At 38.0% G+C, this 72,089-nt stretch overlaps 1 long non-coding RNA gene and 1 pseudogene across 1 annotated transcript; one reads left to right on the top strand and one right to left on the bottom strand.

Annotated features, from left to right (window-relative positions):
- The first annotated feature begins 37,033 nt into the window (after positions 1-37,033).
- Positions 37,034-38,221, top strand: LOC147496261 (uncharacterized). Its single transcript, XR_015194236.1, has 3 exons — positions 37,034-37,451; positions 37,532-37,951; positions 38,041-38,221. It is a non-coding gene; the product is annotated as an uncharacterized LOC147496261 (long non-coding RNA).
- A 17,648-nt stretch (positions 38,222-55,869) lies between these two features.
- On the bottom strand, positions 55,870-56,547 carry LOC147496260 (uncharacterized; annotated as a pseudogene).
- Positions 56,548-72,089: the final 15,542 nt, after the last annotated feature.

Below are 72,089 nucleotides of genomic sequence, written 5' to 3'. Positions count from 1 at the left end.
TTTCAAAGATTTGTTCCAAAGCACTACTTATGGTGCTTGGTTTCATGAGGTGATCACACACGTAGGCTAGGAACCGCTTATGGGTCTTGCTAGCAATTGTTCTTGGACTTGCCATGCCCGCTGAAATACAAGACCCATGATGCTATTGGGTAGATAATATGCATGTCCGGGAGTGGAGGTAATTTTTAGTTTCATAGTGTGCGCTTATGTCCCAAGCAATTTAATTCGTTAACCCCATAATGGGTGGAACTCTTATAGAGTTGCGTCAATTTTTATTTCCTATATTAGTGCGTTCTAACCTTGTTTTACTGGATGTTCCGAATTTCACGCTTCAATGGTATTTTTCCTACCCTCTCTATTTAAATGCTTTGAGGACAAAGCATGCTTCTTGTTTGGGGGCATAGAATCACGTGTAATTAAGACATCTGTTAGGATATAGATATATATAATATGCATTTGTTTTCTAGTTAAAATTTCAAAAATTTAAAAATATAAATAAATAAGTTTATGCTATACACTTAGGAATATTGGTATTGTTTTCTTTCTCCATGCTCTTAACAATCTAGAAGTCTCACATAGTTGTTGCATCAGAATAATTGTTAGAAACTTAGGTTAATACGTAGGTAATAATCTTTGCATCTATCTATAAATATATTACATGAGTATCTATGATTGTTAGCAGTAAGTTTCTGAAATCTAGGCTAGAGTACTTATTCTACAAATCCTGTGAGAATATAGCCTAAAGCCTTATATGAGCGAAACATTTGAGAAATGACACAAGGGAGAAGTAAAATCCGGATAGAGAAATCACACGTCCACTTGCTTGATCACTAAACCATATCCTAAGTGAGAATTTAGGCCGCTCTTTGGATCGATATAGCCAGAGAAATTCAAACCTATGAATTATTTTCCGCTAGTCGCCACTCTGAGCCTCTTCTTTAGCCTTCCATACACCACAATTCCTTTACCCTGTTACAAAAAAAAAAAACAAAAAAAAAAAAAAAGAGAATAAATCAACCTACCCAATTTAGAATAAGTCTGAGAATAGAATGAGTGAAGAAAGAAGAAGAGAAAAACCTGTGTAAACAAAAATTGTTAGTTGCTTCAGAAAATAAAGAAAAGAAGTTTCCATCCAAAGAAAAGAAAAATAGAAATAAAATAAAAACTCCAAAAAATAGAATAAAAGGGAGTCAAAAGCCAAGAAAAAGAAAAAGAAAAATATGGCTAAGGATGGAAACAAAGTGTAGAAGCAAAAGAAAATAACAAGGTTTTTCTAAGTTACATAATCTGAAGACTCTATTATCTCGGACTTGTCCTTTTGAATATCCATTTCCTTCCTTCTTAAACCATCTCCTAATCCCCGTAACACCTAATAAAGACCTCTAGCTCAATTAGGAATAGGTTAGTGTGATAGTAAGTGGCAGATGTGTTTGATCGACCCGCTTCCTTGTTGTCATTGAGATTGTAAGGTAAAGTGTGCCCACTTGTGTACATTAATGGAGTATTTAAACTTGAGTGGAAAAATCAGAGTGTTGTTTCTTGACTATTATTGTGAGAACCTACTTAAGGACGCTATTCCGAGTTCTCAGAAACAAACCTGCTAAACATTTGATAGTACTACTCATTGTGTATATGTTTATTGTAGATGATAGATTATTATGCATATATTAACTTAGGGTTTTGACTGGTTATTCTTATGTAATTGCTAGAGAGATGTATAGATAGTTGAGCATGAATAAGGAAACAATAGTTTTATTTTCTTAGTCGTTGTAGTATAGATGAAGTTGTGAGTACCTTCACTGGAAAACTCTCACGAGGCTATAACTCGTCCACTAGGGAATTCCTAGTGGTTTAAGGCCTTGTTGCATATGGTCAATGCAATCGCACTCAGCGAAACGAGATTAGGTAGAACTCCATTTTGGTCACTTATTCTAATTTCTCATCTTTGCTTGAGGACAAGCAAAATGTTTGTTTGGGGTGGTTTGATAAGAGCCCAAAACTGTAGTTTTAACCCTTTAATAATCATACTTGTTAGACCAATTATGTGAATAATAAGTAAGAGTTAACACCGATTCACGCGTTTTTATGCATTTCGGGCTTCAAAGTCCATTATGTGCGAGAAATGTGCCACTTTAGCGAGATAAAGGAGCAAAAAAAGTCCAGAACTTCGAATGCCATATCTTTGGACTCGGACCTCGGATTGAGGCCTACCTTATGTCAAAACGACCGGCTCGGAAAGAGCTTTGCAATGGTCCAAGCCTTGACCCAATCAGAGGAGCAGAAGTGGACGAAAAGTCTGTGGAAGTCAACTGCAGCTGAAGAGGCCTTTTTGGACTGAAAGAATTGGGTTTTGGGCCTGATTCTCTGGCCCAAAACATGGCTCCAAGCCCATGCACGATTTTTGGATCTGAATGTATAAGAACAAAAGCTTAGTTCATTGTTAATGGTAGATAGTTAGGTTAGAAAATAAATTAGATTAGTTAGCCTCCATTAAACCTTAATTCTAGATCTAGTTTTCATTAGATTAATTAAGTTTAATTTCATTTCAATTCTTGTTTTAGATTAAACTCTCAAATTATTGTTCTTGATTGATTAGATAATAAAAATAGTTATTTTGTCAATTTCGATTTATAGATCTAAATTCCATTATTGTTTGCTATCATTTCATAGTTATTAATTAGATTTCGATTATTGTTTAGTGAAATCGCATAAAGTTAGAATCTTTTCATTATGTTTAGTTTAGATTCAATGGGAAATGTTAGTTTAATGAATCAAGGCTAAAACCTCCATTAGAGGGGTTGATGAAGCCTTGATGAAAACTTAGTTGTTAGTGTAGAATTGTTTGTAGATTCTATTCCACTCTAGAAAGTCGTGTTTAAGCCATGAGAATGGGTGGGCGACTTCACATGCTAGTTAGTACTTTCGGTAGAAATGCCATGAACACTAGGGATTAGACTCGAAACTCTTGCCGTAAGACATAAGAATCGAGATACAAGAATCTATACTAGGTTATTAAGTTGGATTCGAGGTGGATTCAATTCCCTCTAATCCTTTATCTAGATTCAAAACAAGCATATTTCCATAGTATTCGTAGTTAAATTCAACGTAGACTCATTTTAGTTTCATCGTAGTATAACACCCTTCGTAAAGCTCTCATTGACTTAAGAGCGACTAGTTAGACTTAGAAAACAATCCATGCTAGGGAACTAGGAGTGGAACGAACTTCATACTCCACTTAGTGCAATTCGCATTGAGAGTAGAAGCTTTGATAATAGACACGTAAAAACGAAAAGTTTAGTTTACTTACGTTTTGGATTCATCATTCATTTCGTAGGTAAACTACTCATATTTCATTTTATCACTATGGAAATATGATTTATTTTGAATCTAGATAAAAGATTAGAGGGGAATTGAATCCACCTCGAATCCAACTTAATAACCTAGCATAGATTCTTGTATCTCGATTCTTACGTTCTTACGGCAAGAAATTCGAGTTCTAATCCCTAGTGTTCATGACATTTCTACCGAATACTAACTAGCATGTGAGGTCGTCTACCCATTCTCATGGCGAATCACGACCTTCTAGAGTGGAATAGATTCTACAATGCTTCTACACTATACCACTAAGTTTTCATCAAGGCTTCATCAACCCCTCTAATGGGGGTTTTAGCCTTGAGTCATCAAACCATCATTTCCCATTGAATTATAACTACACATCATATTAAAATTCTAACTTAACTAAATTAACTAACAATGTTTCAATCTGCTTAAACTACGAAATGATAATCAACAAGAATTAAAACTAGATCTATAAATTGAGATGACAAAAATCGAAATTGACAAAATAACTATTTTATTTATCGAATCAATCAAGAACAATGATTCCAAGGCTTAATCTAAAACAAGAATTGAAACTGGAACTAAAACTTAATTAATCTACTGAAAACTAGATCTAGAATTATCTATATGGTTTTAGGTCTAACTAGCTACCATTAACAAAGAGCTAAGCTTTGGTTTTTATACTTTCATATCCAAAAATCGTGCATGGGCTTGGAGCCATGTTTTGGGCCAGAGAATCAGGCCCAAAACCCAATACTTTCAGTCCAAAAAGGCCTCTTCAGCTGCAGTTGGCTTCAACAGACTTTTCGTCCACTTTTGCTCCTCTGATTGGGTTAAGTCTTGGACCATTGGAAAGCTCTTTCCGAGCCGGTCGTTTTGACCTAAGGTAGGCCCCATTCCGAGGTCTGAGTCCAAAGATACGGCCTTCGAAGTTCTCGACTTGACTTGTCTTTGTTTTTTACGCCGCGTCGACTTTTCAGCTTTTGACCGGGCTTTAGAAAGGCTTTGTCTTCTTGAATCTTGGCCTGTAATCACGGAACTCCTTAGTAATCGACCTTTGCTCCTTTATCTCGCTAAAGTGGCACATTTCTGCACATAATGGACTTTGAAACCTGAAATGCATAAAAACACGTAATCAGTGTTAACTCTTAATTATTACTCACATAATTGGTCTAAAAGTATGATGTTTCTGGGGTTAAAACTACAGTTTTGGGCTCTTATCAAACCACCCCCAAACAGCATTTTGCTTGTCCTCAAGGAAAGATGAGAAATTAGAATAAGTGACCAAAAATGGAGTTCTAACTACTCGCTTTATTGAAATGCATTGCATTGACCATATGCAACAAGGCCTTAAACCACTAGGAATTCCCTAGTGGACGAAGTTATAGCCTCGTGAGAGTTTTCCAAAGTGAAGGTACTCACAAACTTCAACTATACTACAACGACTAAGAAATAAAACTATTGTTTCCTCATTCATGTCCCAACTATCTACACATCTCACTAGCAAATGAATAAGAATAACCAAGTCAAAACCTAAGCTAATATATGCATAATAATCAATCATCTATGATACTCTAATATAAGTACTATGACTAATACTATGAAATGCCTAGCAGGTTCGTTTTTCGAAAACTTCGAATAGCGGCCCTTAAGTAGGTCCTCACATAAATGTCAAGACTAAAACCACTCGATTTTTCCTCAAGTTTTTTTACTCCAAAGTGTGCGGTGGGCACACTTTACCTTACAATCTCAATGACAACAAGGAAGCCGGAGTCGATCAAACACATCTGCCACTTACTATCACACTAACCTATTCCTAATTGAGCTAGAGGTCTTTATTAGGTGTTGCGAGGATTAGGAGATGGTTTAAGAAGGAAGGAAATGGATATTCAAAAGGACAAGTCTGAGATAGTAGAGTCTTCATATTATGTAACTTAGAGAAAACCATGTTATTTTCTTTTGCTTCCATACTTGGTTTCCATCCTTAGCCATATTTTTCTTTTTCTTTTCTTTGGCTTTTGACTCCCTTTTATTCTATTTTTGGATTTTTTATTTTTTTTTATTTTTTTTTCTTTTCCTTGGATGGAAACTTCTTTTTTTTTTCAAGCAACTAACTAATTTTTTTTTTACACGGTGTTTTCTCTTCTTCTTTCTTCACTCATTCTATTCTCAGACTTATTCTAGATTGGGTAAGTTGAATTTTTATTTTGTTTTGTTTTTGTAACGGGGTAAAGGAATTGTGGTTTATGGAAGGCTAAAGAAAGGCTCAGAGGGGCTTAATTAGCGGAAAATAATTCATAGGTTTGAATTTCGGCTATATCGATCCAAAAGGGGCCTAAATTCTCGCTTTAGGATATGGCATAGTGATCAAGCAAGTGGACGTGTGATTTCTCTATCCGGATTTTACTTCTCCCTTGTGTCATTTCTCAAATGTTTTCATTTCATATAAGGCTTTAGGCTATATTCTCACAGGATTTGTAGAATAAGTACTCTAGCCTAGATTTCAGAAACTTTATCGCTAGCAATCATAGATACTCATGTAATATATTTATAGATAGATGCAAAGATTATTACCTACATATTAACCTAAGTTTCTAACAATTATTACGATGCAAAAAGCTACGGAGACTTCTAGATTGTTAAGAGCATAGAGAAAGAAAACAATACCAATATTCCTAAGTGTATAGCATAAACTTATTTATTTATATTTTTTAAAATTTTTAACTTGAAAACAAATGCATGTTATACATATCTATATCTAGCAGATGTTTTAATTACACGTGTTTCTATGCCCCCAAACAAGAAGCATGCTTTGTCCTCAAAGCATTTAAATAATGAGGGTAGAAAAATACCATAGAAACGCGTGAAATTCGCACATCCGCAAAACAAGGTTAGAACATACTAATATAGGAAATAAAAAACCGACGCGAACTCTATAAGAGTTCCACCCATTATGGGGTTAATGTAATTAAATTGCTTGGGACATAAGCGGACACTAACAAAACTAAAAACTTACCTTATCTCCCGCTTTAAACGCCCTCCTCCTCGGTAAAGAGATGAGGTTCCTTCAAGATCCCGCCGGTCCCATTATAACTTGCCAAGCTTGCCGCCATTTATCATCTACTAATGCTAACCTGTTAAGTGTTATTATGTCCGATGGGATGTGGGCTTACCAATTGAGGTCGTGACCGCCATCCCGGCCAAGTCATTATTCGCGAATGAGCTTAACCACCCATTGGTGGGTCTCATGACTTCAACCTTTTTCCAATCTGTAAATTGTGCACGTAATTGGTAAACAACTACGCGATGATGCGGCTACCAAAAACAGGCATAAGAAGATACTTATGCCTCATGCTTTGGGCTCTCTTAAGACTAGCGACTAAAACCCGGGAATGTCATATCGGCGACGCCCCTCGCCTAAAGCGAGGAAAATGTCACCCAGCAATACTATTTGCAGAAATGAGCGCCATTCCCCAAAATATTCATCGGGATGAATAACATGGTGGTGCCTACGTTTAGGGAAAGGCTACCAAGGGCAATGCTATATAAGCCCGGTCCATTACTCAAATACGCCTCCCCCATAATACTCATGGAAATATGTATAATCATAAAGGTATGCATTATCGGTCATATATGCCCATGTGTGAACATGATCAGGTATTGGTAATCCTGAAACTAAAGCGACCACATTTTTATTGAATTTATGTGTCGTATCATTGACTACGACGGAGAATAATTGTTCTCCATCCTGATTACTTACGACGGAGAATAATTGTTCTCCATCCTGATTACAATAGAATTTAACGTGGTCGTAGAAATAAGCAGTAAGCTGTGGTGAATATGAATCGTCATCACTTACCAGTAGATGACGCCATCCTAATCGGGGATCCCGTGGTCGGAACCAATGTCCATAGGTCCGGTGCCCAACACATCTTCGAAAGACTGTTCAGGTATGACTATAGGAGATGTCATCTCAACTACTCTTTGAACAGTTCCAAAAAAAAAATCCTGGAATGATCCTTTGAAAATTTGAATTTTCTGCCGTCTTGAAGAAGCGGAACGCGGTCGGCTTTGTGGTTTTTTTTAAAATTACAGAGTTTGCGCTGGTCAAGGCGCCGCTCGACTAAACTTTCTTGGAATTGTACGCATGGTAGCGCGCTCGGCGACGCCTTGGCGCTAAAGTCTTTGTAAGTGAAAAACAGGAGTTAAGAGGAAAAAGAAGGAAAAGCTTGGAGTGAAAGGTGTGGGATGATGGTGGGGTGTAGTGTGGTTTGTTAGTGTAGAATGAAAGGAGTTTAAATAGGTTCTGAGCTTCCAAAACGAATCGGCAAGTTCCCAAATTGTTTTAAGGCAATTTCCGGAAATAGGAAAATTCCAAACCCGAAAACGGAAACAAACTATCTTCTTGATTTTCTAAAAATCCTGGTATCTTTTATACTGGATTTAGAATAGTAACTTCTAAACTCTCCTATATTTCATGCTACCACCACACAAATCATAGATATGCCGATATCGGCCAAATTCTCAACCTTTCCTCCAAGACAACTTTACCGCAGATGATCATATAACGAATTATGCTCGGTATTAATATTACCACCCCCAAACAAGTCGGGAAGGTGGGATTAATGATAAAACAAGCAGAACTCGAAAATAACCAATTATCTTAAAACTAAAATTTAAAACCAAACAACATAAAACAAACACCTTAATATTTAAATTTAACAACTGAATTAAAATCCAACTAATAAAACAAAATCATGAAATAACAGCGAACACAACTGATGGTGAACACCTAGTTTTGTGATAAAGATGGACCCTGAGATGGAGATTGGCCCTGGGATGGAGAATGGCTTGAACCATCTGTCCTTCGGCGACGACGCTCATGCCTGTCGGACTCGGGTGAAACAGAGTCCTCCACGGGTGGCATCGCGTCGTAACATCTCTATTCGAACAATGGCTGTGCTTCCATCTCAACCGAGTAATCGCATAATCGGGCTTGTTGATCTTTGGTGGATAGTCTCCATGTTAGACAAGATATCGTCCCGAACCCGCCCGAGCATTTAAAGTCTCGCGAAGATTCGTTTGCTTCTTCGAACTACAACTGTCTATCTCGGATATCTTCACAAATACCATAAACGCAACGCGAAGGCGGTTTGCAATACTTGCTTGCGTTCTAAATTAGAACTACATTTATCTAATGCATCGTCATCCGGACATGTCATATCCTCCCTTTCATCCTCCGACTCAACCATTTTTTTTCTTGGATAACGGCCAAGTCTCTTGGATGCAATCCATATAGATACTTGCATTAGAATGCAATTTGATCTTAATAGGAGCAGATCTTGCGGACAACTCTAAAAAGAGCATGATCTTAGTGATCAATATGGGAAGAGGGCCAAGCTCTTTCCCACTCCTCGAATCACATTAAACAGATAAATCGAGGATGCAGAAATTATACTTATTTGTTTGCAAAATCCAGAGAACGTCAGAGATATTGCGGGCCGATATCACCGACTTTGTCTTTCCCCGAAGCGTTCCTACCAATCCAATCGCTTCTGACCCGGTTGATTGGTTCTCGTGGTCGGCGGGCGGACGAATGAGATATATTGGATTGTATTCACCCTCCACGATAGTATCCTTCATCAAAGCGGGAACTCCAAAGTATATGGGATTCCTGAATTGTCGTTACTGTGTTGCTTTCCAAGCGTAATTCCTATGATTCGACCCAACAACCGCCACCGTTACTTCCCTCCTCGTTCTCGCTATCTTTATGAAAATCCTCTCCCTTCCAATTCTCGCTTCTTATAAAACTGTTCTACCAAATCATAGTGATAGCATTCCTCAGTCGAGTACCACAGTCCGTTCAATGCCTCCTAATCATCTCGTCGTAAAATGGCGAAGAAGTTCGGCAAAGAAAGACAAAAGTGCTCGGCAAAATTCTTCGTCGTAAGCGCCATTGAAGTTTCCGGGAAAAATAATGGTTTTGTAGACTGTGGGGGAGGCGAGTTTGAAGAAAAACTACTAAAAACAACGGTGGTGGCGGTGGTTACTTGAATTTGTGGCTGTTTTTTCGGAGTTGGGTTGGTGGTGGTAATAGTTTAGAGAAAATTTTAATTGGATTTGATTATCTTGGTGTGGGTGTAGTTAGGTTTTCTTCTCTCTCTATTTTTTTTTTTTATTTTGGTGTTCAAGGTTTGATTTAAACTTGGTAACCAGCGGGATTGAAAGGGAAAGAACTGTGCATTTTTTTTTTTTTGGGAAGGAAGGAGACGCACAGTCGTGCGTGCGGTTTGGGCCCAAGCCCAATTTGAATTCCGAAATTTTCCGATTTACAAGCAATTTCAAATTCAATTTGCGGCCGTTCTATGGCCCGATTTTGGCGAATGAGTTATGGAAATGATCAGTAGAGAATTTCCAATCCAATGATCCATAAAACACTCAATTCCAACCATGGGTGACGTATAAGAGGGTGGAAAAACGCCTCAAAGTGCGTGTGTGACGTAAGCTATGCGAACGAAGGAAATCTAAGTTTAGATTACGTCAACCCAATTGAACTACAAGTAATGGGCCTAAGCAACACAAATGGAAAGTTCGAACAATCCAAATTGAAAGACCGATTGCCCACTTCCAAACAAATTTTTAAACACAAAATTTGTTCTAACGCGGGTCGTTTAAAGTCAGATTCCCGAGACTTGTTGGATTGCCATTTCCTATGATTAAGAAAATTTTTTATATTATTTTTTAATTTTATTAGTTTATTATAAGAAAAACGAAAAACAATAAATACATAATTCACCCCATAAAGGAATATGACTCAAAAACCGAGAAAACATGCAAAAGTGGAAAACGTGAATTATGTTAACCGTGGACTTAGGATCAAAGATTTACACCACACCACACACTCCATAGGGAGGGCCCGGTTACCCTGAATGGTGCACTTACCACTATATGGAAGTGAAAGGAAGTACACCAATGACAAAGGTCAATCCTCATAGATGTGGTCTGTAAAAGGACTTCCCTCTACATTAGGGGATAGAAGTTCGTGAAAATGTTTTAACCGTTGACCATTAACTTGAAAGGTACTTGTTGTCATTGGGATTCACCAAGGTGATTGCCCCGTAAGGGGTGACGTCGAGAACTGTAAAAGGGCCGGGACAACGGGTTTTAGTTTTCCGGGAAAATATGTAGGCGGAGTTGTAAAGCAAGACCTTTTGACCGACCACAAACTCTTTGCGCCAAGATTTGCTTATCATGAACACGCGTTCGTGTTAGCTTTATAATCCTTCGCAAGATCGTAAGAATCGCCACGGATTTCTTCAAGCTCATTCAATTTCAACTGCGTTTGACACCGCCCTCATCAATATTGAAGTTAAGGCTTTTTATAGCCCACGAGCACGGTGCTCTAATTCAACGGGCAAATGACATGGTTTCCCAAATACAAGTTTAAAGGGAGACATACCTATAGGAGTTTTGAAAGCAGTTCTATCGCCCATAAGGCATCCGATAGGACGCCCGACCAATCTTTCATATCGGGGTTTACAGTTGTTTCTAAAATCTTTTTGATTTCCCTATTAGAAACTTCTACTTGTCCGCTAGTTTGTGGATGATAAGGAGTTGCTACTTTGTGTGTAACTCCATACTTTTTCACTAGGGATGCAACAACTCTGTTGCAAAAATGTGTTCCACCATCACTAATGATGGCTTTTGGAATGCCAAACCGACAGAAAATATATTCTTTAATAAAAAATACAACGGTCTTATGGTCATTGCTACGGCAAGCTAGGGCCTGTATCCATTTAGACACGTAGTCCACGACAACTAGAATACAAATGAAACCGTGGGAAACCGGAAAAGGACCCATGAAATCAATGCCCCAAACGTCAAAAATTTCTACTATCAAGATTGAATTTAATGGCATCATATTACGCTTCGTGATTCGCCCAAGTTGTTGGCAACGAATACACGTCTTGCAATGCGCTTGGGCATCCTTAAAAAGGGTAGGCCAATAAAATCCACATTGAAGAACTTTAGCGGCTGTTTTCATCCCACTAAAATGGCCACCACACTCTTTGTCATGGCAGAACGATAGAACTTCATTATATTCCCCTTTGGGGAATACAACGACGAATAATCGATCCGACAAAGATTTAAAAAGGTAGGGCTCATCCCAAGAGTATAACTTAACTCTGGCCAAAAACTTCTTACTTTCATTTCTTGACCAATTATAAGGCATAACATCAGCCGCTAAATAATTTACAATGTCAGCATACCATGGTGCTGAAAAAATGGCATACAGATGCTCATCAAGAAAAGAGTCCAGTATGGACTCAGAATCAGTCTGATCGTCATTTGTGAGTCTAGATAAGTGATCGGCAACTACGTTTTCGACCCCTCTTTTGTCCTTTATTTCTAATGTGAACTATTGCAGGAGAAGGATCCATCGGATTAATCTCTGCTTAGCATCCTTCTTTGCAAGAAGGTACTTAAGGGCTGCATGGTCCGTGTAAACTAAAGTTTTAGAACCAACCAAATAAGGATCTAAAACTTATCTAAAGCATAAATGACGGCTAAGAATTCTTTTCGGTAGTTGAATAATTCCGTTGAGCATCGTTTAATGTTTTACTAGCATAATAAATAACAAGTGGACTTATTATCTAGTTTTTGTCCCAAGACTGCACCAACAAGCATAGTCACTAGCATCACACATGATTTGAAGGTTTAGACCAATCGGGAGGTCAGTATAATTGGTGCGATGGTTAGGGCAGCTTTTAAAGTTTCAAAAGCACGCTTATAGTTAAAATTAAAATCAAAGATTGCATCTTTCAAAAGCAGATTAGTTAAAGGCCTAGCTATTTTCGAGAAGTCTTTAATAAACCGCCTATAAAAACCTGCATGGCTTAGAAAGGCTCTAATATCACGAACAGTCCGTGGTTTAGGTAGAGCTGCTATCTTATCTAGTTTGGCCTTATCTACCTCGATGCCATCACTAGATACAATGTGACCTAGTACTATGCCTTTTTTCACCATGAAATGACACTTTTCCCAGTTTAAAACGAGGCTCTTTTCTTCACACCGTGTCAAAACCTTAGACAGGTTAGACAAACAGTCTGTGAAGGAGTCTCCATAGATAGAAAAATCATCCATGAAAACTTCCATAAAAGCTCTACCATGTCACTAAATATATGAAGCATACACATTTGGAAGGTTCGGGGAGCATTACAAAGGCCAAAAGGCATTCGTTTATAGGCATACGTTCCAAAGGGACATGTGAAGGTAGTCTTTTCTTGGTCATCAATATCAATAATAATCTGAAAATAGCCTGAGTAGCCATCCAGAAAACAATAAAAAGCATGACCAGCTAGGCGTTCAAGCATTTGATCTATAAAAGGTAAAGAAAAGTGATCCTTTCGTGTCATAGCATTTAAACGTCTGTAATCAATACAGATCCTCCATTTCATAGGACCTTGTGTGACAACATAGCCACCCTTTCCGTTACGTACCATGGTAACTCCCGATTTCTTAGGAACTACATGAATGGGGCTTACCCATTTGCTATCAGAGATTGGGTATATGATACCCGCATCGAGTAATCGTAAAACTTCTTTCCTAACCACCTCTTTCATGGCGGGGTTCAAACGACGCTGAGGTTCGCGAGAAGTCTTCGCGTTATCCTCCAAATGGATACGATGAGTGCAAACATTAGGGTCAATTCCCTTAATGTCGGCTAGGGACCAACCAATCGCCGACCGATGTTCCCTAATCACCCGGATTAAACGTGTCTCTTCATTCTTAGATAACAGATAAGATATAATTACCGGATGACTACCATCCGGATCAAGTTGAATATATTTTAACTCCGGGGGAAGAGGTTTAAGCACTGGGGTGGATGGAAAATCAATAGATGTTTCATCAGGGTCCTCATTTTGCATAATGAATACTTGCTTAGGTAGCAAGTCTTCATACTCAGTATATGGAGCAATCGAAGGGTCTACAATTGGTGTGGACTCAAGGATGGTGTTGACTTCCTCTAAATAGGAGTCATTTACAAAATCTGAAGTTCCAAAAGAAAAGAATTTGTACATATTGTTTTCAGGAAACGTGTTGTTAAAATAATCTTGAGCTAAGCTCTCGATCATGCTAACCTCCCCATCTATAGGCGAATCTGTAACTGTTTCATCATTTTAAAACATTTACCTCAACCGTAAGATGGCCAAAAGATAAGGACATCTTACCATTGCGGCAATTTATAAGTCGTTGGCAGTTGCCAAGAAGGAACCCTAAGATGATCGGATGAGTCGTTAGCAATTTTGTATCGAGGATAACAAAATCAGCGGGATAGTAAAATCCTGAACCTTAACAAGCACGTTTTCCATTACACCCTTAGGATACTTAATTGATTTTGTCCGCTAATTGCAACGCGTTATTTTTGTAGGTTGCATTTCTGTAGACCTATTTGTTTATACAAATAATACGGGGAGTAAGTTAACACTCTTCCCCGTGTCTAATAAAGCGGTCGTCGTGTGGGAATCTCCTAAGGTGCATTTCTGATAGGGATCTGACCGAGGGGTCCTTGTACTTAACAATTCCATTATTTTTGGATAAAGTTGGAAACCGCTGATTCGGTTAAAAGGCGTCTTTAGGTATGTTGGTCTTACGCCTAGTAGTGCACAACTCTTTAAGAAACTTAGCGTGATTAGGTAGCTTTTAATAGCTTCGAGAAAAGGAAGGTTTATCGTTAGATTCTTGAAAACGTTCCTAATCTCCTCAAAGTTTGTATTCTGGTTAGCTTTGGCTAACTCCTCGAGGGAATGGTGGTTTAAGCTCTATATTTAGCATATGGCTCGACTTGATGTGTTACCTTTGCTTTCGTTTCTTAGTTTGTTGTTTTAACCGGTACCTCTACGATGGTGGTAGGCTCTTGGTTTCTACCCGGTATCTAGTTCGATATCCGGTGTAGGGAGTACTGATGGGGTAACTATAGGCATAGTTACTTTCTTATCAACCACTCTTCCAGAACGGAGAGTGGTGATGGCATTTAGGTCACCTACTATTGTTGTTTCCGTACTAGTATTACCGTTTACCTCAAAGGCTGTGTTTGTTGTTTTAGGGTTTGGTATCGCTTGTCCTGGAAACACGCCTTTTGGTTGGACTTTCTCTTGGGCTAACTGTTGTATGCCTTGATTTATGGATTGTAAGATCTATTGGTTTGACTGAGTCATTGATTGGAAAAGTTGTTGGGTAACCTGTATAAAGGCGTCTATACGATCCGGATGTGATGGTGTAGTAGTCACAGGTGGTGCGACTGGAACTATCTCACGTTGATTATTTATGGGTGGGTTGTGATAGTTACTATTGTTAACTGGAACGATACCCCTATTGGTATTATAACTATTATAATTACCCTGACCTTGTGCTAAACCTTGTCGTGGTTGCGCTTGGTTGTTATAATTATTATAATTTCCCTGACCTTGTCCCTGTCCTTGCCGAGGTGGAGCTTGATTATAGTTGTTCGCTTGCCTAACATTTTGGTTATTAAACCCTGGAGGTGAAACTTGTTGATTGTTTCGCCAACTAAAGTTGGGATGTTGTCTCCATGGGGCATTAGGAATAGGATAGTTATTAATGTAGTAAACATTATCTTGCTCTAATTGTTGTTGTTCATAGGCGAGAGGACAATAGGATTCAGGGTCTTTCGGGACTCAAACGGACATTACATGGGTTGGAGTTAACATTCATGACGGGATAGGCTTTTGTTGCACAGAAATAGCCTCAACCTTTTTAGTTAGAGATTCGATTAAATTTTTAAGTTCTAGATCGGGTTTCATCTCAAACATACCGGTGGCCTTAACTGTTGAAGAAGAACTAACAGCGCGGGGGATATCATCATTACCCCCCTAATTGTTATTACGTTTAGTTTGATCTTCTAAAGATTTGTAAGCCTCCGAGGCTCCTTTACTTAGGAAACTACCCCCATTCATTATGTCAAGGACTTCTTTATGGTGATGTTGAAGTCCTTTGAAAAAGGCACGAAATAACGTGTCTTTTGCTAGGTTATGGTGTGGACACTCAATAAGCAGATCGGTGAACGATTCCAAGCCTCGAGAAAATGATTCATGAGGATTTTGTCGGAAAAATGAATCTTGGAAAGCATCTCATCCGTCTTTAGGGGTGGGTAAAAATGTTCCATAAACAGTGAACAAGTTTAGCCCACGAGTCCCACGAGTTAAGCGCTTTGGGCGGTTAACCAAGACATTTGCCTTATCGGCTAAGGTGAAGGGAAATACCCCGGTTTAATGCATGTTCGTACCAACCGTAGGATGATGGAATGTTGTAAGGACTTGTTCAATCCTACGCATGTGTTGATAAGGTTTTTCATGGTCTAAACCATGGAAAACGGGTAACAAATTAAATATGTTTGGGGGTATTCGAAAATCCCCCACTGGGTCTGCTAGAACAATGCAAGATTTAGGGCTATCGCTCAAGGCTTTGTAAAAGTCGGAGAGAGGAGTCTCTCTTTCTTCAGCCATTATGTCAGGTGTGGTTGGTAGGATAGTAGTTAGAGGTGTAGTGATTGGGATACTCGATAGATTTGTTTGTTGACGTTAACGGTTAATTACGTTCGGTGTTTTTCTCCGACCAGACCTTAATCTCATGCAAGTCTAAGTCTAAACACGAAAATAATCCAAACAATCTTGATATATTAGTATGAACCTCTAACTGGAGATGCGAGGTATGGAAGAAAGGAATACCTGATAGCGTCCTTGTTTCGCTTTATGAATAGCGTCTTGTTTTTGCGTGTTGATAAAATAACAAGTTAGAACACCGAAAAACTTAAAAATCGAAGTTGAAACAAAACTGTAGAAATTAGGAAAATTTAGCTTATGGGTGATCTTCGCAAGATAGAAGCGTGATCGCACTCCGTGTAACTTGAAATTCCAGTGTTTTTAGGTATGGTCGCTCAAGATGGGGGCGGGTCGCGCTCAAGGTTCCAGGCTATAGGGCGCAGGTGCGCTCCTTATAGGTGCGATCACGCTCAGTGTAATATTGTCGCAGAATTTTTCAACGCTGAAATGGATAACCACAGTATGAATCAAACAAGGGTGGGTGGGTTTAATGGGACTTAAAAATGACTAATTCTACTATGAAAACAATGCTAAAGTGCAACTAAGATGGCAGCGGCGCCATTTGATAAACCATAAAATGAATAGTTTCACTACGAAATGAATGATGAACTCAACTCGTAAGTAAAACTAAAACTATTTATGATGCTATATTTATCAAAGTTTCTACTCTCAATTCTATCGAAATAGAGTGGAGTAACAAATTCGTTCCACTCCTAGTGCTCTAGCATGGAGTGTTTTCTAATCTAATTAATCAGTCTTAAGTCTAATGAGAGCTTTATGAAGGGTGTTATACTACGATACCTATATGAAATTGATTATGTTGAATTTAACTACGAATGCTATGGAAATATGATTTATTTTGAATCTAGATAAAAGATTAGAGGGGAATTGAATCACCTCGAATCCAACTTAATAACCTAGCATAGATTCTTGTATCTCGATTCTTACGTTCTTACGGCAAGAAATTCGAGTTCTAATCCCTAGTGTTCATGGCATTTCTACCGAATACTAACTAGCATGTGAGGTCGTCCACCCATTCTCATGGCGAATCACGACCTTCTAGAGTGGAATAGATTTTACAATGCTTCTACACTATACCACTAAGTTTTCATCAACCCCTCTAATGGGGGTTTTAGCCTTGAGTCATCAAACCATCATTTCCCATTGAATTATAACTACACATCATATTAAAATTCTAACTTAACTAAATTAACTAACAATGTTTCAATCTACTTAAACTCTTAAAGTAGGAGTTGCCATTGTAACTACTAATGCCTCAATGGATGAATGGATGTAGATATAAATTTTTATACATATGTTCTGTAAAAAGGAGTTTTGAAGGCCACATAATTTAATATCCTCATCTTGCACTATATAGTAATTGGTCTGTAATATATTTTAATTTGATGGTGCTTATGATAGAGGTACGAATGGCGGAGCAGTTGCAATCTTATGTAAAACACATGATGGACGACTTTTAGGTGCAGTTTATAGCAGGTTCAAGGTACCAACCAATAGCTCACGAAGGCTTTTGCAGTAAGGGGTAATAGTCTGACGTGGAGATTAGAAGAGCAATGTACTATGATTTTAAAAAGCTTTTGAAGAGTGGTTTTTCAAGTGACTTTACAACCAGTTAAAATTTTTTTTTGAATTCCACGTAAATATAATTATAACACTCATAATATAGCTAAATGGGATAATAGGTGTATGTGCCACCATATCTGCACCCTTATAAACAACCATCGTTGGGTACCATTATAGTGTCACTCACTACTAGGCACGATGCCCAAGATTATGGCATGCCAGTGCCGCCTAAAATTATGGCGTGCCTGCCCTGCCCAAAATTATGGCGTGCCTTCCCTGCCCAAAATCATGGCGTGCCTGTCCTGCCCAAAATTATGGCGTGCCGGCCCTGCCCAAAATTATAGCGTGACTGCGCTGCCCAAAATAATGGCGTGCCTACCCTGCCCAAAATTATGGCGCCATAAGCTAGATATAGCAGGTTTAGATTTAGAAAACATATTTGTCAAGATATGCTTCCATATTAAGGCTTTACATAATTACATAAGATTTTCTAGCAATTAAGGAAATGATATTTCTCATTATTATCCTATAAATAACCCATTCCTTTGAAACAAAGAACTACGTTCATTTGAGAGACTTGATTCCAGAGAACGATTTGGATACGTAGGCAGCCATTGAAGGTACAGTCTCAACAATTCATTACAACAACCTCCCTTACGAAACCATTGGTGTGTTTGGGCGAGTTCTTACCCAAACATAATTGGCACCGTCTGTTGTTCTTACCAATGAACCTTTGTCCACGTTCTTTCTTCCAAGATTCGGTAATGGCAAAAACAACAAGATCTCAAGTGAGCAAGAACGCAAGATTACAACAAGAAAAAGAAAACAACTTACCCAATCCCGAAGTTCCGACTAGTCAGACCTTGATGAATCAACCAGTCACTCCAGATCTACAAGCTCAGCCTTCAAACCTCCAGGTGCCATGACAACGCAGATCTAGACGTACACGACTTTAGGCTCTAATAACTCATTCTCAAGATCTAGAGGCAAACAAAGCGGATTCAGAGAATATGGAGATAGGAGATGAAGATGTGCCTTTAGAAATGTTGCGTCAAAGATTCAGAAGAGAGAAAGAACATAACAACTACTTACAGAAGCAACTGGATAAAGGGAAGCAAGTACAAAGGGATGACGCCGATGCTGCATCTTCCACACCGGCAAGAGCCCCCAGATCTGGTGAAAATCAGAATGTATTCAACCGACTACAATTTAATTACAGTACATCCCATCCATTGGAGCCTGTCCCTGAGCATCATCAGAATCACTCAAGGTAAAGCAGACATACATCCCATTCAAGAAGGCGATCCAGATCTCGAAATACCAACAACACTAGGCGTAGCAGTGGTCATAACATGACAAGATCATTGAAGGTTGATCATAGCGCATCAGAAAGGTGGACAACATCCACCATAAGGCGCAATGTTGGACGCCAAGATCGGGGACCTCGAGAGGCTTAATTGCAACATGACCTTAGACATGGCTTGAATGCAGCAAACCGATACAGACAGGTTAACAAAGGTCAGCCTAGAGTACGACGACACCAAAGAAGCGCCTCCCCAGTTCGACAACTTAGCCTTTTTTATCGGCATAGGTCTCGCAGCCCAAGGAACCAACCAAATATTAAAGCAAGCAATAGTTGGGGGCGACAACACCGTGAGATGCAAAGTGGTGAAATTACTCCTCAAATCGGAAATCTAGAAGTCACAGGCGCACCATTCACGGAACAACAAATCAAAGACATTATCAAGAAATCAATAACCAACGTGGGTGTCGCTGATGCACGATGGAAATACCTTGCAGTGAACGAAGATGTCATCGGGAGATTTTCCCTAAAGATACAAAATGCAGAGCATCAAGAAGGATTCAAACAACCAGAACTTCCTACGTTCAAAGAAGCAGGAGGCGACCCGAACAATCATATTATGGAGTTTAAAAGTAGGCTAATTCTCTGGCGCAGAGATGAACCCCTATTATGCAAACTTTTTCCGTCTTCGTTAAAAGGAGAAGCTCTACGTTGGCTTTCCAGCTTGCCAGCTCAATCTATCGCGTCATTCCAGGAATTAGCAAACCAGTTCACAAATCGGTTTAAGCATAATTGGACACGTCCTAAGGATGTCAACATCTTGCTTAACACCAAGCAGCAAAAGGATGAAGCACTGGCAAAGTTCGTAATTCGTTTCCGCCAAGTACAAGCAGAGGTCACCGATGTCCCTGACGTAATGATCATTCATGCATTCAAGGAAGGAGTTCATTTTGATAAAAATGGAATCTACAACTCCCTTGTACGGGACCCCCCACAATCAAAGTCCGATTTGTTTGTACGAACACAATAGTTCATTAATGTGGAGGAAGATGTTAGATCAAAAGCTTCCAGAGGTAAAGACTTTCGGAGTAAAGACTCAAACGAAGGTAAATGAAAACATAAGCAAAACATATCGGAAGGGCAACAACAGAAATCTGAAAATGTTAACACAGTTCGTGAGGAAATGAAGCTCACTCCATTAAATGCCAAATATGATGCGATATATGAGAAGATCAAGGGACGCAACTTACTTTTTCCTCCGATGCCCTTACCTGAACACACTAAGTCTAAATGTGACAAAAATCTTTGGTGTCACTTCCACAATGATTTCGGCCATGAAACACAAGAGTGCAGATCCCTTAAGGGAAAAATATAGAGACTAGTCGACAATGGACAATTAGACGAGTTTTTGCTTTCAAAAACTGTGAAGCAAAATTTAGCAATGACTAGCCATAATGTCATACTAGCTGGCCATGCCAAAATCAATGACATTTCGCGAGCAAGGCAAAAGTGTGAACAACGAGCTAAGTTCGGTTTCTTGCGTGAATTTAATCACGTCAATAACATTGATTTTGTTGAAGGAATTCGTTCAGAAACTACAGAGCCTGGTACCCTATGTTTTAGTGATAAAGATCTAATTGGCGTCCATCATCCTCATTATGATGCTATCGTCATCTCAGCTTTCATTAGATTATGGCGAGTTAAGCGTATCATGATAGATACTGGAAGTTCTGTCAGCATCGTTTTTGCAGGTTGCTACAAGAACATGCAGCTGTCAGAAAATTTAATTATTGCAGAAAATAATCCAATCCAATCATTGGGTTTGACGAAATAGTAACAACCCCAGTAGGAAGAGTCTCTTTACCAGTCACGCTAATGGACAAGTCAATTGACATTGAATTCCTTCTGATGAATTGCAAATCCCCTTACAATGCAATCCTAGGAAGGGACTGGCTCCATAGCATGGGCGCAGTAGTCTCTACATTTCATCAGGCAATAAAGTTCCCATCTCTTGACAAAATTTGTAAGGTGCACGGCGACCAGATGGCTTCCCATAGCTGTCACGAAAAGGTCTTGGAGGAATATCATAAGTCGGATATGCGGGGAAATAAAATTCTCAGTAATTCACAACAAGTATCTAAATCAGAATCAGTCCCACACAATATTTACACTGCTAGTTCAAGAAATGAAGGACCGCCGACCATAGACCGCCTCTTAGAAGTTCAGATTGGGAATTTAGGCGGAGAAACAACTTTCATATCGGCAGAACTGATAGAAAATGAACAAAAGGAAATGGTAGTACTCCTCAGAAAGAACAAAAAGATTTTTGCTTGGTCAGTCGAGCAGATGCCAGGAATTAGCTCAAAAGTTACATGCCACACACTTGACATTGATCCTACCATCAAGCCAGTTCGGTAGAAGCCTAGGCGCATGGCCCCAGAAAGAAAACTCAAAGTCAGAGAAGAAATTGATCATTTACTCTCAACTAAGTTTATACGACCAATTTCATATCCACAGTGGTTGTCTAATGTGGTTGCAGTACCCAAGAAAGAGGGTAAAATGAGAGTGTGCATTGATTTAACGAACCTTAACAAAGCTTGCCCGATTCATCCCTACCCTCTCCCACGAATATTGGAATTGGTGGATGCTACGTCTAGCTACCCACGATTATTATTTATGGATGCGTATTTAGGTTACCACCAGATCCCACTAGCTGTGAAGGACCAAGAAGCAACTGCATTCATAACTGACCAAGGGATTTTTTGTTACCAAGTTATGCATTTTGGTTTAAAAAACGTATGGGCTACGTACCAGAGGATGATCGACACCATATTCAGAGATATGTTGGGCAAGACAATGGAGGCTTATATTGATGACATGGTTGTAAAATCTAAACACAGTGGAGATCACATCTCTGACTTACAATCAGTTTTTGACAGAATTGATGAATTCAACATGCGGCTAAATCCTTTGAAATGTACTTTCGGACTGATATCAGGGAAATTTCTAGGGTATTTGATGACTCATCGAGGCATCAAAGCTAACCCAGAACAGATCCGATCCATTCAAGCCATGCCCTCTCCAAAAACAAAAAAAGAGATTCAACAACTCACAGGGCGCTTAACAACACTAAATCGTTTCATCTCTAAGTACCCGAACTGGTGTCGTCCTTTCTTTCAGACGTTAAAAGACTCAACAAGGTGGAATGATGGTTGTAAAAATGCCTTTCAATCAATCAAGAACTACCTGGTCTCGCCACCAATCTTGGCTAGCCCAGCTACAGGGTAACCTGTTAGAGCTTACTTGGCCGCTACAGATACTGCAGTAAGTACAGTCCTGTTCATCGATGGAGAAGACGGTCGCCCAATCTTCTTCATTAGTAAAACACTAACGGGGGTGGAAAGCAGATATTCGAGAATTGAAAAAATTGCTCTAGCGTTGGTTCATGCTGCTAGACGCCTTAAGCCGTATTTCCAAGGGAGACTGGTCAAAGTATACACTAAATATCCTCTACGCAAAGTTTTCCGAAGTGCCCAGGAATCAAGTGGACTCGCGAAATGGGACATCTACTTAAGTGCTTATAACATCAATTTTGAACCTCGCGTTTCAGAAAAGGGTCATGCACTTGCATCCCAAATGGCAAATTTCCCTATCGACGATTTCATCCCTGAAGTCAACCAAGACGAAGGCATCTCTAGTGAAGCGCCAGCAGTTGGGGGTGAGGAAGGCCCAACAAATCTTACGACCCCATCACCCGATTCATGGATGGTTTACATGGATGGCTCACACAACAAATCCAGCTCTGGATTAGGATGCGTTTTTATCAAGCAAGACAATTAGTAGTTTGGGTCGACAGTTCCTTAGAACTGGTCCTTGAAGTAATCTTCTTTTATTTTTCAGATTATCAATCATCAATAAAATGCATTATTCCATAGTTCTTTATTTTCATTCAGTTAGTTAGTCAAAAATAATATATATCAATTACTCAGTTACCATGCTTAAAGACAAACAGTTGATATGAAGGCTCAACTATACAAAACATATACAAATTCAAAAGTCATGGAGTTTGCGTTTGCAACACCTCTCTCCATACACCAAAGTCATGGAGTTTATGTTTTCAATACCTCTCTCCATGCACCAAAAAGTCATGGAGTTTGCGTTTTCAATACCTCTCTCCATGCACCAAAAAGTCATGGAGTTTGCGTTTTCAACACCTCTCTGCATGCACCAAAAAGTCGTGGAGTTTGCGTTTTCAACACCTCTCTCCATGTACCAAAAAGTCATGGAGTTTGCATTTGCAACACCTTACTCCATGCATCACCAAGCCATGGAGTTTGCATTTTCAACATCTTTCTTCATGCACCAAAAAGTCCGTGCATCACCAAGTCATGGAGTTTGCGTTTACAACACCTCTCTCAATGTACAAAAAAGTCATGGAGTTTGTGTTTGCAACACCTTTCTCCATGCGCCACAAAGTCGTGGAGTTTGCATTTGTAATCCATGCACCACAAAAGCTCAAATTTTACAACAAAGCTTAAGTTTCACCAATATTTTATACAAAACTTAAAACTAGGGGTAAGCATTGGTTGACATTGAATAGTTGGAATATCTATCCAACTGTCAAAGAATACAGTTGTTTCTCCAGTGAAATGCCAACAATTAGGGGCGACTTCGATATGTTTAATGCCAAAAAAATTTCTCCATCTCATTAGTATTGAGTGTTTTCATACCACTGGTGTTGCCTGAACTAAGCAGTGAACAAAAACAACGATCAATTTCATGGTCGTACAAACAACCTTAGGCATTCATGCCAAACAAACAACCTTTGGTTGCTTTCTTTTCACAATCTTCACCTTTGTTTATAACTTCCACTTTCACATCCTTTTTGAGCCAATTTTTGTTATTATTTTTCACCACAAAGAACTAGTGCCATCCGGCAAAGAGGGGGCGGTGTATGTTCCACCATATATGCACCCTTATAAACAACCATCGTTGGGTACCATTATAGTGCCACTCACTACTAGGCACGATGCCCAAGATTATGGCATACCAGCGCTGTCCAAAATTATGGCGTGCCTGCGCTGCCCAAAATTATGGCGTGCCTGTCTTGCCCAAAATTATGGCGGCGTGCCCTTTAAAAATTATGGCGGTGCGCCCGCCGCCCAAAATTATGGTGTGCCTGTCCTGCCCAAAATTATGGCGTGCCGGCCCTGCCCAAAATTATGGCATGCCTACCTTGCCCAAAATTATGGCGTGCCTGTGCTGCCCAAAATTATGGCATGCCTGCCCTGCCCAAAATTATGGCGCCATAAGCTAGATATAGCAGGTTTAGATTTAGAAAACATATTTGTCAAGATATGCTTTCATATTAAGACTTTACATAATTACATAAGATTTTCTAGCAATTAAGGAAATGATATTTCTCATTATTATCCTATAAATACCCCATTCCTTTGAAACAAAGAACTACGTTCATTTGAGAGACTTGATTCCAGAGAACGATGTGGATACATAGGCAGCCATTGAAGGTACAGTCTCAACAATTCATTACAACAACCTCCCTTACGAAACCATTGGTGTGTTTGGGCGAGTTCTTACCCAAACAATAGGTATGTTGGAATTTGCCCGCCCCCGAGCTGGGTATATAACTTTGTACAACCTATGTTTAATTTAAGTTTTAAATTATCAATGTAAGGTTCATAATTTCACATCTGAACTGTTAAACTGAGTTGTTTTGTTGTTCGTTTTGTATTATGTATTTAGAGCATTCTTTTTGTTGTTTTCCTTATTTCATTTAGTGTTCTTTGATGAATTGCATTCAAATAACCGCTTTCTTGAAATTGAAAGATTGAAGGTCGAGAATGCAAAACTAGAGGAGATTAACATGCTTCAAGAAGTTACTAATTAAGCAAATTGAAGAGCACACCATCTGAACATGAGACGATGCTGTTGCTTGGCTGGTATAGTGTCTTATCAGACATTTTATACCTCAGCTTGAGAAGAGGATAAAAGAGTGAGCAGACAAAGAACTATTAGATGTTGTTGCTAGAGTATTGCACCAAGGGATATACCTATCTGATGGCTATTGTAGGATAAAGTTTTAGAGCAGCTCTATGTTAGGAGAAAGAGTTGTTGGCCTTCTATGCATTAAATATTTCTTTCAAAACTTGAATGATAATCAATGTACTAATGAATTGTATAGGAACTGAGCAGTTCGGCATTGGATTGTTTTTTATTTATTATTATTATTATTATTATTATTTTGGACAGTTTCTATTCTTGTTGCATACGTTACTTGCCAATTATAACTTCGTAAAAAAATATGTGTGTAGCACGTGCATGATGCTAGTCTATTCTACGTTATAATGCGGCGTAAGGGTTTGAGCCGGTTAGCCGTGGCAAACACCATTCGCACAAACCAACAAAACTTTTTTTTAAAGATTTTTATCTATTGTGGGCTCCGCACATCTTTATGTTTTGTTAAAGTCAAACACCTTTCACACCACACTTCTTTTCAAGTTTTTTTGGTTTTGTTTCAAGAACAACGTGCCTTGGCACGTGCCAGAGTACTAGTACCAATAATGTTTGTCAACCAAGACAACCAAATGAAATGGGGTCTGTTCCTCTATAACCATGTACTGAGATCTTTTTTTTTTTTAGGCTAAGTGAGCTTGAAATTTTATTAATAAGAACGAGAAAAGTTACATGATAGGTGAAGGAGAAAGTAGGATGAGAAAAACAACATAAAAGGGGAAAACCTATATAGAGGGGACTGCATCATTGTAATGGATATGATGTGACTTCCCTACTAGGTAGATCCTCCATACCATTACCAATCATGTGCACTACAATACCTCTAGTTCACAAACTGAAAATATGCTAAGTGAGGAGATTCCCACTTGAACATTCAAGCTGGCCTTCCTTCAAACAGATAGGTCTGGGTAGAAGGCATTGTAGTCGCTTTGTTTGCTGCAAGATCAGCTGAGAAATTGGCTTCTCTCCATGTGGTGGTGAAGATACAATTAACTACCTTTCCCTTAATGTTCTCCCACCTTTATGTTAGCCACCAATTAGGCAACTTACCAGTCCCAAAAGCCTTAATCCCAGCCAAGAAATCAAACTCTATTAAGATATTTACCCATTCGCGCTCCAAGGCTACTTCCAAAGCTTCCAAAATTGCAAGCGCTTCAGCCAAATAATTGGTATTCACACCAACTTTTTCCCACATGACTAATCGGAAGTCTCCTCTGTCATCTTTAAAGGTTGCACCTATCCCCGGTAGGACCAGGATTGCCTTTTGCCGCTCCATCATAATTTGCTTTCATATAACCAGGTAGGGGGAGGCACCATTTGCATTCTTTGGTCAACGGAGCATTATTGGGCTTACAAGGAACATTCCAGTTTTAAGTCACTACAAGGTCTCGAATAGAGTTCTTCATCGTACCTTTCGATAAAAAACTGGATTGTTGCGTTGAATTTATGATTTGCTTCTGACACCACCTGAAGTTGTTCTTCTTGTCCTAAAAATCAATTAGGTTCCTAAGCTTCCATAGAGTAACCATGCCTCTAACTACTACGGACAACCGAAGGTGCTTAACATAAGAACTACATCGCTTTCCCAGATCCACTGCCTCTTGCATATTCCAAAAGTTGCAACTGAAGGAGAAATGCCCAGCTACCCATTTCCATAAGTTTTTTGCAAAAATACAATGCCAGAGAAGATGTTCCAGATCCTCACCATGCGAGCGATAGACAAACACCTAGAAACAAGCTTAACCCCCTTTTTTTGAGTTATGTCATCAGTAGCAGCACATTTCTAAACTAGCTTCCAACCAACAACCTTGGTCCTAGGGTGAATGAAGTTGTTCCAAATAGCTTTGTACCAACCAACCTTGGGCATTTTCTATCTTATCTCATCAAAAGTAGACGAAACTGAGAAGTCTCCCTTGAGGTCGGGTTTCCAAATTCTATAATCTACTCTTTGCAAGTTTAGAGTTGGTAGTTGGATCTCATGCATCCCCGCTTGCATAAAAATATTATGAACTGATTATGGAATAAACCATTTGCCATTTACGATGAGATCACCAACCTTTACTTTGAAACCTTTCAAAGCCCCAGGAGGTAGGTGTAACTGCTGTTGCAATGAGTGGGTGCCTAACCATTTGTCTCGCCACAAACTGACCAATCTCCCATCACCAAGGATCCATTCGGTTCTCTCCAACACCTGACCCAAAGCCCATTTAATTCCACCTCAATAGTAGTGTTGACATGATACCTTATAAAATCACCAGCACGACTGAAATACTTTTGCCACATGAAATAAGCAAACTCATCTTTACTTGTGAGGACTTTCTAAGCAAGCTTCATTAAGAGTGACAAATTCACCTCTCTCATCCTTCTAATTCCTAGCCTTCCTTATAAAGTTTGCAGACTTTTCCCCAAGCAACTGTGATTTTCTTACTCTCCATAGGATTTCCCGACCAGAGAAAGTTTCTCATTAAAGTTTCACATTCTTTTATTATTCCCATGGGCCATTTGAAAACACTCTTATTGTAGACCGGAATACTGCCAATAACCCTTTAATAGTGACAAGAGGCTTAGAAATGCCTAGAGTTCTCAACGAGTTTAACCCTCTGCTCAAAGTATCCTCAGCTAAAGCAAAAAGAAGGGGAGAGATTGGGTCTCCCTGTCTTAAACCCCTTCTAACATTCAAGAAGCCACAAGGACCGCCATTTATTAAAATGGATATCTTTGCACTTTTAATAATCGCAAAGATTCTACTGCACCACCAATCACAAAACCCAAACTTGAGCATAACTTGAGGAAGAAAGTCCCAACTAATAGTATCGTATGCCTAAGTGATATCGATTTTGAGGCCCACTGATCCACCATATCTTTTCTTGTGCATTTCATTCACCATTTCGGACGCTAACCCAATGCTTGGCTGTATACACTTGCCTCTTATGAACCCATACTGTTCTTTTGAGATAAGTTTCCCAATAATAACTTCTAACCTCAATTGTAAGACTTTGGAAATGATATTTACAAAGAAATTAGACATGCATATAGGCCTAAACTGTGAGGCTTTGGTAGCATTCTTATCTTTCGGCACAAGAGCTACGAAATTGGTATTCACTCCATTGGGCATGTGCCCCTCCAAGAAGAAAGACTTAACTGCCCAATACACTTCATTCTTGATTATCGGCCTACATTTGTGTTAAAAGTGACCTTGAAAACCAACCGGCCTAGGTGAGCTATCAACTTTCATTATAAAAACCACATCTTATACTTCAGAAAAGGAGGGTATAGCCTTAAGCATCAGATTATCTTCAACTGTTACAAGAGGGGGAATGAGATTCAGAAGAGAATAATCAATCTCCACTTCTTCATATGCAAACTTATTCTGGAAATAGTCTGCCATATGATTCTGGATGTTTGTTTGTGTGATGAGATTGATGCCATCTTCTGTAGTAAGCTTTGCAATAAGAGATCTCGCAGTTCTCATTTTACATGTAGCATTGAAAAAGGCCGAGTTTATTGCCCCCTAACTTACCCATTGAACAATGTTTTTTTGGCGCAAGAAAGATTCTTTATTTAGGTAAGCTTGCTCTAGATGGAGTTGCTTTCCTTGGACTTCAAGACTCAAACTCATGTTCTCAGGATCCTTGTCAAAGATAACTTGAGCTTCAGTGAAATCCACCTAGGCCTTCGCTATGTTACTATTCAAGTTTCCAAAGACGTCCCAGTTCCATTCTTTAAGAGCAATCTTTAACCTTTTGAGCTTCTTGACAAGTGTCAGAATTGGGGTTGCCACTAACTGTTGCTCCCAATTACTCTTAACAAACCCGAGGAACGCTTCATGGTGGGTCCATGCTTTCACAAATTTGAAAGGTATATTACTTGGTTTAGGTACCACCACATTACTACCAAGCAATGGAGAATGATCTGATCCCAACCTACAAAGGAGTTTATACCACCATCCAAGGAATTTATCCAGCCAACCTTCATTACATAGGGCTCTATCCAGCTTGCCCTGTTGGTTATTACACCAAGTGAATTTAACTCCACTATAGCCACATCCGGATAGATGACAGGAATTTACTATTGAAATAAATTCATTCATGGCAGTGCTACTAGGTGGTCGTCTACCTCTTTTCTCATAAGACTTCAATATAGCATTAAAATCTCCAATCAAAATCCACGGGTTAGCAGTGTACAAGGCCTGAAGGTCAATCCACAAGTCCTTTCTCAACACTAAATTACTTCTAGCATGAGCAAAAGAGAGGAAGCAACCTTCATACCATACAGAAATATGTTGAGAGGATTTAGCAACAAGAGTCACATTCACACCTCTCCTCCAAAGGAGCCAGAGATTTCCTTTATTCCCATTATCCTCGTTATGAAGAAACTAACAATCGTAATCAGTTAAACCCAAGAAGAATAATGATATACTGCTAACTTTAACCATAGGCTCAACATGACACACAAAATCAGCATTGAAGTGAATTAAGATGTCTTTCAATCTATCTACGACATTATTTTTAATAGTACCTCTAATATTCCAATAAACAATCTTCATTAAAGACTAGTTGGAAGAAGAGTAACTTGTTGCCTTGACCTAGTTGTTGGTGGTGGAGCAATGACTTTGTTCTTAACACCTTTCTTAGGCTTTTTATGTGAAACTGGGATGAAGCCATCATCTTGACCTTCAGCCATGTCAGCCCACCTTGTGAAGACCTACCCTGTTTTAGAGACAACTTGACCTTGAGGTGATGTAGCTTCCATAAAAACAAAAGTAGTAAGAGTTTAAACAAATGACACCACTTCTTGGGTTTCAAAGGTATCCGACACTACCACACTGAGTAGTTCTTCCGAAGTGGCTGACTCCTCACCATTTCCATTCACCCCCAAGACATGCTCAGATTGAAGAACCGGGGCATCTGTGTTAGCACCATGGCACTTGTCCAGAGATCAAATCTCTATAACTGTTTAGATATTCATGGCACCTTTCCACTTAAAATGCAACAAACTGTGCCGTCAAGTTTCACTGTTACATTTCTTTTTCCTTATTTTCTTTTTTCTTTTTTCCTTTTATTTACTTTCTCAACTTTATGTTGGGGAAAACGATACCAATCGATCCCCACTAAGATAGTTTGCACTTGGGCACTCTACTACTCTAATGAAAATCTAAGCTTTCACTATAACTAACAACTAACAACCGACCAAACTTTCTAAGCAATATAGTTAACAACTATCACAAACAAGTATTAATAATAAAGCAAAAAAAGTAAAGCATACTACAACACAAGATGTAACGTGATTCGGCTAATGATGTCTACTTCCACAAGAGCAAATCCTTTTATAAGTGTGGGAAGAAAGATTACAATCACTCCTCTCAAGTCTCTCGAACTTACTAGATCTCTCTTCTCTCCTTACAAATTTTTTCTCTTTGTAAGAGTTTCCTCTCAATTTTGGTTGCTCTCAAAATTGGGTTTCTATCTAAGATTTCTCTTACTAAAATCCTAACTTTGGTTTTATAGTAATCTGAAATTTCAGCGTGTCTCCAAAATTTCGGTTCCAAACGACATGCCAATGCCAACGTCAAAATATCAAGTCCCGAATGACATGGTGAGGTCGAGCTGAAGTTGCTCCAAACGGTCTGTGCAGACTGTGGAGACTCAATTCCAGTAGAATCAAGTTCAAATGACGTGTTGGGGCTTCTTACCACACGATGTATGCACGAGACCATTCAAACTTCGATTCGGAATCAATCGCAAGCGCAAGCGAAACCGCCGGGTTATTTCACTTGATCTTCTTCACAAACGATGCAACGGGGTTGTCCATCATTCATGTGAAAAGATGTCATCATGTTGTCCAGCTCAATGGTGAGGGACCCCAACACTTTACTATTTTATCCCTATTAAAACTCTAAAGTCCAACTGTTATCACTTACTCTACAATTTCTAGTCTATTACATTTTAGGCAGAGAGTGGCAATAGATGTTGAGGAAACATGGATTGGAATGTAAATGGAACTTGTTATCCAAAATGTTTGTCTGAACCAAACCGTATCCGAGGCCGAAGATAGAATGTAGTCTTGTTTTCGGTCATCTCTTCCTACACATTACTGACATTATCAGCCATTTATATACCTTGGAGTGAAGAAATGAAGGGAACCATTCTTTCAATGGATTAAACCAACCAAACCTTGACTGTTTCCCTTATAGCTGTGTATAATACTAGTACTTCATGAAAGAACCGTTCCTCACTATTGTTAGTAACAAGTGTTGGTTCAGAAATTCCCATAAAATTGGAGGTTGCTTCAAAAGACCATCGTAATCACCGTAATAGAAACCAGCTTGAAGAAGATACATATGTTTCAGTGTTACTGGAAACTTGTTCCAGTTTCTTTTGCCACTAGGGAAGAAACGTAGAGAATTCATTTGGGAAAGAGACTCATTGAGAGAACTTGTTTTGACAAACCATCTCTGCATGCTACCTACCTTTTTGGAATTTATGTTTCTCTAAATTTGACTCATTGTGCACAGTACATGAAAACAAAAGAGAGAAGTAATGTTGCTTGAGAAAATAAGTGAAGTAATATACAAAAAGAAAATAAGGAAAAATAAATGTAACACTGAAACTTGACGGCACAGTTTGCTACATTTTAAGTGGACAGGTGTCATGAATATCTAAACAGTTATAGAGATTTGATCTCTATACCCGGTTATAGAGGAACCAGACTCAAATGAAATATACGTACCCATGTTTTACTCAAGTATTTAGTTGTCATAATGATCTTACCATTGCTAACCAACAAGTGTAGGTAAGTAGGTAATAAGTCGACCAAATGAAATGGCACACACCTACACTCCAATATATGAAGAGTCCTGTATTGGGCGCCACTACAATTAGATTGGGCAGTGATAAGAGCCCAAAACTGTAGTTTTAATGCCTTAACAATAATACTTTTAGACCAATTATGCTAGTAATAAATAAGAGTTAATGTTGATTACGTGCTTTTATGTATTTCCGACATTGGAGTCAATTATGTGTAGAAATGTATCACTTTGGCGAGATAAAGGAGCAAGGGTTGGTTGCTAAAAAGTTCTGTGATTAAAGGCCAAGATTCAAAGAGAAAAAGCCTTTTTAAAGCCCGGTCAAAGCTGAAAAGTCAAAGTCAACACGGGCAGAAACATCACACAAAAGTCAGCAGAACTTCTAAAGACTGTATCTTTAGACTCAGACTTTGGAATTGGGCCTACCTTATGTCAAAACGACCGGCTTGGAAAGAGTTTTCCAATGGTCCAAACCTTGACCCAATCAGAGGAGCATAAGTGGACAAAAAGTCTGTTGAAACAAAATCCAGCTGAAAAGGCCTCTATGGACTGAAGAAATTGGGTTTTGGGCTCGATTTTCCGGTCCAAAACATGGCTCCTCAGCCCATGAACGAAAATGTGGATTTTGTCTCCTCCATTTCAACAAACAAGACTTAACTCTTAAGCAAGGAGAAAATTAGGTAGCCATTAGTGAATAATTCTAGATCTAGTTTTTTGAGACTCCATTAATTAGTTTTCATATCTTGTTTTAGATCTAGTTTTACCTTTCAATTAATTAGTATTAGAACAAGTAGATTATTATTTTAGAATAAATTATTAGTTTCATAATAAAGTATTCATTTTCATCTCAATTTAGTTTATTAATTAAATTCTTATTTAGTTTTAGTATTGTTAAATTCATATCTTAGTTGTTAATCGTTTCTTAGTGTTAATTTAGTTTTGAATTCTTGATTAGTTCAAATTAGTAAAGTTAGAATCTTTATATTATGTCTTGTTTGAATTCGATTGGAAATGATAGTTTGATGAATCAAAGCTAAACCTCCATTAGAGGGGTTTGATGAAGCATTGAAGAAAACTTGATTGTGTAGTATAAAACTAGTTGTAAGAGTCTATTCCCCTCTAGAAGGTAGTTGATTTGCCATAAGAATGGGTTGAACTTTCTCACATGCTAGTCATTATTTGGTAGAGATTGTCATGATTGATTAGGGATTAGAACGACTAATTCTTATTGTAAAAACGTAAGAATTGGATTACAACAATCTATACTAGTTTATTAAGTTGGATTCAAGGTGGATTCAATCCCCCCCTAATTCTTTATCTAGATTCACACCTTAGTATTTTCGTCATTTTGTTATTCGTATCTTGTTTAGTATTTGAATTGACATCGTAGTATAATTCCCACATTACTCTCATTAACTTTGGATAGACCGATAACCTTAGAAAACATTGAATACTAAAGAACTAGGAGTGAAACGAATCTTTCACTCCAATTCTATTACAATAGCATCGAGAGTAGAAAACTTTGATAAACATCACATGTAAAGTCTAGTTTTAGTTTTACATGTGTTTAAGTTTCATCATTTATGCGTAAGTAAAACTATCATTTTACTTTTATCAGATTGGGCATCCTCTAGCCCAAGCCCAAACAACAAAGCCCAAACAAAAGCCTAGTACCCCCCACCACCACCAAATCACAAAACCGGGAAAACCTACCCTAACATGTCATCTCTCTCGCGCAAACCCTTCGAAATCCTAACGAAAAAACCCCAAATTCGAGTTTCAATTTGAGTTTTAATAAACCTACCAAAGATTATTTTAATTCGAGTTTCTCTTCGAGTGCAAACCCTTCGAGTGCCTGATTGAATTACCACAAATCAAAAATCTAATTAAAACCATTCAAGTTTGTCCAACAATTCGAGTTTCTCACCATTTTAATTCCTGTTTGGACAAACCAATCTAACCACATTGTTGTTAAATCACCATATTCGAGCTTTAGCAAAATTACAAGTTGGGAGAGCGGTGAAAGCTTGAAATTTGCGAGTTCTTCAATTGAAATTCAGGTTGGTTCTTCTTAATTTGCGAGTTTCTCTTATTATGTAATCATATATATGTGATATGATCATGGTTTGTTGCTTTGAAATGTTATATATGGATTATTAATATGACTCTGTCCAAGAAGAGGCAACAGTGTGGGTAAGTTGAGTTTCCATATATCAGTGCTACAATATGGCAGAATTATAGTAGATGATTGAAAATAGGGAATGGACAGTTGAACTTAACCTAGATAGCAATAACAATGTCAATGGATGAAACGATTCTGCATAACCTGTCCATGCTTTCCCTTGACACTCCTTATTTAATAATCATAAATCTATAACATTTGAGTACGTGCTTGATTGAAATATTAAAAGTTCTAGATTATAAAAGTTAACGAAATGAGAGGAAGGTGGAATGGTGCGAAGAGTTTTTGAGTCAGTTTGTGGGACGCATTAAATGAGTTTTACATGTTTTGCACTTTTTGGTTGTACCGATATTGGAATGCTTTTGTTATAATGTTAGGAGCACTTTTTGGTTGTTATTTTTTCCTTTTTTTTTATTGGCAAGCCTTTAAAGGAGATTGTACTTTTTAATGTTAATATTTAGGTCTAGCATGGTCTTTTTAATCACTATCTCATAATGAAATACTTTTTATGAAATAGGTTCAGAGGTTAGATGTTAACAAAGACATTCCTTGATATGAGTGGTTTCTTACTTTTTACTTGTATTTATGATCTTGATGGGTCAAATCTTAGAAAGGACATGATAGGAAAGGGAATGTAAGATTGGACGAGATTTGAGCACTTTTGTTGTTGCTTCTTGATGTGGTCATTTCTTTGAGAAGGAGGAACATGAATATGATAGTGTTGGCAGGGTTATTCGTTAAGGTTTTAGATTGTTTCATCTCTCGTATATTATTGACGAGTGATGCGTAACTACAAGTGGGAATAAATAGAATTAGAGTAAACTGAGATGGTTGTGGAGGCAACCATTGATAGGGGAAGTTTGTCTTTCAATATTTGGTCTGAACTATAAGTATGATCAGGTAGAAAGATTTGAAAGAGAAATAAGGAGGGTGTAAGATCACTGTGAGGTCTATTGGAGCCCAACTTGAAAGATAGTTGATCAAGGTCCTGCCACTCTAATAGTCAGACGGGGTATAAGATAGGGAGGGGTTTTTGTAAAGCCACAAGTGCTTGATTAGACTGATAGTAGTATTGGTACCTTCTTTAAAATTTGCGGTGAAAGCTTAAAATTTGCGAGTTCTTCAATTGAAATTCTGGTTGGTTCTTCTTAATTTGCGAGTTTCTCTTATTATATAATCATATATATAGAGTTCTTCAATTGAAATTCAGGTTGGTTCTTCTTAATTTGCGAGTTTCTCTTATTATATAATCATATATATGTGATATGATCATGGTTTGTTGCTTTACAAGGTCTTTGAGAGAAAAGGGGACAAAAAAACAATGTAGAGATGATGAACAGTTCATTTATTATGGTTGTTTGATTTGGCATGTTTACATATATGTCTTTGAATTTTTTTAATGAAGATACACTTGATCAGTTGTTGTCGTTACCTGAGGTTGATATCATATCCACCAGAAAGTTGTATGAAGCTATTTGATTTATGTGCCAAGTGATGAATTGTTGTCTGAAGAGCTATTTGATTTTGACCAACTGGTCATGAATGTATTTATCACTTGTCTATCTTCCTCGTTCGATTATGGTTTGAACCTTCGGATATTAATTTGTCTATTATTATTATTATGGTTTTTCTTTGTACATTGTTTCTTTAAATATGGTTTGAATGTTGGCTTCGAAATGTTGATGTTTTTTAATGTTGGCTTGTTTTGTTTGTTTGTTTGTTGGCTTGAAAACACAAAATTAGAATTCGTTTGATAAAATGCCTGATAGAAAATTACTTGTTTGTTTGCGATTGTAGAACTGTAATAGAAACTCTGTTTGTGATTGCAATAACTTCTATTACACTGGTATTTTACTGGAAGTGGTTGTTGGCATTCCAAAGTGTTGCTATTCTATAGGTGTAGATTTGATTAAACTTATTATAGTTACTAATACTTGTTTTATTTTTCTTTGTAGCGATGGGTCCTCGATCAAAGAATATGAAGAAAGAATGTAGCGAAAACTACATTCAAGGGCGTGAAGAAATTGTTTGGTGGTGGTTCCTCTAGTGGTGACGTAGTTGGAAGAAAGAGACAAAGGGCAGAGGGCTTAACAGCATCAGCACGTAGAGGGGACCATTTGGAAAAAGAGGTTCTTGAGGTTCCTAAAGTTGATTCATCGAGTGAAGATAGTGATAACAATGTAGGTTTAGATATAAATATGGACAAAGGGAAGAGGAGAGTGGAAGTGGAGAGTGAGGAGAGTGAGGAGGATGATGAGGAGGGTGATGAGGAGGGTGAGGAGGGTGATGAGGAAGGTGAGGAGGGGGGTGAGGAGCGGGATGAGCAGGATGATGTTGTAGAAGAATATGTGGTAGACGACGTACCACTAGTGGAAGAAGCACCTCTGGTATTAGATTTTGTAATAAAATCCAATGATGATTTGGAGTTTAAAAGAGGTGAGTATGGGGGTGGCCTGTATTAGTCAGAGTTGTTGTATGACTATGCGGTGCATGTCGCTCGCGATATTTTGTTTTTCTGTAGTACTTTGATTTTCTTTTACAAAATCTTTTGTTTCTGCTCATATATATCTAATGCGTGCTCGGTTGTTTTAGGAGGATAGCGGAGCGTTAAAGTTTGTTTCGCACTTAGCAAAGTTATCCCAATGGGATTTCAAGAATGAATTTCAAAGGTCTCCGAGATTTGCCCAACAACTGAGAAGGACTGGGTTGTTTGATCTCGTGGAAGGTTATCACGAGCATATGGATCCACCATTAATCTTTGCGTTTGTGGAGAGATGGCATCCGGAGACCAACACCTTCCATATGCCAGTTAGGGAAATGACTGTGACTTTGGACGATGTTGTCCAAATCTGTGGAGTCACAGTTAGAGGAAGAGCGATGCAAGTGGACAGTGAGCTGGACTTACAAGAATCGATAAATCTCCTACATCGTGCTCTAGGTCTGGACATTGATTTGATTAAGGCGGAGATGGAAGCTAGCAAGTTCACTTCAAAAGTAAGTCTAGAATTCATCCGGAAGCATTTGGAGAACAAGGTTCATGATAGCCCCATATGTGATGCTGGTGGGAAGGTGGTGGAGAAGGCCTCGAGTTTCCAGGAAGTCCAACGGGTTGTCAGAGCTTTTATCTTATTTTTCTTTGGATGTGCCATTTTTATTGACAAGTCTGGGACTGGAGTGCCTATATGTTATCTGAGGCCATTGTTGAAATTCAGTGAGATAGAAGAGTATGCATGTGGTGCAACAATTTTGGCATTTTTGTATAGAGGTCTTGGGGCTGCCACATGTGCGAAGGTGAAAGTGGTTACAGGCTATATGACTCTTCTACAAGTAAAACTTGAGTATTTTAGAGTTTATTTTTTTTTTAATGTTAATTTTATTACTCTATCAATATGTTAACTATTTGTGTATATCTAGGCGTGGATCTATGAGTATTTTTCGGTACTCAGAGCAGTCCCAAACTTCGACTATAGCTTGTCTCAGCCGCGTGCTCATAGACACACAGTAGTCGCTCCACACTATTACGATACAACGCATGCATTGCAGTATTATTGAGCGATACTTGATGATTTGAATTATTTCAATGTAAGTATTTAAGTTTATTTATATTTTTTTTTAGTAATTGATCATTAGAGTTGTTAATGACACATTTGATTTTGTTTCAGGTTGATTGGCATCCCTACAAAAATGTCAGAGATACAAACCCGATCGATGACAGTGCATTTTTTGAGGGATTGATATGTTTTTTCAACATTGTCGAGCTTCAAGCTGTCGCAAAGGTGGTGCGTCAGTTGGGTCACGTGCAACTTGTACCTATAGATCCTCCAACACCAAATTAGAGAATAAGAACTGTGGCAGGTCGTGGGTATGAGGTGAACTAGACCAATATTGGGCCACTTTACAGGGAGTCATGGCAGAATCACGTGATCCAACCCTGCAATCGAGAACCTATCTCGTCTTATCCATGGGAGTGTCATCAAAACTACATGACTTGGTATGTGAGGAATTCTCATGTAGTTTTGGTGAACCCTGAGTGTCTTCCTATTCATCCTTCTCTGGAGACACTGCCTAACTGTTCACCGATTGTAAGTATTGTGATTTTTAATTGAGTTTCTCTAACTGTGATTTTTTGCATTTGATTGGTAACTTATCTTGATTTCCCTTTTTTCGACAGAACGACGTCATCGATGAAACTAGTTGTTTGCTAGAGAGAAGTCTGCAATTGGTTAGGAATAATATTCCAGAGGAAGCAAGGTCCTCCTTCGAACGGGCGTACAACTTGACTAGGTGCAAGTACAGTGGTGGGTGTTATAGTTCATGATTTGTTTCAGTTTAGGGTTTGTAACTTTGGAACGAATGGATGGATTATTTGATTTTGAATGAATGATGGATGTTTGGAATTTGTTGTTATTTGATTTTAAATGAATGATGGATGTTTGTGTTTGTTGTTAAGTGGAATTTGATGTTAGTTTGTATGAATATGAAAGTGTTGTAAAAACAAAATGAACTTTTAAATTTTTTTTGTCCAAACGACCCAGCCACATCGTTTGGCATAAAGGCCAAACGACCTCGTCATATCGTTTGTCCTTTATACCAAACGACTGCGGCAGATTGTTTGGCTTAATGCTCAAACGACCTAGCCACATCGTTTGGTATAAAAGCCAAACGACCTCGTCAGATCGTTTGACATAAAGCTTAAACGACCCAGCCACATCGTTTGGTATAAAGGTCAAATGACTTGATCATGTCGTTTCGGTCATTATTGACAACATACGAACATTATTTCCAAATCACCCGATTGCCATCCGAATCAACTTAGTCGATTACTTGATTTCCAAATCAAATCAAATAAAGCCCTAACATTAAAATAAAATCAAATTACACTTGTTCTAAATTACATCAAAATATCATATGAACATCATACAAACAACTTAGTTGATCACTCGATTTCCAAATCAAATCAAATAAAAGCCCTAACATTAAAATCAAATCAAATTACACTTGTTCCAAATTACGTCAAAATATTATATCGACAACATACAAATAACTTAGTCGATAACATGTACTATTGGATCTTCAACGGGCTCATTTTCCTATATTAGATTGGGAATATTCAATGCCATAAATTGCAATTGCCTTGCTGTCAAGGCCAAATTCTAACTTTTAACAATATCATATCGAGCTCTAAGCTATAGGTGCATCACTGGAGGAACCGGACAATCTTCAACAAGTTTAACATTGATAAAATGATTTCCACCAACATGTGCACTACCCAACACTTTTTTCACTCTCTCAGGATTTGCTTGGGTTCTCAGCAGCATGATAAGGAAGCACTGACGAGCTCCTAAATGCAGGAGGACAACATTAAATCTTGAAGCAAATAGGTATCCAGCAAAGGGCATGCTCATCCACTTATTTAAGGGTGTGTAACCTTCTTCATGTAGGATTTCCTTCATTGCATAAAAATCCTCACTTTGATTGTACAAAGTACAATAAAAGGGGAGGTTGTCAGTAAGCTCTTCGTACAAGTCCCTTCTCATCTGTGGCCATTCTTCTTGACTTCTTCCTAATGTAATGCAGAAAGCTCTATAACCGCAGTTGTCATCGCCAACAGGGTCATGGACTCTAACAATGTATTTATGCATTTCTTCAATAATATCCAACCCGTAATCCTTAGGATCCCTTGTCTTTCCAAAGTCTAACCCATCTCTCACATTTTGTGGTGTGGCTGTTTTTGGAGAAGGCTTATTTCTTGGTGTGGTTGTTTTTGGTGTTTTTGGAAAATGATTATTTGTTGGTGTGGTATGGGTGTTTTGGGTTGGTATTTTTGGAGAAAGCTTCTTTCTTGGTGTGGTGTGGGTGTTTTGGGTGGGCGTAGTATTTGGTTGTGACGAGACCCACTCCTCATGGTCACATTGAGAATGTCCAAAATGAGATGGATCTCACTTTGAAGAGTTCTCATCTCCAGTTGGAAGCTTTCTGCTGCAGCTACCTTTCGGCCGACCTTCGGTTTTTGCTTCCTCACTAGGCGGTACTAGCCATGTACTTTATGGTACAACAATCTCCATAAGCTTCCTAATCATAACCTTTGCTCTTCTTCAGAAACCATTGCAAACCTATTCATGAACAAGTCCATCGAAGGTGTAACATCGGGACTAACACCCACAAACACATTGGGAGAAGCAGACAATGTTTTCCAAAAGAGGTTGATAGTAGTCAAAAGGATGGACCGCTCTTGCTCTTCAAACTCAATTAATTCATAAGCACATGGTTGTCCATGGATCATGCGCAAATAGCACCAACACCTGATCTTTCCATCGTTAACACGCTTTACGCGGGTATCTATTTCTTCAAATAGTAAGTCCAAACACTTGCATGAGACAAGGCCTCTGAGTTCACGAAACAAAGGAATCCGGTGGTGGTGCTGAGTTACAATCATACTTCTATCAAAAGTAGCTCTAATCTCGGACATCTAGATCTCTAGAATCGGGTGGATTAAGCTAAACATACTCAAAAAATCATGACAGTTTGCATTTCCTAGTACACGCTTCACCTGAACATGAGACCCTTCAACTCTATTGGTCATTGTAGTCCCAAAGTGAATGTGTTGGTCAGTCCAACAACATACGAATTGATCCCTGTGAGAAAACCAAGTCTCTCGCAAATAACTAACAAAATTGGAGTACTCAACCCTGTAATATTTTTCCAAAGCATCCCATCTACGCTGGAAAATAATCTCTGTCTTCGATTTGATTATAGTGTTCCACGAGAACTGGGCCTTCTCTACAAGTTCTGTAGTTGAAAAAATATCGTAACATTTTGAAAGGACGCACGTAGCAATATGCCATCTACATATATGCTTGTGTGAGTTAGGGAAAACTTTGTCAGCGGCACTTATCAGGGCCAAGTCCCTGTTAGACACGATCACGGATGGGCTTATGTCACCAAGCAAGCCACTAAAATGATGTATGGCCCACTCATAGTCGATTGTTGTTTCTGAATGAAGCACCACCTGACACATGGTGAAAGACTTCCACGTTGAACTCACCTGAACAAACTATACGAAAGACCACCGATACCTGTTAGTTTTGTAGGTAGCGTTTAACATGAAAATTGTTGGAAAAGTCCGAGCCAACTTAACACCTTCTGGATGTGCCCATAACAACCCCGTTATCTCCTCAGTATTCTCATCCTGTCTCAACTCCTCAAAATAATATTTTTTTGTTAACAACTCACGCAATCTCTACAATTGTGTGAGACCGTTCATATCCAATTTCCTCACCTTCTGTCTTGCAGTGTAGACTTGGGATATACTAGATATGTTTTCATGATACCTATTTTTGATGGAATCCAAAATTTGTTTAGGCTTTATTCCACACTTACTCATCTCTGATAAGTATTCGAACTCTGGAACGGTCAGACGAGTAGCAAATGCATGTCCTTCAAGGGTCTTCGCCAATACATGGTTGTGAATACCATTTCTAACTTCTATTTTCCAACTATCAATAGTGCCGCGTTGGAAAACACCTTTTAACTTAAATGGACATCCCGATTTCTTGGTTCCCGACCTTCTCTTATTAGCCCTCCCTTCGCCTTCCTTCTTGTGTGACCGACACACACCCGATCACTCGCAAGCCAAATTCAATCTTGCTACTCAGTTTCCCTTGGCACACTCCAACTTTTCAATAACCACAACAACATTAACTTGTTTTCCTCTAGCGGTTGCCCAACCGATTTCCTCATTACGTGTATGAAAGACCTAAATACATAAAAAAACAACAACTATTATTAATACACTAATAAAATTACATTTAGAAAATTAAAAATAAAATAAAATCAATGCCCACTCAATCATACCTCTTCCATAGTAAAAATTTATGTTGTATCACTTAAAATCGGTTGACAATCCACATCATTCGAGTTTGCAGAGGATCGGTTCCCGGATAGCGGCAAAGAATCCTACATATAGAAGAATAAAACAAGAGTCTCAAACAATTTGCATTTAGTTTCAAAGTCACAAAAAAAAAATGAACTTCTAACTGAATTTAGTCCAAACGACCCAACCATGTAGTTTCATAGATGGTCCAAACGACCCAGCCATGTAGTTTTATAGCGTCCCCAAACGACCCAGCCATGTACTTCTATAGTGTCCTCAAACGACCCAGCCATGTCTTTCTATAGTGTTCCCAAACGACCTAGCCATACCCATGTCGTTCCATAGTATCCCCAAACGACCCAGCCATGTCGTTTGGGCTCGGGTTTTGCATTCATTCATTCATTCAATGAATCAAGTATTTTGTATTCATTCTAATCAAGTGTTACCTTATTATTTAGGTTTACACTTTGTCATCGACGATTTCTCAGCATCTCATTTGCTCGACTAGTCGCATCTTCAAATTCTTCACCTTCACCTTCAACATTTTGTTCAACTTCTTCACTTTCAACATATCTTCTATTTTCTCCTTCTCTAATTTGTTGTTGCACCTCAAACATTACCTCAAATGCTTCTTCTTCATCTTCATGTTCCATTTAGAGAAACCTGAGTATTCTAATATGTAGAGAAACTTGAGTATGTAGATAAACTTGAGTATTCCATGTAAGGAGTAAGGATTTTGATGAAAAAAATGAGCAAGGAGGAGTAAGGAGTATTCTATATATATATTTGAAATTTTGATATATTTCGAATAATTGAGTGAAATATGTTTGTAAACCCTAAACCCTAAACCCTAAATCTCAAACTAGTTTATTATTCATAATTGAATAAAAAAAATGGAAAATAACAAGTTTAGATATAAAACAAATTATTATTTTAGATTTGGATAATTGAGTGAAATATGTTTGAAATTAAAATTTTTTTATTTCTGTACGAAATTTGTAAACCCTGAACCCTAAACCCCCAAACTAGTTTATGATTCAAAATTTGAAAAAGAAAATAAAAAATAATAAGTTTAGATATAAAACAAATTATTATTTTGAATAATTAAATAAAATATGTTGGTACAAAATTTGTAAACCCTGAACCCTAAAACCTAAACCCCAAACCCCCAAACTAGTTTATGATTCACAATTTTAAAAATAAAATAAAAAATAACAAGTTTAGATATAAAACAAATTATTATTTCGAATAATTAAGTGAAATATGTTGGTACGAAATTTCTAAACCTTGAACCCTGAACCCTGAACCCTGAACCCCAAACTAGTTTATGATTCACAATTGAAAAAAATAATAATAATAACAAGTTTAAATATAAAACAAATTATTATTTTAGATTTTAGCATGTTTGATTACATATTTTTACTTAGTTATATAGATACTATGTCATAATAGATAAAGAGTGCAGAGTGCATGTAATTGTGTTAGTGTAACTAATTGTGTTGTTCCTAACCCAATTTTTTAAATCGGATTTCAATTTTCCTAATTCAATTGGGATGTGTTGATAATTGATCATTACTAATTCAATTTTGCACATAATTGTTTAAATAAATTATTATACACTTATGATCGAATAATTATTTTGTATTATAAGAAAAGTATTGGTGTTTATGTATAAGAAAAGTGTAATTGGTGTTTATGTCCAAACGACTTCACCATATCGCCCCATAGAAGTCCTAAACGACCCAGCCATACCGCTTGCATGTAATACCAAATGATTAGCCAAATCTAAAATGCACACACAAACGATGTGGTCAAGTCATTTACACTCAAACGACGTGGGAATATCGTTTGAGTGTATACTCAAACGACGTGGCCATATCGTTTGAGTGTTACTCAAACTAACACTCAAATGACGTGACCATATCGTTTGAGTGTATACTTAAAAGATATGGACAAGTCGTTTGAGTGCATACAAAAACGACGTATCAATATCGTTTTAGTATATACTCAAACGACTTGGCCATATCGTTTGAGTGTATATCAAAACGACGTGGCCATATCGTTTGAAGTGTATACGCAAACGACTTGGCTATATCGTTTGAGTGTTACTCAAACTAACACTCAAACGACGTGACTATATCGTTTGAGTACACTCAAACGACTTGGCCATATTGTTTGAGTGTATACCAAAACGACGTGGCCATATCGTTTGAGTGTATACGAAAATGATATGGCAAAATCGTTTGAGTGTATACAAAAACGGCCCGGAGGGTTCGTTTTGGCGAGACCGGTTAAATTGGTTGCTAGGCCTAGGCTTTGATGGCCAACTTGTAAAATTTCTTTTTTTTAGGAGTTGCCCAATCCAATTTGATGAGTGCCCATGGAATCACCTATCACCTATATCACTATATGAACGGGCGGGGCGTTGCATAAGTTAATTATTTTTTTAAGTTGGACCAAAAATTATCTTTTGCAACAAACTGACAATTTTTTATTTAAGGGACCCTTTTTAAGAGATAAAGCCCCAAAAGTACAATGAACTTATTTGTCTGGAGTGCGCAGAAGTAAAACAAACTATAAAAAGTCATGCAAAAATACAAGCTACTAGCTTTTCAATTGCGCCTAAAAATGCAGCAAACTTTCGATTTCATTTCAAATGAGACTCGCCGTAAAATTAAGCAACGACAAGCTTATGTGTACGTGTATTGTTAGTGACGTCGTGGCATATGCCTAAACCATGAGGTGGAGTCTTAACCATGAGGTACGTGGAGTCAAAAGATATCCGAGCCCATACTGGTCAATCCTGCTCGGTTTCCCTGTTTGGCCTTTGGGTTTATCTCTACCATGGATCAAAATATTGCTGATATATTTGATATATAGCCAATATATATCAGTATTTTGATACACCAACATCGATATTTCCGATATATATCTACCGACTAGATAACTTTTTTTTCCACCGACATCAATATTTCCGATCTAAAATTTTATATCGCCGAGATAATCGATATATCCAATATTTACGATATATATCATTTGACTTTTTGACCATTTTTTAATATAAATCCGATGTTTTCAATATATTTCTGATATATTTTTGATATTTTTGATATATCCGATATTTTTGATATTTTAAATAGTTTGGACTAGTCACAACAAAAATGGATATATCCGATATATATTAGTTTTTGGGTACACCGATATCGATATTCCTTGATCTCTATTACTTTATAAACAGCGTGGACAATGCTTTAGTTGGAGAGACCGTTGGAGTACTTGTGCATGTATGATTTATGCGGCAACAAAGAGGACAAGGGAAAAAGACAAAAAGTAGTTCGGTCCCAACTCTCAAACTATCATCCACCTCTAACATATAGCATATGAGAAATTTAATAGTGATTGGGTATAAAATAGTAAAAGTTTTGTATGAATTGTTCGTTCTGCTGCAATCTTTGGTTTGAGCTGATTAGGAAAGATTTGTTAGCCCGCAATTTATTACTTTAAACATGGGCCTAGGTTTCAAGTTAAAATCCTAGGGTGACCTTACTGTCTGGCCCCACTGTTGGTGTGTTCCTAGATTTGGACTCCGCCCCAACATCTTTTCAGACTCTGTCCGGTCCAATACTTTTCCGAATTCAACCCAACACCTTTTTGGACTCCAGCCCAATACCTTTCTAGACTCCAACCCAACACTCTAGATCTGGCCCAACATTCCAGATTCAACCCAACACCTTTCTAGATCCGGCCCAACATGATTCTAGATCCAACCCAACATAATTCTAAACTTGGTCCATATCCATATGTTTACAGGTGCATCTAACACAGATTTAATTAAACATACATGTTCTGGTCAACAAATGACAGATAAAGAGGAAAAAATATCTCTGTCAGGAGATAAACATTAACCAAATCTTTTGAGGTTTGGGGTTAAAGTGGAATCCGGATATTTCCCATAAGAGCTGTCTGCTCTCACTTTCAAAACTACGCAAGTAATACTGCTGAGATTTGATCCCTGTTTTCTAGACTTGGGTACGTAGGCAGCCATCAAAGGTTCAGTCTCACCTTCTCCATCAATCCATTCACTACTCACAATCCTAATCGTGTTTGGGAATTTCTAGTCCAAACATTTGGCACCGTCTGTGTTTTTCAAATCCACACCAATGGCCAGAGCACACACCAATGGCCAAAATGGCCAACAACATCTTGTAGTCCCCCAACAATCTACTCAGCGCAGAATGAGTCCTGTCAATGCAACACATGCTAATAATATCCCACAAAATATTGTCCAGGACGTTCCGGAATCTTCATAACATCCACGACAAGTTCAACACAATCAGGATGAACTCCAAGCAAACATACTGAGGCTTATTGAAGAGAATGAAAGACTCTAGAATACTAGGGGGAGAAGGCCTAGGATTCCCTCTCTAGATGGTTCTGAACAACATTTATCAGCACCAAGAAAGACTCCCAATGCTACTGATGATGAGCGAGAACCAGTTCCTTCAGCATGATCCAATGTATGGGATAGACTAGGCTCGGAATCTCATCATTCAACCAGAAAGACAGGTTTCGTACATGAAGTCCGGACTCCTGAAAACTCCCTATCCCGTGATTCCAGATGGATAAATTTTGATCCACGTGGTCATCAACATTGAGTTTTGACTCCACCCCCATATGTTCACCGATATGATCGGTGTGACCATTCACTCCAACATAACTTCCAGGAAGAATATAATGCTAGCCTCAATCGAAGGACTATAGGAGATATTGTAGCAAGAGCAATCAGAGGAAAAAGTACTCGCAATGACCAAATCAGAGACTTAGCAGTAATGAGTTTCTAGCACTATCCATTTTTAGATTACATTCATAACTATCGACGCTCTAGGAACTTCAAGAAGCTAGACTTCGAAATGTATGATGAAGAGAATGGAGATCCATACACTCATCTATTTTACTATAGGTCCCAAATGGCTATAGAAAATGATGATGCATTGCTCTGTAAGTTGTTTCCAGCCACTCTCAAAAGTGATGCTTTAGTATGGTTTAACTCTCTTACTTCCATATCAATTAGAAACTTCCCAGAATCAGCTAAAAAGTTTGTTGATCACTAATAATATAATTGCGAGGTTAAACAGGATTCCGCTGCCTTATTTAATCTCACAAAAAATTCTGGAGAACTATCAGATATTTTCAGAAAAATGTTTGAAATTTTACTCAATGTTACTGATCCTCCATCTACCAAGTTTATTATCCAAGCTTTCAAAGATGCCATAGGATATGATCGTAGCAATCTTTACAATTCGCTCACTAGACAGCCGCCTTTCTCTAAGTCCGAATTGTTTGATCGCGATGAAGAGTTTGCACGAGTTGAGGATGATATCAAAGCTAGGCAGCTTCGAGAAGAAAATATCCAGAAGAACAAAAAAGAGTCCGGACAAAATGACGACAATAATAAAAATCAGGATAGAAACACAAAGAACAACTTCCATTCCGGACAGAACTCCAAACCTAACCAGGAAAAATAAGAAAAGATTTTCACACCTTTATCCATGAAATTTTTTGAAGTTTATGAAAGAATAAAAGGGTGAAATCTTCTTTATAAGCCAAGTCCCTTATATGAGGATACAACCAACATCAGAGATAAATCAAAAAGATGCAAATTTTATGATGATTTTGGTCACATTACAGGCGATTACAGAATACTTCGAAGTGCGATTCAGCGCTTAGTTGATGATAAGAAGTTGGATGAATTCATATAGAAAGTAGCACAAGTGAAGTTTTCCAAATATATTGATTAGCTCCCAAATGTATGTTTTATTACCCTTACATTACTGCATTACAACCCTTTGTATGCATAATGAAAAGACAAGTCATAGCTTTTATTGCCTTTTTTAGGTTACAGAGCAATTCAGACCACTTATCTACTTAAAAGTTGTGTCTTAGCACCAAAATGATCCTTATTTACACTTATTATGAAGACTCGGAGGTGCTATGTAAAAGTGCTGAAAAAGTCAAAGTCAAAGGTCAAAAGTCAAGGACTTAGAACTAAAGAGCTGGAAGTCAAGTCCTTAATTCAAAATACCAGAGATAGATGTCATTGATACAAAAGAAGGCTTTCTCTAAGCCTAGCTTGATCAAGAAGAAAAGAAAAAGCAAAAGCAAAAGCAAAAGTATAAAGCAACATGAGAGGTGTCTTGATTATAGAGGAGGAGGGCAAATCAGTCTTTTGTAAAAGTAGGGGTATAAGAACCAAAAGTTAGGGAGAGAGAATGCACCTAGATTTATTCTAGTGTTATGTAGGATTTATTTTCTAGTCATTTTTCATTCAAGTCATTTACTTTTTGTTCTTCATTTTCAATCAAGTTGTTTACTTTTTGTTCATCATTCAATCAATCATTTCTTTCTTTGTTGTTCTTTCTTTCAACTAATCATTTAATTTATTTCAAGTTTGTGTTTATTCTAGTGTCATGTAGGATTTATTTTCTAGTCATTTTTCATTCAAGTCATTTACTTTTTGTTCTTCATTTTCAATCAAGTTGTTTACATTTTGTTCATCATTCAATCAATCATTTCTTTCTTTGTTGTTCTTTCTTTCAATTAATCATTTCATTAATTTCAAGTTTGTGTTTTGATAAGCACCCAAAACTGTAATATTAAACCCCGAGAGACATAGCATTTTGGTCGATTATGTGTTTAATAATCATGTAATAATTATATTTTCGTACTTTTGCAGGTTTCCGCAATTAAAATAAATATAGTGATAAAACATGCATCAAAGTACGGGAATACGGGAATATTTGAAGTTTCCCACTCAACCCCCGTGAAGCCCAACAAAGCCCCGACTAGAGCCGAAGTTTCAAAAGAACAAAACCGGTCGTAGCGGGTCCACATATAAAGAAGCAAAGACAAACTTCCAAGCTCAAATCGGATAAATCTAGATGCCGACGTTGGCTAGTGAAGTCATCATAGCGACCCGGCGGCGAACTTTAACTCGCAAGAAGGACAAAAAGTCGTAAAAACTCCAAAATCGGCCGCCACTAGACACTAAGTGGACCCACTCTGCGGCCCGTAAGACATGACGAAGTCAAGATAGGCAGGTGGCAAAGAATGGTTTCAATTTGGTACCACCGGCAAGAGAGACCATCGCACCAATTCAAACCAGGTGGTTTGAATTGAAATGAGCTACAAGACGAAACTTAAAAAAAGCAAAAAGACAAAAATTAAAACAGTTAAAACAAAACTTTGTTTCGAACCATTCAATTAGCATAAAGCCAAATCTAAATTAAAACATTCACGGATAGCCTTCCTGTATCAACCTATATATATGAGGGGGTGGCCTTCGTATATCGGCCTTCAGCATTTTCATGCTTTAGCTTCCGCCTAGTTAGTTTATTTCTTCAGTACTTTCATTCTGTCATTTCAATTCCAAGAGCTTTAAATATCGTAAGTTATTTTTACCCTTAATAATGATCATTTCTTTTCTAGTTTAATTCTGCCCCCGCATTTATTTACTTAATGTATACAAAGAAGTTTATTTATTCCTTCTATGACCATGAGCTAATACCCCCCCTCAGGGGGAGGGTTATGCTGCTCGTGTAAAAATCCGGATTGACTCTTTAATATTCTAGAGTCACTACTCAGGAATTAGGCTTCGATTTGACATCCGGTCCCAAAATGACTGAGAATGTACAAAGTTGGACTGCTGATGCTCCAGAACAGTCTCGCGACTTTCGACCAAAAAATGTCGCCTAACTCTGCAGTGTCGATGACTCTCCAATTCGTCTAGCTGATGTGAAATCGAGCCAGGAGCTGAAATAATATACCAGAGATGAGATATTATTGAAACTCCTTATGCTAGTGAAATGCGACCTAGAGATGTGGGCATGCACTAGGGATCAATACTCGACGTCGTCTCCGAAAACGAGTCGAATTAGAGATGTAGTGACGTGGTAATATAAACTGTTGAAAAATGATTCTCGCATGAGTATGACTAACTCTCTCCCTGTTTCTCCATCTTTGTTTACCTACATATAATCGGCGTAGTAATTTATATTATTTGCATTACCGTTAAATTAATTAAAACCAACTAAAAAGAAACCTAAAAATCCTACTCACCAAAAGTTGTAATTCCGGTTGTGAACCTATCCGAGCCCTAAGGTTTGGACGATCCCTTACTCGACCTATCCTACCAAACCCACGTGAGTAAGGTAACTTGACTAAAACGGACGACTATACGGACGTTGGACTTTAGACTTTGGACTTGGGTCTTTGGACTGCGGACCTCGGACTTAAGAAATAAGAAACTGAAATCAATAAACGTGTGTAAAGAGCGTTTTATCATGTTTCCAACCATTTAAACAACTTAGTCTTTTCAAGCTTATTCCATACAATAGAGTTAACCAATACAAGTTCTAAAACTAAAAGAATCTACCTTCCTTCCTTCTAAAACTCCCAACCATTCAAGCTCCAAACATTTTATGGTGAACCTCAATCAATACTTTTTGAAATGCTTACCCATACACAATTCACATATGGTCATCAGGGCTGGACATGCCTGTATTGACTCTATTTCAAATAATCAGTGGAAGTTTGAGAAAAAACAAAAATTCAATTTTCTAATGGATTGGAACAAAGTCAACGGAATTGATTTTCTTAAAGGTGACAATGCAGAAACATATGGACCTGATCCCTTATCATTCAGTGATTGTGACTTATATGGAGTATTTCAACCATATTGTGATGTTGTTATGATATCAACATTCATTGGAATGTGGAGGGTTTAAAAAATTATGCTAGATACTGGAAGCTCTGTAAGTGTTTTATTTTCTAGAGCTTATGTAGAAATGAAGTTGCCACAGGAGCTTATCATTCCGAAAGAAAGCCCTATTGTTGGGTTCAATGGAACAACAACTATTCTGATAGGAGTTGTACGTCTACCAGTAACAGTTGGAAATAAGTGGGTTGAAATCAATTTTTTGCTCATGAATTGTCACTCTCCATATAATATAATTCTGGGCAGAGATTGGATCCATTAGATGCAGGTAGTTATATCTACTGTCCAACAGGCACTAAAGTTTCCATGCAGTGCAAGGAATCTATAAAATATGAAGTGATCAGATGGAATCTCACAGATGTCATGACAAAGCACTAGATGACTACAAACCTTTCATAGTTCATGCCAATAGTGTCATTAAGAACATTCTACAGAAATAACAATTATAGTATGGATCCACATCCATTTCAGATGAGAAACAAAATGACCTTCCTACTATTGATAAACTTGAGGAAGTTCAGATTGGAATGAGTCTGGAACACACCACTTTCATATTAACTAAGCTTTCAGAAGTTGAGAGTGTAAGTAATACATTAACATGCTATCCGAGTTATAAAACATACCTTTTGTCCAGCGAAAGAATCCTAAAGTCAAAGAATGATAACCTTTGAGAGTTGTTACTAGCCTTGTCTCTAGAGAAGGATTGTTACTAGAATCAATCCCCTTTGTATCCACACTTTAAGCCCCACTTCTTTGTGAATTGAGAAAAAAAGAGAAAGTATTTCTTTTTCTTCTACCTCTTGTGTTTTTAATACCTACGTAAGGTATATAAAACCAACCAAGCAAACAGCTAACCCTACTCTTACGTAACAAGAGATTCTGGATAGATTATATTCTATCTAATAGGACTACAATCCTAAGATCCAGGGAGTAGCTTATACTGGGGATGGATCCTTGATCAATGTGGGCGGACCTAAGTGGTCCAACCAACTTACATCTCCCACTCACCCACATAGGGCAAATCTCAATCTCTTTTATTCATCTTTGCATACAGGGAATAAGGTGTGCGACCTCACGAGAAAAACAAAGAGCAACAGGAGTGATATTATTAAGTTTTCACCCAACTAATAAAAATGCATCACCCAGAAGCATCTCCTATATGCCTTAGACATTGTTAATTACACTGGAATTAGCACTCTTAATCCCTCGTATAAAGCAGTGCTACATCCCATCCTTGTTTTGTACTCATGACATATTAAAATATAGTTATGGGCCCGCTATGAGTCACAAAATAGATGTAATATCAAAAAGTCTTCCCTAAACATTCATGCCATTTCAACTATATTCAGTCGCTTTCCTAGAAATGCCCCGTAATACGGTAAATCTCGTCGTACTTAGGAAGCACACTAAAGTAGCGTCACCAAATATTCTCTTCATGACATAACCTTAGGTTAAGAAAGGCATGCAATGGGAAAATGTTTTAATTATCCCAGTGGCTCACATAACAATGAAGAAGGGATTCATTCATTGTTCTCACTATTGGTCGACAAAGCACATACAATATGTTATGTATGCTATGGTGTTATCCCATTAAAATGGGTATGTCACTTGCTAAACTGTAACACCATACAAATTTTAGTCTAGTCACTAAACAAGCGCCTAACTTGAGTTTTATCCCAGTTACTCTCTAGCTCCTGTAAAGAAAAACACTCATATTCGGCTTAACTACAGGCTACATAACATTGTGGACAAATTTTATGTTCGACCTTTGTTTTATAAGGTCTCATCTTAGTTCAACTAAGGCGACATTCAAGAATTTAAAAAAATATATATATTCTTTTCGCTCTTCTAGCGCTAAGAATATAGATGTCTCATCTTGCTCGCTCTCCAAGCGCCAAGGTGAATCACCCATGTGAGTAGGTCGATTCAAGCCCGGTGACAAAAACAAATCAAGAATGTGTAATTAAAAGAATATTCCAAAAAAATCTAAATTAATGAAATATATCAAAAACAATGTCAATTACATAAAAGATGTCCAAACATATCAAATCCTACGAAGTCCCATACTCCTAACATGATATTTAAACGCATCTCGTGCAATAGGTTTAGTCATGGGATCAGCCAACATGTTAAGTGTGGAGATATGATTCAAGACCACTTCCCCTGTTGCAACCTTATCTCGAATGTAGTGAAAATGAGTCTCTATGTGTTTGGCCTTCCCATGATACTTAGGATCCTTTGCAAATGCTAGAGCTGCAGTACTATCACTTTAAAGTAATACTTCATTCTCTCCATAAGCTGTGATATCTAAGTGTATCAAGAATTTCCTTAGCCAAATAGCTTCTTGGACTGCAACTGAGCAAGCAACATACTCTGACTCCATTGTAGACAAAGCAACACATTTTTGCTTCTAGCTACACCAAGTAATAATTCCACCTCCGAGCACAAAAGCATAACCCGAAGTGGACTTGCGCTCATCTTTATCACCAGCCCAGTCTGCATCAGTGTAACCTTTCAGTTTCAAGTCTCCACCATGGTAACTTAGGATAAAATCAGCAATCCCTTATAGATATCTAAGTATCCTTTTCACAGCTTTCCAATGAGCTGGACCAGGATTACTCTGATAACGACTGACTAACCATTTGCAAAGGCGATATTTGGTCGAGTACACATCATGTCATACATCAGACTACCAATTGCAGCCGTATATGGCACATTGGACATTTGATTCTTTTCTTCATTAGTTTTGGGACACTGATCAAGGTTTAAGTCACATCCTTTTTCCAAAGGGGTGTCTATTGGTTTGGAGTTTTGCATACGGATACGCTCAAGAATCTTTCTAATGTAAGTCTCCTGAGATAAACCAAGACATTTCTTTTTGCGATCTCTCGTGATCTTAACTCCTAACACATAGTCTGCTTCACCCATATCCTTCATATCAAAATTGGAGGACAACCACTTCTTAGTGGCAACATTGGAATCCATATCATTCCCAGCTAAAAGAATGTCATCAACATACAACGAAAAGGATAAGAAAAAACTCTTTTCGATCGTTTAGTGTGTACTAGATGATCTTCTTCAATCATCTCAAAACCAATTGAGGTAATTGAATTGTGAAATCTAAGATACCATGGCCTAGACGACTGTTTAAGGCCATATATAGAACGTTTTAGGCGGCAAACTTTGTGCTCTTGTCCCTGGACCTCAAAACCAATTGGTTGAGCCATATAGATCTCTTCCTTTAATTCTCCATTGAGAAATGCAGTCTTAACATCCATTTGAAAAAGTTTTAAATCCTGTTGTGTGACAATAGTTAGAATGAGGCGAATTGAAGTGAATCTCACCATAGGGGAGAATGTCTCTTCATAGTCTATACCCTGTTGTTGGGTATAGCCTTTCGCCACAAGGCGTGCTTTATGCTTGTCAATTGAACCATCTGCCTTGCGTTTAACTTTAAAAATTCATTTATTTTCAACAGTTTTACGCCCAGGTGAAAGATCAACTAACTTCCAGACCTCATTTTTCCCCATTGAGCTCATCTCATCTTGCATAGCAACCATCCACTTGTCTCTAGTAGGAGAAGAAATTGCTTCTTTGAAAGAAGTAGATTCTTCCTCATCTAATGGAGTACACATAAAAATATCCCCTTCAATCTCGAAATGACAAAGGGGAATATTTCCACGTTTACTCCTACACACTTGAGGATCTTGTGGAGGATCTAGTGGTACACTCCCACTGTCTGGTACACTCCCACTAGGTTGAAAACCACTCCCACTATCTTCATTGATTACAGGATGAGAAATTAATTCCCCACCCTCACTTGAAGATGGTAGGATGTTTTCATACTCCTCTATCTCATAAAGGTCAAGATCTTTCTTTGCGTTACTCATGCTAGGAAAATATTTCTCAATGAAATCTATATCGCGAGACTCTATTTCTGTCATTCCTCCATCAGGATGTTCACCATACATAACATAACCTTTTGAGCTATCAGAATACCTTATAGAGATACACTTTCTAGCTCTAGGGCCTAGTTTCCCATACTTATGAGAGATGTTGTGAACAAAACCTGCTGAAGCCCATGGGCGCAAATGCTCAAAACGGGGCTTTTCACCTTTCCAAAGTTCATAAGTATGTAGGCAGCATTCAAAAGTGTGTCCCCCCAAGATATAGGGAGATTACTTTGCATCATCATTGATCTAATAGAGTTCTATGTCTTCTCTCCGCTACACCATTTTGTTGCGGATCGGAGTATAAGGAATAGTTAATTGTCTGCGTATCCCCTTTTTCTCACATAGTTCCTTGAACTTATTAGATAAGTATTCACGTCCTCGGTCAGTTCGAAGAGTTTTTAAGCTCCTCTCTTTCTGTGTCTCAACCTCTGCTATAAAGCGTTTAAAATAATTCAAAGCTTCATAGCGGTGAGCTATCAGATAGACATAACCATATCGTGAGTAATCATCTATAAGAGTGAGAAAATAAGAGGCGTCATGACGTGCCTTAACATTCATAGGCCCACAAATATCTGAGTGGATTAGCTCAAGCGGCTGAGTAGCTCTTACTGCCTTTCCAAAAGGCTTTCTACATGCTTTACCAGCTAAACATGGTTCACATATAGGTAGGTCAACCTTAGCGAGTAGGCCCAATAGGTCTTCTTTTGCTAATCTGGTCATCCTATCTTGTCTTATATGACCTAATCTAGCATGCCAAGTAACAGAATCAATATTTCTACTTGCACTAGCCATGTAAGATAATGAAGAAAAAGAATCATTCAATTTAACTTTAAAGAAATTATTCATAAGGAATCCATGTCCAAAAACAATACCATCCAACTTAATATCCAACCTATCAGCCTTAAAATCAAAAGAATATCCAAAAGAAAGAAATGCTAAAACAGAAAGCAAATTATGCTGAATTCCAGGAACATAAAGCACATCATGTAGAAGAAGTGCGCCCAGTGCGTAATGAGAGTTGGTATGTACCAATTCCTAATGCATCTTCACTAGTGCCATATCCCATATAAAGCCTCTGGGTGTTTGCTGGAATTCGACGATAATCTACAAACCCTACTCGGCTCTCGAAGCTACATGCCCGGGTTGCTCTCAGATCTACAATCCATTCAGGGAGAGAATGAGCAACTAAAACATGTGTACATACACTTATGTAATGAGAGTCAGGGGAAATGGATACCTGCTTCGACTCAGTGCAATCATGAGCAAAGTGTCCCATCTGCTTACAGTTGTAGCATTTCACTTTAGTCATATCATTTTCTTTCTTTCCACCACGCTTGCCTCTGTGGCGCTTGGCTATTCCTGCCTTATGAGCCAACTTATTAGCCCATCCTTGCTTCTTGGGTTTGTTATTACCCTTGCGCTTAGACCCATTTGTCTTGTGCTAGCCAGATGCGATTAGGGCAGAAGCATTACGGTTCGCATCTTGGCGCTCCGCCTCAAGCTCACAATGTTGAGAAATATCAAAAAAAATCTTAATACTCTCATTGTGAGTCATGATTTGCTTCATATGCATCCAAGAATCAGGGAGAAATCTTATCACTGGACTTGCTACTCATTAGTAAGGACATTTCCAGCAGCCTTTAACTCGCGAATCAGGCTTGATAACACCCTTAGGTGTTCAGGCATGGTTGCCTTGGGATCTTTCCTAAACATCTCAAACTTTAAAACTAGACTTCTAAGTGTAGCAGTAGATGTTCCACCGAAAGCAAATTTCAGTTGATCCTACATGTCCTTAGCTGTGGAGAATGTCTCATATTCTCCAATTAGATCATCATGCATGCTGCTCAACATAATGTAGCACGCACAACGATCCGTTTTGGTCCATGCTTGATAAGTCTCAAGGTCACGACAATTTTGAGCTGTAGTCCCAATTTCAGGTTGGGCTATCGAAATGGTTAAGTGTTCCTGGAGTTCTTGTTCATTCAAGAGATATTAAATTTTCCTATGCCATATATCATAGTTTGTCCCATCAAGTTTAGTTCCATGGTTAAGGTCTACAACTACTGTCTTGGTGGCCATCACTACATTCAGATTGGGCAAGGATTGACATATGTCAGCAACTAAGTTTTCTGTATCCATCTTCTACATATATGCAATGGTGGATATAACATTAGTCTATACACATTCTTTAAATTTATTCCAAAAAATCCAATCCAAAAAATATTATCTTATTCTACATATTGGGATCGAAAACTTGCAAAGCTCATAATCATCTCCCAACAATGTTGTGTGTACCCTACATTATATTTCCAGTCCAAAGTGTACTCGGGCTAGGAGTGTAAAAAAAAAACCGTTAACCCATCATCCGGTAGGGTACCCGGTCTTCACCCGCCACCCAAACCCTCACCGACCCAAAAATAGACCCGCCTTTCTCCGCCACCATTTTTACGCGGTCGGGCTATGGGTGTAGGTTCTATGCTCAAATCCGACCCGACAAGCCGCCCGATCCGCACCGTGTCAAAAGTCGTTGACCCAACCCCGTTGACTCGCGTAATTTCAAAACTCTAACTCTAATATTTTTGTATTTTGTTTATATTTTCTTTTAACTTTTGTAGAAATTTAGGAGATATGAACACAAACTTATGAGTTCAACATCAATTTCAAATATTCAAGTTTGAACATTGGGCAAATATCAAAAGTTCAAATTCAACTTTCAAATTTTGGAGAAGATGAATCATTCATCCTTGTATTAATTTCGAATTCTTTTAGTTTATATTTTATTGTTTTGTACTATAGATCCTCGCTCTCATCTTCATTTTATCATGCTATGGAAAATAATCAATTTACAAATAAATCATGAGAAAGAAGTTTCAAATTTGCAGATATGGTTTTGGGTTCAAGTTCAAGTTTTTTTTATTTTTGTTTATTTTTTATTGATTGATTCCATTTTTTTCTCTATATTGTGAATTGGAAATATATTACTTGCAGAATTAGAAAGTTTTTTTTAGGTGAAATTGGGATAAAATGATAATTTCCACCCGACCCGGATGACCCACCCAAAACCCGCCCCGTAAGCTGACCCAACAAGTCGGGTGATGGTACTAAGACATGACACTTCAACCCGCCCTGCCCCGCCCCATCACTATTTGACCCGCGGTTGACCCGACCCGCCCTGTATTACACCCCTAACTCGGACCATGGACCGGATGTGGGACCAGCAGTGGACCAGTCCAGTGGCTGTCCAAATAAACACATTTGGATCATTCGGTCTTCTAATCCGTCAAAGTTCAGAACATATCTAGGGCCCATCCGGGTGGCCCAAGTTCATGGATCCAATCTGTTCGGATGAGTCTGATCCAATAACCCGATCCGCGGAAGCAAGAAAATCCTAGTGCAATCCGATAAGATCTTGCACAAGGATAGAATGAAATATTGGGGAATGATCCTATTTTAGATAGGATCATACTAGGATTCATCAAGGAAGGCAATCTCCGAGAATCACTTTCTTGGCCGCCAAGGCAGGAGATTGCTATATATACGAAGGCTTCTGCAGCCTCCAAACTACATTTTAAGAGACTTGATCCTGGATTCTTTCAAGCTTTCGGAAGCACCATTACATCAGGAGTGTCGGGTTAACTTTTTGCCCTGACAAATATAAATAAAGAGTATATCTTCCAATTGATTTTTGAACAAACTCCATATTAGGAGGAACAAAACCTCTACTAATCATATTCCACATAGTACGATAAAAAAAATATGCCAAACACAAACAAAGAATAATAGCTATCATTTTATGGCATAAAGAATCATATGGTTCTACTGTAACTATATGTAAAGCTTGGAATCATGACTTGGGATCTATCCCAATGGATTCAGAAGGGTAAAAAATTCTTGTATACAAAAAATCAGATCATTTGGCCCTCTCCAAAGGCCTGAACTGGCTCATAAACATTATACCGGTTCATCTAAGATATACTGTCACAGCAACTCATACTTGGAATTTCGATCAACCGATGATTCCAACAGATTCAGAAGGGTCAAAAACCTTTGAGTAAGAAATTTCAGGTTAATCAATCCTCAAAAAAGGCCTGAACCAAACCAAAAACTATTACCGGTTCATACTTAATTGGATAGAACCGAGTTCAGTAACCGGGTTGGTTCAGGTGCATAAAACGAGTTAGAAAATAGTAAAATGACATGGCAGAATTGTTTAAAGAAAAACAGTATAACTTTTTCATGGAGCATAGATGACATGACTGGAATCAGTCCAAACGTAGCATGTCATCATCTTGATGTGGATCCTACAGTAAAACTTGTCAGACAAAGACCAAGGCGCATGACACCTGATAAAAGGCTAAAAGTCAGTGAAGAGGTTAGTCGTTTACTAAAGGCTAAGTTTATTCGACCCGTAGAATATCCTAAATGGTTATCAAACATTGTTGTAGTTACCAAGAAGAATGACAATGCAAATTAAGAATGTGTAGATTTCATAAAACTTAATGAAGTTTGCCTACTTAATCCTTATCCTTTGCCTAATAAAGTTGACCCATAGAGGCATTGAAGCTAACCCTGATTAGATAAGGGCCATACTAGATATGTTGGCCCCAAAAAACGAAAAGGAAATTCAAAGACTTACTAGACAGTTGGCAACCTTAGTGAGATTTATTTCTAAATTCTCAGATAAGTGTTGTCCATTTTTCAATACAATAAAATCAAACTCCACTTGGACTTCTGAGTGCCAAAGACCTTTTGATAGCCTCAAAGATTATCTTTCATTACCGCCAGTATTGGTGAGTCCTAAAGCTGGTCAATCAGTAGGAGTATATCTTGCTGCAACTGATACTGTAGTAAGCGCAATGTTTTTGTTGAAGTTCCTGAAGATAAGCCAATTTTCTTTATAAGTAAGACTTTAACAGGGTAGGACCATCCAGATTCATACAGAGTACCCTCTTCAAAAAGCTCTGGCTAATGCTCAGGACACAAGCAGACTTGCCCTTTGGCAGCCTTATCTCAGTGCATATGATCGAGATCATATATGAACCATGTCGCACAGACGAAGGACACACTTTGACATCCTTAATCGCAGACTTTCCAGTTGATAATGTTTCTTTTGCTATCATTCCGGACATTGTCACCAAGTACGGTACGGGTTTAAAACATTGTACTTGAAAAAAACTTAGTTCGTGTTTTAAACGGAACTTCTTGGGAAAAAAAATGGAAAAAAGACGTAAAAAAACGTGGGGAATAAAAATCGGGTTTAAGCGTATAATACGTAAAAGAAACGGTAAAAACCGATGATAAAGAATACGATAGATAAGGAGTTTGATTTTTTTTATAAGAATGTGGAAAAAAGAATAGGCACAGAAAATAAAAATAATAATAATACAAATGAAAGAAAATTCAAATACATGAAGGTATCAAATTATCAATTACTCATCCAAACACTATAAGTTTTAGATTTAGTACCAAAACATATATGACCCTAAATAAAATACTACTAATTACCAACCATAATGGCATAATCAAGTACTACAAATAAGTGAATAACTTTAATATTTCCTAGCATTAATAGTCCAAAGCAAAATAGATCTGTCTCAATAAGTCAATATAACGCCCACTCTTCAAAAATGTAAACTCCAAAACCCCTTTTTCTTCTCGCATTTTCTTTTAAAAAAAAAAAAAAAAAAAAATTAAAGTTTTAAATGGGAGATTTTCAAAATCTCGGGTTTTAAACGTTTTTTAAGTTTAGAACGCGATATTTTGAAAAACTCGAGTTTTAAACTGATACAAGACGTCTTACCAATTTAACGGGTTTTAAACGCGTTTTTTTGAATAAAATGCCGAACTTGGTGACAATGATTCCGGACCAGGCAAACAAAGTTGCAACCACTGCTCAAACTGAAGAAACATCTCTCGGTGGCGACAACCTCCCCTCGAAGCAAATTTCTTGGAAAATCTACACTGACGGTTCTTGGAATCAATCTGCATCAGGCATTGGATGTGTACTTATCTGTCCTGATGGATTACAGATAGAAAAATGTGTAAGGCCGAGATTTAAAGCAGCTAACAATGGAGCCGAGTATGAAGCAACAATTTTCGGAATGAAGACAACTATTGATTTGGGGGCAACTGATATTGCAATTTTCATAGACTCCAAATTAATCAATTTGGAGGTATATATCGAGCTAAGGATGAAAAATGGCAGTGAACCTAGATGTTATTCATTCATTGGCAAGAAGATTCAGATATGTATCTATCACAAAGAAATCAAGAAATGATATGAGGCATGTCGATGCTTTGGCTTATCTTTCAGCAGCAATAGATTGCAAGGAACCCCGGATGATACAAGGTGAATATCAGGAGCTATCCAACATCGAGTTCACCACTCTTAACCACATAAAAGTATATGTTGCTGAATGTTTAGCACTACAAGTATTGTACTATGCACAAGCCTCTTATGCAGTCTGGGCAAGAAAAAGGATGCGCGAGGAAGTTGAAATAAATAGGGGCGACATTGATAGTGAAATGCCTAGTCCGTTTTGTTTCCAGACAAAAATTTAAAAGTTAGCAAACACACACTTAAACAGCCGAGTGCAGACACTTGCAGAACAATTTTGTTTCAGGACAAAAATTTAAGTGTTTGCAAACATGCACTTAAATAGCCAAGTGCAGACATTTGCAGAACAATTTTGTTTCTGGACAAAAATCTAATTGTTTACTAATGTGCACTTAAAAATCCATGGGCAATAACTTTCCAAATGGTTTTCTTTCAAGACAAAAACTAACATAAGTGTTTACTAATGTGCACTTAAAAAGCCAAGTGCGGGTCACTTGCAAAATGGTTTTGTTTCCAGACAAAAACTAACCTAAGTGTTTACTAATGTGCACTTTATAAAGCCAAGTGCAGTCACTTGCAAAATGATTTTGTTTCCGGACAAAAACTAACCTGAATGTTTACTAACGAGCACTTAAAAAGCCAAGTTTTATTGATTCAGTTTTGTTTCAGACTATAAATAGTCAGGTGTTCGCAAACGCACACTTGTTTTCGCTTGCACAAACCCAGACTCAATCTGATAGCCGAATCAAGATTTCATCATCATTATCATTTAATGATAAGATGACTCACTTCATTTATTTCTTTGCCACATGAACTTCACCCACATGACAAAGAGGGGGCAATATTTGGGCCCCACCTTTGGTGTGTTCCCAGACTTGGACTCTGACCCAACATCTTTTCAGACTCTGTTCGGCCCAATACCTTTTCGGACTCTGCCCTAACACTCCGGATCCGGCCCAACATTCCAGATTCAACCCAACACCTTTCCGGACTCTTGCCCAATACCTTTCCAAACTTCTGCCCAACATTCCGGATTCAACCAAACACCTTTCTGAATCCAACTCAACATGATTCCGGATCCAACCCAACACCTTTCTGAATCCAACTCAACATGATTCCGGATCCAACCCAACATGATTTCGAACTTGGTCAATATCCAAATGTTTATAGGTGCATCTGGTACAGATTTAATTAAACATACACATTCTGGTCAATAGATAACAGATAAGTAGGAAAGAATATCTCAGTCAGGAGATAAACATGAACCAAATCTTTAGAGGTTTAGGGTTAGAGTGGAATTAGGATCTTGGAATCCGAATCTTTCCTATAAAAGTCTACTCTCACTTTCAAAACTATGTAAGCAATACTGCTGAGACTTTATCCCTGTTTTCCAGACTTAGGTACGTAGGCAGCCATTAGAGGTTCAGTCTCACCTTCTCCATCAATCCCTCCACTACTCACAATCCTAATCGAGTTTGAGAATTTCTAGCCCAAACACTTACTTTTTCATCTGTATGTATAAATGAAGACATGAATTGTTACACAACTATCTCTTTACCAAAATCCATATATTGTTATTGATGTTCTTGAATACATATATAACATTTTTTTTTCAATGCAAGAATACATGTATAGCACTGAATAGGCTTGTTCTTTAGCATTGAATATTGGATGTAACATGAGTACGTGAGGTGTGAAAAGGTGTGGAACTGTCACAACCCACTCCCCAATTTTTTTCAACTTCATCTTTATAATAAATTCCGTTTACCTAGCAAAAAAAATACATATATAGCACTCACTTAAAATGGTATTCAGGGAAAGCCCGCAGCAATGTGTTTGATCATGCATCTTAAGCTGTTATATCTGAGGTTATGTAATAAGAGGATCAAGGATGGCTCAAGCCAAGATGTGGGCAAAAGAAAATACAATTTTATTATAAATTAAGAGCCAAAATCTAGTATCAAGACACAAATCAAACGATAATGACGAGGATGTAACCAAATAAACATCAAAACTATAAATAAATAAAACAATATATTCATATTGAAATAAATAAATAGTCAAGTTTCACAAGAATTGTGAGTATTAGATGATGATTACCCATTTAGAACGAATTGACAAATGGTTAAACTCGAAATTGGTGAAATAGAATAAGTGAGAGAGAAAGACTTAATGAGAGAAGTGCAATGACAATTTCTTTAGTTAATGATAAGAGCCCAAAACTGTAGTTTTAACCCCTTAATAATCATACTTTTAGACCAATTATGTGAATAATAAGTAAGAGTTAATATCGACACGTGTTTTTATGCATTTCAGGCTTCAAAGTCCATTATGTGCAGAAATGTGCCACTTTAGCGAGATAAAGGAGCAATGGTTGGTTGCTAAGGAGGTCACCTTTATAAAGGCCAAGATTTAAGAAGACAAAGCCTTTCTAAAGCCCAGTCAAAGCTGAAAAGTCAAAGTCAACGCGGGTAGAAACAGTACACAAAGTCAGCAGAATTTCCGAAGACCATATCTTTGGACTCAGACCTCGGAATTGGGCATACCTTATGTCAAAACGACCGGCTCGGAAAGAGCTTTCCAATGGTCTAAGCCTTGATCCAATCAGTGGAGCAGAAGTGGATGAAAAGTCTGTTGAAGCCAACTGCAGCTGAAGAGGCCTTTTTGGACTGAAAGAATTGGGTTTTGGGCCTGATTCTCTGGCCCAAAACATGGCTCCAAGCCCATGCACGATTTTTGGATCTGGACATATAAAAACAAAAGCTTAGCTCTTTGTTAATGGTAGATAGTTAGACCTAGATTAGAATTAGATTAGTTAGCCTCCATTTATGAGTTTTAGAACTTAGTTTTAGAATTTCATTTCTTGTTTTAGATTAATTTCTTGAATCATTGAATATCATTCATTAGATAAATAAAATAGTTATTATTCTTGTCATTTCGATTTTTGTTATTTCAATCTATTAGATCTAGTTTTAATTATTGTTGGTTACCATTTCTTAGTTGTTAATTAGATTTTAATTATTGTTTAATTTAAATTAGTTAAGTTAGAATTTTAATATTATGTTTAGTTTAGATTCATATGGAAATGATTGCGAAATGATTCTCGGCTAAACCTCCATTAGAGGGGGTTGAGAAGCCTTGATGAAAGCTTGATTCCGATTATCGTAGAGTCGTCGTAATTTCTATTCCACTCTAGAAACGATTAATTCGCCATGAGAATGGGTTTAATCGTTCACATGCTAGTTATGAATTGGTAGAAATGTCATGTGTAATTACGGACAAGGAAGAACCAATTGTTCTGCATAGCAGTTCAATTCGGATTACGACGATTCGTCGTTAGTGAGTTAAGTTGAGTTAAGGTGGATTCAATCCCCCCCTAATTCCTTATTATAGAATCAACGTAGTATTTCCGTAGTTGAATCAATTATAGTTTGTATCTTGTGGGTAGTTGCATTGTAGTATAATCCCCCCCTCGTAAAACTCTCATTGACTTAAGACTGATTAATTAGATTAGAAAACAATTCCGTGCTAGAGAACTAGGAGTGGATCGAACTTGTTACTCCACTCTATTTTCGATAGAATTGAGAGTAGGAATCTTTGATAAGCAATCTAGCATCATAACTAGTTTAGTTTTTCTTACGTTTTGAGTTCATCGTTCATTTCTTAGGGAAAACTATCATTTGTATGTTTATCAAATGGCGCCGCTACCATCTTAGTTTCACTTTAGCATTGTTTTCATAGTATAATTAGTCATTATTAAGTCCCATTAAACCCACCCACCCTTGTTTGATTCATACTGTGGTTGTCCGTTTCAGCATTGAAAAGTTCTGCGAAAAAAATACGCGAGCGCGATCGCCCCATACCGAAGCGACCCAGCGCCGATTATTGGAACACGGAGCGACCGCGCAAAAAGCGGCGACTTTACCCCAACGGCAGGAACACGGAGCGTGACCGCCCCCATACCGAGCGACCACCGCTAAAGTTATGGAACACGGAGCGACCGCCTCTAAGCCAAATTTTCGGATTTCTACTGGGTTTGTTTTGAACCGATTTTTAAGTTTTTTCAGTGTTCTAACTTGTTATTTACATCGAACACGCATAAACAAGACGCTATTCATAAGCGAAGCAAGGACGCTTTATCAGGTATTCCTTTCTTCCATACCTCGCGATCTCCGGTTAGAGGTTTCTACTAGTATATCGTAATTGTTTGGAGTGTTGCATGTTTAGTTAAGTTCGACTTAGTCTTGCATGAGATTAAGGTCCGGTCGAAGAAAAACAACTAACGTAATTACCAAAGAACGTCAACAAACAAGTCTATCTAGTTTCCCACCCACTACACCTCTAGCTACTATTTCACACACACCACCGATATTATGGTGAAGAAAGAGAGACTCCTCTCTCGACTTTTATAAAGCCTTGAGCGATAGTCCTAAATCTTGCATCGTTCTAGTAACCCAAAGGGGATTTCCGATCCCCCAAATATATTTAATTTGTTACTGCTTTTTTCATGGTTTAGACCATGAAAAACCTTATTAGCACATCGTAGGATTGAACAAGTCCCATAACATTCCACCATCCTATGGTTGGTGCGGAACAAATTAAATGAGGGTATTCCCTTTCACCTTACCGATAAGGCGGGTCTTGGTTAACGCCCAAAGCTCTAATTTGCGGCTCTCGTAGGCCAAACTTGTTCAGCCTATTTATGGAACATTTTAACCCACCCCTAAAGACGGATGAAATGCTTTCCAAGATTCACTTCTTTTCGACGGTAATCCTCATGAATCATTTTGAGGCTTGGAATCGCTTCACCGATCTCCTTATAGAGTGTCCACACCATCACCTAGCAAAAGACACGCGTTAGTTCGTGCCTTTTTCAAAGGACTTCTACACCACCATAAAGAAGTCCTAGACATAATGAATGGGGTAGTTTCCTAAGTAAAGGAGCCTCGAGAGGCATATAAATTTTTGGAAGATCGGACTAAGCGTAATAATAATGGGGGTAGTGACGATTACTCCCGCTCCGCTAGTTCTTCTTCAACAGATTAAGGCTACCAAGATGTTTAAGGTTAAATCAGATCCCGAGCTTAAAACTCTAATTGAATCCCTCACAAAAAGGTAGAGGCCATTTCACGTACAAACACAAGCCTATCCCGTCATGAATGTAAATTCAAATCCATGTAGTTTCGTTGGAGTCCCCGAGCATCCCGACTTAATCGGCCCTATAGCCTATGAACATTCTTGTTCCATTAATAGTGAACCTAAACTTGGAGACAAAATCCAAACTTCGGTTGGAGAAATAACCAACAAGTCACACCCTGTGGTACAATAATCAATATGTTAGGCCAACGACGCGGTTATAACCAAGCTCCACCACAACAAGGACGGGGATCGTGGTAATTATAATAATTATAACAACCAAAAGCGCAAACCTCGACAAGGTCAAGCACAATGTCAATGTAGTTATAATAATTATAATGCTAATAGAGGTATCGTTCGGTAAATAATAACTATCACAATCCGCCCATAAATAATCAACGAGATAGTTCAGTCCACACCATCCGTGACTACTACACCCACACAACCGGATCGCCTTGAAACCTTCATACAAGTGAGCCAACAACTTTTCCAAACCATGGCTCAATCTAACCAACACATTCTACAATCCGTTAATAATTTAAACCAACAGATAGCCCAAGAGAAAGCCCAACCAAAGGGTGTTTTCGGGCAAGCGATACCAAACCCTAGAACAACAAACACGACCTTTGAGGTAAACGCTAAAACTAGTAATGAAACTACAACCGTAGGTGAGCTAAAAGCCATCACCACTCTCGGATTCGGAAGAGTGGTTGATAACAAAGTAACTATGCCTATAGTTACCCCATCAAGATACTCCTACACCGGATATCGAACTAGATACCGAAATAGAAACTGAAGAACCTACCAATCGTAGAGGTACCCGGTTAAACCACAACCTAAGAAACGTAAAGCCAAGGTTACACATCAAGTCGAGCCATACGCTAAAATATAGAGCAAAACCACCGTTCCCTCATAAATTAGCCATGCTAACGGGGATACTAACTTTGAGGAGATTAGGAACGCGTTTTCAAAAATCTAACGATAAACCTTCCTTTTTCTCGAAGCTATAAAAAGCTACCTAACCACGCTTAAGTTTCTTAAGGAGTTGTGCACTACTAGGCGTAAGACCAACATACCTAAAGACGCCTTTCTAACCGAAGCAGTTCCCAACTTTATCCGAAAATAATGGAATTGTTAAGTACAAGGACCCGAATTAGTCGCCCCATCTGCATAATGCACCTTAGGAGATTCTCACACGACGACGACCGCTTACTAGACACGGGGGCTAGTGTTAACTTACTCCGTTTTATTTGTATAAACAAATAGGTCTAGAGGAGATGCAACCTACTAAAATGACATTGCAATTAGTCGATCGGTCTATTAAGTATCCTAAGGGTGTGGTTGAAAACGTCTTTGGTTAAAGTCCAAAATTTTTACTACCGGCCGACTTCGTTATCCTCGACCACGAGAAGTCACTAACGACTCTGTACCTATCATTTTAGGGCGTCCCTTCTTGGCACGCCAACGCTGGCGGCTCATAAACCGCCGCGATGGTTCAATGTCCTTGTCCTTTGGCCATCTTTCGTTGAGGTAAATGTTTTCAAACGAGGACACAAAGATCCCGATTCATCTACAAATGGAGAGGTTAGCATGATCGAGCTTAGCTCAAGATTACTTCAAAACATGTTTCGGAGAAACAGATTAACAAATTCCTTTCCCTTCGAAATTCGACTTTAACAATGACTCCCGGTAGTAGGCGAAATTGAAGAAAAATTCACGCGAACTCTTTTGCACCGCTTCTTTACCACTTCAGCGAGTCCCCCTTGCCAACAACCATTCATCCCTTGATGCTATGACGGAAGATGAATTTTTCAATCTCTATCCCGTTGATCCTTTTGACCCACCTATTGAGGAATGTCTTGCATATATCAAGATTTCTCGATGATATGGACTTGAGAGCTCTAGCTGAGAATCATTCACCTTCCATCACCAATATTCCCCACCCTCCACCTTTTCAAAGGAACCTCGAGTTTGCACTCGATCCTTTAGTTTCTCCTGTGCTTCATGATTTTTAAATCCACCTAGTAAACAAATACTTCCCAAGGATAAACCACTTGACACCTTCATTTTCGGACTTGAGGAGCGGTCCCCTAACTACACCATGAAGGAGTTTTGTGCTAAACCCACATCCTCATTTTTTCCATGCTTTCCCTCTAAAACTTATCCCAATCCACCATATCTTCCACAACCATTCACTTTTCCACACTTATTCACTAGGACACCCTCTTGTTCAAAGATGAAACATAAGGTGCATGCTCGGTTATGTTATAGGTCTATCCGACTTCGCTTTCATTCCACTAGGCTGCGTCCAGAGGGAAATCTTGGTGCTTGATTGTGTTTGGATATGTTTTCTGTGATATTTATTTATGGAACGATCCACAACTATTTCGGGTTGTTGATATATGATAAACCTGCATATTCATACATATGTTTAGATAAAGTCTCGAAAGTATCCGACTATAAACGACTCAATTTTTGTGCTTGGTGCATTTTCTTTCATTTCCATATATTGGTGAATGCACCATTCAGGTAACAGGGCCCTCCCTATGGAGTGTGTGGCTGTAAGCACGGATCCTAAGTCCACGTTTCACATAATTCACGTTTTCCACTCTTGCATGTTTTCTTGGTTTTGAGTCATGTTTCTCTATGGTGTGAATTATGTCTTTATCGCTTATTGTTTTCCTTTATATTAAACCTAATTCATAAAAAGTAAAAAAGTTTAAAGCTATAAAAATAGTAATCTAGCAAGTCTCGAATCGACCTTAAAAGACTCCGTTTTAAAACAAATTTTACAAACCTGTTTTCAAAAATTTGTTTGGGGAGGGTGTTGGTTTTTCCATTCTTGATCACTCAAATTCCTATTCTTACCCCACCTCGCTCCCTTGAAAAAAAAAACAAACGAGCGCACTGCTTCAAGTGGGAGCGCCTGCGCCGACTTCCGTAGACCAGAAAATTTCGGTTTTCTGCGGGTTGTTCCAGGGTCATTTGCAAACTGCTTCAGGGCGTAGTTTGAGATGACATCTCCTACAATAATACCGAACAGTCTTTCAAAGATTTGTTCCAAAGCACTACTTATGGTGCTTGGTCTCATGAGGTGATCACACACGAAGTTGGGAACCGCTTATGGTTCTTGCTAGCATTTGTTCTTGGACTTGCCATGCCCGCTGAAATACAAGACCCATGGTGCTATTGGGTAGATAATAGGAATGTCCGGGAGATAAAGTAAGTTTTTAATTCCATTTAGTGTCTGCTTATGTCCCAAGCAATTTAATTTTGTTAACCCCATAATGGGTGGAACTCGTATAGAGTTGCGTCAGTTTTTATATTAGTATGTTTTAACCTTGTTTTGTAGATGTTCCAGAATTTCACGCGTTTCCATGGTATTTTTCTACCCTCTTTATTTAAATGCTTTGAGGACAAAGCATGCTTCTTGTTTGGGGGTGGGCATAGAAACACGTGTAATTAAGGCATCTATTAGGATATAGATATGTATAATATACACTTGTTTTCTAGTTAAAATTTTAAAAATTCAAAAATATAAATAAATAAGTTATGCTATACACTTAGGAATATTGGTATTGTTTTCTTTCTCTATGCTCTTAACAATCTAGAAGTCTCTTTAATAGCTTTTTGCATTAGAATAGTTTTTAGAAACTTAGGTTAATATGTAGGTAATAATCTTTGCATCTATCTATAAATATATTACATGAGTATCTATGATTGTTTGGCAAGAAGTTTCAAATCTAGGCTAGAGTACTTATTCTACAAATCCTGTGAGAATATAGCCTAAAGCCTTATATGAGTGAAACATTTGAGAAATGACACACAAAGGAGAAGTATATTCGAATAGAGAAATCACACGCCCACTTGCTTGACCACTATACCATTTCCTAAGAGAGAATTTAGGCCCTTTTTGGATCGATATAGCTAGAAATTCTGACCTAAGTATATTTTCCACTAGTCGCCCCACTGAGCCTTTCATTAGCCCTTTCATAAACCACAAATCCTTTACCCTGTTACAAAACAAAACAAAATAAAAAAAAAAAATCAACCTACCCAATTTAGATAAGTCCGAGAATAGAATGAGGAAGAAAGAATAAGAGAAAAAACTGCGGTAAACAAAAGTTAGTTAATTGCTTCAGAAAATAAAAGAAAAAAAGTTTCCATCCAAAGAAAAGAAAAATAGAAATAGAAATAAAATAAAAACTCCAAAAAAATAGAATAAAAGGAGTCAAAAGCCAAAGAAAAAGAAAAAAAAAATATGGCTAAGGATGGAAACAAAGTGTAGAAGCAAAAGTAAATAACAATGTTTTCTCTAGTTACATAATATGAAGACTCTATTATCTCAGACTTGTCCTTTTTGAATATCCATTTCCTTCCTTCTTAAACCATCTCCTAATTCTCGCAACACCTAATAAAGACCTTTAGCTCAATTAGGAATAGGTTAGTGGGATAGTAAGTGGCAGATGTGTTTGATCAACTTCGGCTTCCTTGTGTGTCATTGAGATTGTAAGGTAAAGTATGCCCACCGCATTAATTTGGAGTAGCAAAACTTGAGTGGAAAAATCAGAGTGATTTTTGTCTTGACTTTTATATGAGAACCTACTTAAGGACGCTATTCCAAAAGTTCAGAAACGGACCTGTTACTGCATTTCATAGCATTACTCATTGTATATATATTTATTCGTAGATGATTGATTATTATGCATATATTAGCTTAGGTTTCGACATGATTATTCTGTATTCATTGCTAGTGAGATGTATAGATAATTGAGACATAAATAAGGAAACAATAGTTTTATTTCTTAGTCGTTGTAGTATAGATGAAGTTTGTGAGTACCTTCATCGGAAAACTCTCACGAGGCTATAACTCGTCCACTAGGAATTCCTAGTGGTTTAAGGCCTTGTTGCATATGGTCAATGCAATCGCGACTCAAATAAAAAAGAGTAGATAGAACTCCATTTTTGGTCACTTATTCTAATTTCTCATCTTTGCTTGAGGACAAGCAAAATGCTGTTTGGGGGTGGTTTGATAAGAGCCCAAAACTGTAGTTTTAACCCCTTAATAATCATACTTTTAGACCAATTATGTGAATAATAAGTAAGAGTTAATACTGATTACGTGTTTTTATGCATTTCAGGCTTCAAAGTCCATTATGTGCAGAAATGTGCCACTTTAGCGAGATAAAGGAGCAATGGTTGGTTGCTAAGGAGGTCACCTTTATAAAGGCCAAGATTCAAGAAGACAAAGCCTTTCTAAAGCCAGGTCAAAGCTGAAAAGTCAAAGTTAACGCGGGCAGAAACAGTACACAAAGTCAGCAGAACTTCCGAAGACCATATCTTTGGACTCAGACCTCGGAATTGGGCCTACCTTATGTCAAAACGACCGGCTCGGAAAGAGCTTTCCAATGGTCTAAGCCTTGATCCAATCAGAGGAGCAGAAGTGGACGAAAAGTCTGTTGAAGCCAACTGCAGCTGAAGAGGCCTTTTTGGACTGAAAGAATTGGGTTTTGGGCCTGATTCTCTGGCCCAAAACATGGCTCCAAGCCCATGCACGATTTTTGGATCTGGACATATAAAAACAAAAGCTTAGCTCTTTGTTAATGGTAGATAGTTAGACCTAGATTAGAATTAGATTAGTTAGCCTCCATTTATGAGTTTTAGAACTTAGTTTTAGAATTTCATTTCTTGTTTTAGATTAATTTCTTGAATCATTGAATATCATTCATTAGATAAATAAAATAGTTATTATTCTTGTCATTTCGATTTTTGTTATTTCAATCTATTAGATCTAGTTTTAATTATTGTTGGTTACCATTTCTTAGTTGTTAATTAGATTTTAATTATTGTTTAATTTAAATTAGTTAAGTTAGAATTTTAATATTATGTTTAGTTTAGATTCATATGGAAATGATTGAATGATTCTCGCTAAACCTCCATTAGAGGGGTTGAGAAGCCTTGATGAAAGCTTGATTCGATTATCGTAGAAGTCGCCGTAATTTATTCCACTCTCTAGAAACGATTAATTAAGCCATGAGAATGGGTTTAATCGTTCACATGCTAGTTATGAATTGGTAGAAATGTCATGTGTAATTAGGGACAAGGAAGAACCAATTGTTCTGTGTAGCAGTTCAATTCGGATTACGAC

The sequence above is a fragment of the Coptis chinensis genome, chromosome 5, assembly GCF_015680905.1.
Source record: "Coptis chinensis isolate HL-2020 chromosome 5, ASM1568090v1, whole genome shotgun sequence".
Taxonomy (NCBI): Eukaryota; Viridiplantae; Streptophyta; class Magnoliopsida; order Ranunculales; family Ranunculaceae; genus Coptis; species Coptis chinensis.
This window is presented reverse-complemented; position numbering and strand designations above follow the sequence as displayed.